At 32.6% G+C, this 72089-nt stretch overlaps 3 protein-coding genes and 1 long non-coding RNA gene across 6 annotated transcripts; 2 read left to right on the forward strand and 2 right to left on the reverse strand.

Annotated features, from left to right (window-relative positions):
- The first annotated feature begins 2715 nt into the window (after window positions 1–2715).
- Window positions 2716–3654, forward strand: LOC125862584 (uncharacterized). Its single transcript, XR_007446062.1, has 3 exons — window positions 2716–2872; window positions 2943–2994; window positions 3488–3654. It is a non-coding gene; the product is annotated as an uncharacterized LOC125862584 (long non-coding RNA).
- A 4298-nt stretch (window positions 3655–7952) lies between these two features.
- On the reverse strand, window positions 7953–12349 carry LOC125862583 (serine carboxypeptidase-like 11). The gene is made up of 14 exons (XM_049542696.1): window positions 12144–12349; window positions 10405–10550; window positions 10251–10327; window positions 10032–10154; window positions 9852–9954; window positions 9737–9774; window positions 9554–9652; window positions 9383–9469; window positions 9133–9285; window positions 8940–9011; window positions 8699–8829; window positions 8500–8613; window positions 8359–8404; window positions 7953–8241 (listed from the first exon to the last, which is right to left on the reverse strand). Exons 1-14 carry the CDS (start codon window positions 12263–12265, stop codon window positions 8158–8160), a joined length of 1395 nt encoding a protein of 464 aa, XP_049398653.1. The 5' UTR covers window positions 12266–12349; the 3' UTR covers window positions 7953–8157.
- A 28785-nt stretch (window positions 12350–41134) lies between these two features.
- Window positions 41135–43394, forward strand: LOC125862848 (uncharacterized). Its single transcript, XM_049542973.1, has 9 exons — window positions 41135–41228; window positions 41310–41555; window positions 41640–41768; window positions 41848–41973; window positions 42060–42307; window positions 42415–42624; window positions 42725–42817; window positions 42890–42988; window positions 43071–43394. Exons 1-9 carry the CDS (start codon window positions 41135–41137, stop codon window positions 43392–43394), a joined length of 1569 nt encoding a protein of 522 aa, XP_049398930.1.
- Window positions 43395–53014: 9620 nt separating this feature from the next.
- On the reverse strand, window positions 53015–60814 carry LOC125862578 (serine carboxypeptidase-like 11). Of its 3 annotated transcripts, XM_049542691.1 has the most exons (14): window positions 60693–60814; window positions 59682–59827; window positions 59511–59587; window positions 59290–59412; window positions 59088–59190; window positions 58968–59005; window positions 58794–58892; window positions 58614–58700; window positions 58367–58516; window positions 58087–58158; window positions 57851–57981; window positions 57653–57766; window positions 57512–57557; window positions 57234–57395 (listed from the first exon to the last, which is right to left on the reverse strand). In XM_049542691.1, the coding sequence occupies exons 1-14, from the start codon at window positions 60812–60814 to the stop codon at window positions 57312–57314; spliced, it is 1392 nt and encodes a 463-aa protein (XP_049398648.1). In that variant the 3' UTR covers window positions 57234–57311. The 3 variants fall into 3 exon arrangements, with proteins under 3 accessions (XP_049398647.1, XP_049398648.1, XP_049398646.1); XM_049542690.1 differs by lacking the exons at window positions 57234–57395; window positions 60693–60814 and adding an exon at window positions 53015–53216 and having other exon boundaries at window positions 59686–59828; XM_049542689.1 differs by lacking the exon at window positions 60693–60814 and having other exon boundaries at window positions 59686–59828.
- Window positions 60815–72089: the final 11275 nt, after the last annotated feature.

Raw genomic sequence — 72089 nt, forward strand, 5'->3', positions numbered from 1 at the left:
ATTTGGGATTTTGGTCATAGTTAAGGGATAGTTGAGCCTTATCCCTTATATATATATATATATATATATATTGTTATTTTATGTTTTTTTTATGCTGTCATGTAATCATATCATTGAAATAATATATTATTTATGGATAAAAAATTTTAAAACTATATATGGATTTATAATTTTATTTATAAATAGGAAAGAGTATTTTCTAGAATAAATAAATTAAAGGTGACATGATGGTATAAAATACATTACACGAATGGTAGAACCTATAATCTGTTTGATTAAGTTTACTGAAAGCTAAAATTGGTTATAAGAAAATACTTATTTTAAAAAGTTGATGTGTCTGATCAAACATTTTTAAAAACAAAAATTATTTGTGAATACGAGCAAAAGCTTAAAAAAAATAGCTTTTCTCCACAAGCACTTTTAAAAAAATTCGTCAAACACAAAATTATTGCTCTAATATCAATTTTTTTTTTAAAAAAAAATTGTTTGTCAATAGTAGCAAAATCTGAAAAAATATTTTTTCTCCATGAGTACTTTTTGAAAGTTTCGCCAAACATGAATTCAAGGTAGAGTTAAGAGTTAAGTCTTGAGAGTTATTCCGAGTCATTTTGAAAAATCTTTATTTCAATCTTTTTAAAACTTGTTTTAAGACTTGAGTACTTGAGTTGAAGGATGAGTAAAATTGAGTTCATTTTTCAAAATGAATATATGGGAACTAAGTATTCCCAAAGAGTAAATGTTTTTACATTTAAAATGAGAGGAAACATCGATTTCCCAAAGAGTTCATGAGTAGTTTTGAGTACTATCTCTTTTTAGAGATATCTTTTGAGTAATAATCTCAAAGTTGAGGATGAGGAATGTTTTCTTTAAAACATATGACCTAAGTTATATTTTGAGAGTAGTATTGAGCACCGATATGGGGGAGAGTTTAAACAACTCACAACCCCCATAAACCATATAGCCAACGTGGGTAGAAGGGTCATACTTTTTAGATGATTCCTTATTGCTTTTTAAGCATAACTTAGTGGATCCACTTAGTTGAGGAGTTCTATACCCCGGCAAGGTATATGACAGTCCTGGCAGCGTGGGCGAGACGGTGGATCATCACATAGCTCATAGTGATGGTTGTCGATTAGAGAATCTCCCAACCAGAGTTTATTTTGTATTTTTACATACAAACTGAGTTATTATTGTATTTTTCAATACATTGAGTTACTATCTACTATTTTTTTAAAGCTTTTCTTTATATTGCATCTTTATCACTGCTTTATATTGAAATGAGTTGAGACTGAGTTGAGGTTGAGTTGAGTTGAGATGAGGTAAGTTGTTTCTTCAGTTCCAGTTTAAGCTTATGCTATGCTTTAGCTTTCCACTTATATGCTCCTACATTCAATGTACAAATGTCAATTGGCCTGCATCGTTTCATGATGTAGATACAGGAGATCAAGGTTATCAACAGGCGATTCATTGATACCAATTGCAGTTTCAGAGTTGTTGGTAAGCCTCCTTGCTTTCGGAGGATCCCTTATTTATATTTGTCTATTTCAGTTTTGTTAGGATGATCGGGGGTCTTGTACCGACATCCCTCATAGTATTAGAGGCTTCATAGATAAATAGATAGTAGTAGTTCATGAGTCTTTTTTTATTTCCTTTGTTAACTGTTGAAACCTGAGTTGCCCTTGTTGCCAGTTTGAATATTTTTAAATATTCTAAGTTTAAGTAGTGAGACTTTTGAGTTAAAGCTTTCATTTAAGTTTATCTAATGTTGAGTAAGTCTTCCGCTGAGAGTTGAGCCAAGTTAATGGTTCGCCTGGGGCCAACAATCGTTCTCGAGTGTCGGTCACATCCAGGGTGTAGGCTCGAGGCGTGACATGCTTATAGAGGTATAGTTATATTTTCATGGTAATTCAAAGAAATAAATACGAAACTAATTAAAGATTACAAGGGTTTCTTCTTCTGATGAAATAATTAATATATTAATTCATTACGGACATGATATATCTAAAAAGATTACAAAGGTTGTTGGGCTATCCATCTTTTAAACATATGGAAGCTCTCTTTGTGTTTGTCCTCTGGAGCTGTGTGTCCTCCTCCCTAATTGAAAAAAAAAGACATTTGAGAAATATGAGAATATGAGCACTAGATGGTTTTACTATTGAGTTTGAGAGCCAAGATATATCATATATTATTATAAGTGGGAAGAGTTTAACCTCCAGAGTTGAATTACGAAAATACCCCTCTATTAAATTTAAAAAGTAATAAAAATTAATTAATTAAATAATAATCATATATCATATTATTATATTATTATACTAATGCTAATCATCATATACCTACTTGTTTGTTTTCTCCGTTTGTTGGCTTCTCATTTCCTTCCTAATCTTAATTATTCTCTCTCTACTTATAAATATTCACTTATTGTTATAATAATTATAACAAAGAAGGGGAATGAAGAGTTGCAAGGTAATTAATTATGAGAGAAATGTTCACTTTATTGCTATATAATTATGATAATAAAATATAAAGAGAATGAAGAGTTGCAAGAGTAATAGATTTTGAGAGCTATAATATAAAATAAAGAGAATGAAGAGTTGCGAGGATAATAAATTTGGAGAGCTATATATAATATTTGTGTAGCAAAGAGGTGGCAAGCCGATGGTCATTATTTTTGCAAAAATGCATGATTATTAAATAACATTTTCATTTTTCTCTAAATACATTAGTTGATTACTGATTACTTTCATTGTATTTTTTTGCTTTTTACAGAAGAAAAATGTGTATAAGTTCTAAAAGTTCATACGGAGCATGCAATGATGAAAATGGATATTGGAAATTTTCACGGATCGGAGGTTGAAATCCATCTATTCACAAAGTTAGTTTTTAACATTATCTAATATATTTTCATATTTTGAGAAAATTCCCTTTTAATATTTAGTTTTTAGGTAATTATCGGAGGAATTCAAATCGGTGCTTTCACTGATTTACATACTTTGGGTAAGTGAATTGAACTCTCTTCTTCCTTTCTTTGTCATTTCACATAATATATATATATATAGTCGTTGCTTTTCTTTCTTCCATTTAATTTTTCACCTTATTTTGTTAGAGCTTAATTTTTCATGTTTTAGATCTGACCTAGCTATCATCTTTGGAAGAAAATTATTCTAGATAATAATTATGACCATATCTAACTATTATGTTGTTTACCTCATTTTGCTCCAATATTACTTTTTTGGTTCCTTTACACTAGATCTTCTAGGTACAGAAGAAAAAGAATATCATTGTCTTTTTAGAACTGTTAGGGATAGTAGCATTAGTGTTGCATTTGGATCGAAGACGTCAACATATGTGATAATATTGATAGATAGAGAATGAATATTTGGAAGACAATAGATTTTATCACTATGTATGGATTAGAATGAAATAAAAATATATACTCTTTTATACACTAATAATTTTTATATTTTATTTTTTATTCTAATTGATGTAGATGAAGGATACATGTCTCTCGAAGGTGTTTGTAAATGTTCCAAAAATTTAAATTTTGGTTTTATTTCATGTAAATTGGTTCCTTTGTAAGTGATTTTTATATTTATTCTTAAAATTTTATTTTTATGTTTTCAAATTGGATATGGGATCTACGTGTGAAGTGCGTAATGAGAGATTATTGAGGATAAGTTATATTGACATATTCATACCATTACATGTTAGATTATCTTAATTAGCTTCACATTTCTTGCTTGATGGCAAATGCAACATTCCACTGTTATGATTAAAAAAAAAAAACATTCCACTATTATGAATTTTATTTAATGAATATGATGTAAATGATAAAGTTAATATTGTTAATTTCAATATTTTCTATATAATAATTCAATAATATGGGATAAAAATATGAGAATATGAGCACTAGACGGTTTTACTATTGAGTTTGAGAGCCAAGATATATAAATATATAAATGAGTGTACAAAATTCTTGCCTTTACTATCGCGTATGTCATATGATTTGAGAAAGACCTTGTGTAACTACAAATCAAAGATATATAAGAATTTCATGAAAATTGTATAGTCTTATCTAATTTAAATGAAAATCTAGGGAAGTAAAATTTTAATAGTCATACCCTGCAACTTGTCCATCAACCGTCCATGGACGCCAATCATCAGTAACTTATCCATGCTTGTGTCGATTGGAAAGGAACAAGCATGTCATGATCACTACTGTTCAATAAAAAATAAATTGTTATGTATATACTATATATAGTAACTTCAGCTAAATATATCATAGAGTGAAAGTATTACACCTATATATAAGTGATCGATAACCTTTTGAACTAAGGGTTACATGATACGGTATACTATTCATGAAACTAATTGTGTAACTTGTAGACAAAATACTATTCCTACATCTTAGCCATCGTCTTTTATAGTTCCCTAATCAAAGAACAACAAAAAAATCTTTTAATATCTCGAACCATATATATAGCTCTTAGCAACATTTACTATACATATACAAATAAAACGAATTGAAATACCTTTCTAACATGGAGAGCCTCTTGAACTCTCGGGTCATTTGCCCAATAAGTGGAAAGCTTGCGTGTGGCGACCTATAATCAGAAAGTATATACATATATATTTATAATTACCTTGTATTTATGTAACTCGTCAAGGAAAACAAGACGTATGCTTCTTTCATACAATGAGATTGATTATTGCATATATACTTGATCATTATGTGTACGAGTATTTAGAGGTGGCTCCAAAATTTGAAGTTATTGAATATTCATACTTTGAAGTAACATTTGAGAGACTTACACGACTTTCTCGATAAATGAAGTCATCGTATTTTTGAAAGATGAAATCCTCTTCAAGAGACTTTCTTTCGCTAGACAATTGGTGTGGTCGGTCAGAGTCTGTTCCACAGAAAGGCTCTAGTATTTGCTGATCATTTATACCACTCACAAGCTACAAAATTGCATTACAAGAATATATTGTATTACCTAAGTTTGTAAACCAATTCGAAAATGTTACAAATACAAAGAGGAATGTAAACTTACATTCTTGAACATTTTAAAGTTTTTAACACATAGTTTGTTGGTAGGATCTATGTTTTTTTTTTTTTGTTCTCTCAAGTAATCAAGACTTATCTCGATAGATTATTTCATTTCATATCATAAATGTTGCATAGACAATAATTATCCTTTTAATTTGTAATTATGGTTACTCTTTTTTTTTATACCACTAGACAGTGGTCTAGTGGCTTTTTATTAATAATAAACATAAAAAAGTCTCAATAGGATTAAGTACAAGCAAGGGAGGCTAGGCCTTCCTTACCAATCCTAATGAGATACCTATCCTCTACTAATTAACAATCATGAAGAAAATACGAGCTAGAGAGAACTAGATATTCTATGATCATCATAAAGTTTATAATACACTCTATGATGATATTACAAGTGAGGATTCTTAAGTAATAAAAAATCATAAAAGCCAAGGAGAAAGTTGAGTTATCAACCTCAAACTTTCTTTTACAAATGTATGAACCAAAAAGATAGATTGGCCTTCTAAAGGAACTTGAAGTATGTTTCTCTTGTCTTCTTCTTCAAATCTGTCCAATAACACTTGGTAGTTCATCATTTCCTGGCTTTATTGGATCTTGTTAAAGTTTTTGACACTATCATATGATTCTGTTTCGCCAGTCGCATCGGTAGGTGCCTTGGAACAAACTCCTCAGTCACTTAACCATCCCAACTATGCTTTCTTCCATACTTCGTTTTGTTGTTGCGTTGATGCCTAGGAGAAATATAAGCATTCCTAGCTGCAATTGCAAAACAATAATCCAACATTTCCTCTTCCTCACCTTCCTTATAGATGTCCTTATCATCTAGATTAGCAAATTTATTTGGGAACAAAGTTCTACTACAACCAAATTGTAGTTGTTTGTTAGTGTTAATAGGTGTAAGAGAAGTCAATTTTTTAATATTAGAACTCACCAAATGATCACTTAAGATTGCAACAACATTTGTTGATGATGACAAACCTTGTCGGGGAGTTACTAACTTGGCACCACTAGGCACAAAAGCAGGAGCTGTTGGGCTCAATTTCTTTTGCATAGGAGGGGAATTGACTTGTTCTTCCTCTTCATCTGTTATATCTCCTCACCTCAGAGTACTTGTCGCACCCTGTTGTTCCTTAGAAATAACTAATTCATTTGTAGAGTTAACTTGAGATGAATTGATCTCATGCACAATATTATTCGTAAGAGCATCAAAAGTGTTAAAACACGAGACCTCCTTTGGAGCAATTTCTTGAGCACCTGAATTCATAGTTTGACTATCTACAACCGGTTGCACTGTGTTACGAATAGGCGAACCAATTCCAATACTTGGAGATTTTTTCTTCGTCACCACAACCGAATTAGATTTATGTACTAGTTCCACTCCTTTACATGTACTCTTGGCATTCATCAAGGCGATTGAATTAGTTCCTTCATCACTTTCAAAAAATTTATTGGCATTGTTGACCTGCTGCGACATGTTGTCAACCAAGCATTCAACACTTTCAACACCCGGAGCATCATGTTTCACTCCATCTGCCACTACCTTCTCAATCATGGGATCTAATGCCAACTCAACGGTTGCGTTAATTACCAAAGGATGTCCTGATTTTCCAAAAAGCACTACGTCATATCTGGTTCCATTTAGTTGCTGTCCATCATCTATCGTCAACGCCACGATTTTAGCTGCATTATTTTGGCCCTCATCATTAATGTGAACTAGAGTGGGATTTGTAGTCAAAGAAAGTTGATTTTCATTCAAATTTTTCTCCATTGTTTTAGTAGCTCCAACTTTAATCCCTGATGAATGGACATCATGAACAATATTAGAATCAATCTGCAGAAAACCATTTTTTCCACTTTTGTTATTAATGCTTTTTTCTCGGGTATATATATACTGCCAAGTCTCGCTTCATCAACAACTTCGTACCTCTTGCATATTAATTGGATCATGTGAAAACTAGAGCTTGATGTAGACCTTCTTCCATAGTGTATTGATTTATCTCTTCCACTGTGAATATTGTAATTGTAGGTTAATTCTCCATGAACGATATCTATAGATTTCAGCTTTAGTTTTGTCCAGTTTGGATTGAATTTAACATAAGTTGCTTCTGGATTAGAACTAGTGTTTGGCACTCCCACAACCATAGGCTGGGGAGCGGATGCGGCTATCATGGATTTTCTTTAAGGCGACATTGTGGTTACTCATATGTCACGTACTTTCATGATTTTTCGTTTAAGATTAGGATCTATATATGTTGACGTATTACTTTATTACTCATATGTCAACTACCTGAGCTTTTGTTTTGTTGTTATTGTTAAAATGAAGAAAATACTCTTACAATTTTTATTATCTTTATAAAAAAAAGATGGAGTGTGAATAGGAGAAAGTTCGGAATTTTGTTTTGTAAAGCTTCAAAGAAGTTCTTTAAGGAATGAATTGATAAAACTATCAATTTCTTAATATGTGTATCATTTTTCACTGTTTCTATACTATACTATACTATTTGAGATACTTTATTCTACAGTAAATGAGAAGCTAAACAGTTGACTATGTGTGTAATTTAGACAATTCACAACTTTCAAAGGCCTATAGAGGTATAGTTATATTTTCATGGTAATTCAAAGAAATAAATATGAAATTAATTAAAGATTACTCCCTCCGTTTCAAATTAATTGAATTGTTGAGGTGTTTCACACCCTTTGAGAAAACAAAATTAAGACATAAATTAGGCATAACTTTTCATTTTTACCCTTATTAATTATTGTCAAATTTATGATTAAAATAACTAAACATTAATTAATAACTAATTCCAATGCTAACTAATGAAGGGTGGGTAAAATTGAAAGAACATTCTAAAAATAGTCTTGAAAATTGAACAATTAAGTTAATTTGAAAAATGAAAAATGAAAAATGTCTCAACAATTCAATTAATTTGAAATTGAGGGAGTAGAAGGGTTTCTTCTCCCTCTTCTTCTTATTCTTCCGAAATATTCATATATTAATTTGAAATGGAGGGAGTAGAAGGGTTTTTTCTCCCTCTTCTTCTTTTTCTTCCGAAATATTCATATATTAATTCATTACGGACATAATATATCTAAAAAGATTACAAAGGTTGTTGGGCTATCCATCTTTTAAACATATGGAAGCTCTCTTCGCGTTTGTACTCCGGAGCTGTGTGTCCTCCTCCCTAATTGAAAAAAAAAAGACATTTGAAAAATATGAGAATATGAGCACTAGACGATTTTACTATTGAGTTTGAGAATCAAGATATATAAATATATAAACGAGTGTACAAAATTCTTGCCTTTACTGTTGTGTATGTCATATGATTTGAGAAAGACCTTGTGTAACTACAAATCAAAGATATATAAGAATTTCATGACAATTGTATAGTCTTATCTAATTTGAATGAAAATCTAGGGAAGTACAATTTGAATAATCATACCCTGCAACTTGTCCATCAATCGTCCATGGACGCCAATCATCGATAATTGAATAATTTAGATACTTTATCCATGCTTGTGTCGATTGGAAAGGAACGACCATGTCATGATCACCACTGCTCAATCAAAAACAAATTGTTACGATGTATATACCATATAGTAACTTCAACTAAATATTACCATAGCGTGAAAGTATCAAACCTGTATATAAGTGATCGATAACCTTTTGAACTAATGTTTACATGATAAGGTATACTATTCATGAAAGTAATTGTGTAACTTGTAGACGCAATACTTTGCCTACATCTCGCCCATGGTCTTCTTATAGTTCCCTATCAAAGAAGAACGAAAAAATAATCTTTTAATATCTCGAACCGTGTATATTATAGCTCGATCTAAGCAACATTTACTATACATGTACAAATAAAACGAATTGAAATACCTTTCTAACGTGGAGAGCCTCTTGAACTCTTGGATCATTTGCCCAATATGTGGAAAGATTGCGTTTGGCGACCTACAATGAGATTAATTATTGCATTTACTTGATCATTATGTGTACGAGTATTTAGAGGTGGCTCTAAAATTTGAAGTAATTGAAAATATTCATACTTTGAAGTAACATTTGAGGGACTTACCCGACTTTCTCGACAGATAAAGTCATTGTATTTTTGAAAGATGAAATCCTCTTCAAGAGATCTTCTTTCACTAGACAATTGGGGTGGATGTTCTTCAGAGTCTGTTCCACAAAAAGGCTCTAGTATTTGCTGATCATTTATACTACTCACAAGCTACAAAATTGCATTACAAGAATATTATTGTATTACCTAAGTTTATAATTAAAACAAATTCGAAATGTTACAAAAACAAAAAGGAATGTAAACTTACATTCTTGAACATTTTAAAGTTTTCAACACATAGTTTGTTGGTAGGATCTATGTTCAGGTAATCGCCTTTGCAAATCTCGTTCAACGACTGATACAACAGGATCAAAATTATCATTGTGTTTGTATGATACAAAGTTAATGTACTACGAAATAAGGATCGGAATGAACGAACCTCATAAAGTTCGTTGGATATTAGCCCCATACCATGACAATAAGGAATTTGGTAATTGGTTTCTCCGGGAAATGTTTTTGGATTTCCAAGTGAATAGCCCTTAAAAGGATATTACCATCGAATTAAAACAATATTTTCTTCTGTTCATGATATATGTTTAAATTGAAGGAATATAAAATTAACCTTAAGGTTGATTAATGGCTCTTTTCCTGCTTCAATCCCTGCATTTTCAAACATAAAACATTGTACGTGGCTACACATTCATATTACGTACAAAATTAGTTACGTTGGTCCTTACCATCTGATATTAGTTGAACAATAATTGGAACTGTAATGCCTGAATATGAATCTCCAGAAACATAAAAAGGGTTCAAAATGAATTTTGGATGATTAATAAGCCACTGCATAATAAATCGCATGTTATATTTGATTGCTACTTATTAGATAGTTCATGAACTTGGTACAATTTATCAAATACCTTTCTTAAAAATTCATAGACCTGATCGCACGCTTGTAGATCAGTACACTTGCACGCCTCTGAAGTTGTTGCATACGAGAACCCAGTATTAACAGGCTGCTCCAAGAAAACTATGCTCGCGAACTACCAAATTTAAGGAAAACATTTATTATATATGCTCGCGAACTACCAAATATATGTATGTCGATGAAGAAAAAATAAAAATAAAAATTGTGTTACCTTGGTCCATGAATATGGACTTGAAACAAGAATTGGTAGGCTACCATTGTATGCCTTCTGAACAAAATCCAATGGACCTAAACAAAAAAATTATCATGAACCTGATATAACTAACATACTATCACACGTTAAATTTGATCTATTTAATATTTACCTACTTCGTACGCCAACCCTGTGAAGGAAGAGCAACCGGGCCCTCCAGTTAGCCATAGCAAGAGCGGATCTTTTCTCGGGTCGGATTCGGATTTAACAAAGTAATAGAATAGTTGTACTTCCTCAGATTTACCAATTCCAATATATCTGAGAATTTCAAAAATTCATCACTTCAACAATTTTTTGAGACTAGTATATAGGTATTATGTTATGAAAATACTATTACTACTACCTCATCAATTTCTTGCCCTTCAAAAGCTAAAAGAAATTTTCATGTTTTAATTTATATGAGGTAGTAATTTGATTGAACATAAAGTTTTATCAAGAAACTAAAGTAAGACATTTCAACCTTCTTGTATTAAATGTCATTATATTTTTGTGTAATTAGAAAAGGCTATTTGACTTAAAATCACTTATGGGCTTATTTACGCATTTGGTCACCAACCAAAATAGGGAAAATTGTATATAATAGCAAACTATTAATTCAAATTAAATGCTATAAATATAGATTGATTTAATTGTACCTCATAGCAAACTATTGTTATTTCACCTCTCTCCTGGTGAATCTCGCTCGCCACTCTCGTTCTCTCCCTCACCTCTCTCATTTTTTATACAAACGCAAGTGTAGAAAGTGCGTTTGTGTTTGTATAAAGCGCGAGAAAATTGTATATATACATATATTTTCGTTCCCCTCTCTCTCCTCTCCCAGATCTCGCGAGAAAATTGTATATATACATATATTTTCGTTCCCCTCTCTCTCCTCTCCCAGATCTCGCTCTCTCACTCGCCTCTCTCACTTTATACAAAAAACACAAATTGTATAAAATGCGTTTGTGTTTGTATAAAGCGAGAGAAAATTGTATATTTATATATTTTCGTTCCCCTCTCCCAGATCTCGCTCTCTCACTCACCTCTCTCACTTTATACAAAAACGTAAATGTATAAAATGCATGAAAATAGTAAATATACATATATTTTCGTTCCCCTCTCTCCCCTCTCCCAGATCTCGCTCACCACTCTCCCAGATCTCGCTCGCTCACTCGCCTCTCTCACTTTATACAATTGTTTTCTTTTGTATATGTATAGCGAAATATACATATTTATGTTTGCTATGGAGCGCAATTATGCAAACTTTGTTATAGCATACAAATATGAATTTTGTGTTTGCTATATGTGAAAGTTGCTCACCAAAATACTTATAAGTCAAAATCTAAACACTATTTGTTTGATCACATTTTAAAATTATTTTATCTGATATTTTTTCTAGTTCTCAAAATATTTTTTTTCAAAACAAAATTCCTAACTTTCTCCTATTCACGCTCCTTCTTTTCTTTATAAAGATAATAAAAATTGTAAGAGTATTTTCGTCATTTTAACAACAAAAGAAAAGCTCACCAACACCTACCAAACACATCAAATCAATTGTTTATTATAAGTTGTCACTTTTATTCAAATAAATAATAAATGTTTATTAATAAAATTAATATATTTTTCAATTCCTAAAATTTATTCATTATTTACAATCAGCTAACTCGAACAAGCTCTAAAGCTTTTAAAACCTTATGATCTCAGATATATCATAATATTTATGTAGTTATAAAACTGTTGAACATAACACATGAAAAAACATAGATTATATATACTAGTCAAGAAATTAAGAGGTAAAATTAAAGCTTCATATTGATGACACATAAAAGTATATATAGATAATTATAGAGACATTAAAGAGAAGAAAATTACCCAGTCTCAAGAAAAAAAGGAAGAGGTCCATCAAAACCAGGAAGATATTCAACAATTGAGCTATTCTGAGGAACACTTTGTACATGTACAAACAAAGTAACAAGAAAAAGAAGATGAAACATTGTTGATGAAATAATAATTGTTAAGTTCTGAGGATTTTAGGTGATTTTAATGAATTCACAACATATAATAAACTCCACGTCGCATGTTTGGATAAGATTTTCTATGGTACACAAGAAAGCTACGAAAGCACATGTTAATCCAACGGTGGATCCACGTGTTTATGAGGGGTTGCACGTGTATCCATTAACTTTGAAAAAAATCATGTATATATATATGTATATCGATCTTGAGAAACTGACAGAAACTAAATATAATAAATAGTGTCCCCATAGAAAACATGAAATGGAAGATCCGCCCAAAAGAGAGTATGTTTATATTGAAGGAAGATGTTCTTTTTTTGGTGAAGCTTTGTCGTACTCTTCAACTAATTCAGAGTTATTTGAGTCACACACATTGTTGAGTTATTATATCATGGGAAACAAGACAAGTCTAGGATTAATGTTGATCCGGTGAAAATTATACCGCAATGGTCAGCGGAATTTAGATCTCCTTAAAGAGAGCAATATATGTAGACCTTAACATGTATATTTATTTACTTATTTATTTTTGTTCATCTTATTTTCAAATATATTTATGATATATTCATTTTTTCTTTTGACTTTTAAGTAAGTAAGACCCTGTTCTCTTTTCTTCCGACATCAAGATAATTGACGAAGATGGTGCTTTGAACATTTTCGCTGAAGTCAAACAATAGACAACGAACATGGTATTCCATTTATGGAATTTGTTCTTACAATTTTAACTAAAAAAAATATTTTTCCTAGAAACAATAATATTTTTTCAAAATATTATGATTAATTAAAAAATATTTTCCTCAATACCAAACATACCCTTTTTGCTATTTAATTTTGACAGGCAAAAGTCACACATAACGTCAAAATAAGTATATAGGAAGTAGAAGTACCTCACCCCACACTTAAAAGTATGCATATATATATATGATTGATAAAATTTTAAACAAGGGTGAGAAAATACTCTATAAAAATTCTAGGAGCTAACTGGCAATATAATTTTCGATCGACATTTACTTTTATCTTAAATTTATGGATTGCACTCCTAATTTAGCATTATTTTTTATTATGTTTCAATAGTAAAGTGGTAAAAGTAACCAGTTTTGTATTATGTGATTTTTGAACTTATGAATTGCATTCCTGACGCTTGGTTGCCTTACTTGACTTAATTCAACCACTTTGGAAGATTCATTCTAAAAAAAATGCAACTTTTGCAATAATCTTATTCCATTTTGATCAGGGGCAGATCTATGAAGAGGTGTGGGGTGCCACGCCACCCCCGAACTTCGACGGAAACTCTATATATACATAAGTATATATATATAATATTTATAAAAATATAAAGCGTGCCACCCAGAGAACAAATTGGCTTGTGGTGCCACGGTAGTGGTGCCACGGTAGGAGGGCAACTTTAGAAGACTGATGTTGTGGGTTTGAATCCCATTTGTACCTATTTTTTTGAGAAATTTGCTACATATGTTTTTTAAGAAAAAAAAGGCTCCAAGCACGTTTTTTTAAGGAAAAACAACTGGCACAATTTTATTTATTTTTTTATAATTGTTATTGACTTAAATTAAATTAATTACATAATTACTCTTTTGACTTTTCTTTTATTTGATTAAATACTCAATGAAAGTGTGATATCTTATTATTTATATTTTATTGATTAATTTATGATATATATCGAAAAGACGAATAATTTAATCAAATATAAAATTAATTTAATCGATAAGTCTATTTGGCACCCACAAACTCTAAATCTTAGATCCGCCACTGATTTTGATTTCACCATTTTCTTGATAGAGCACAACAATCAAGACTCGAGTACGTAATTCAAAGTACATACATTATTACAAAATCGATAACTTATAATAAATGTTCTATCAAAAGCTGATTCGTCAATAAAAGATTTTTAATGGAATCATCAGAAAATGTTAGCATCGAGTCAAGTTCAATTGGAAAGTAGCAATTTTTTAGTAGTGATAGTAGATAATCTGACTCTAGTTTAGTATTTGACTTAATGTTGTAGAAGAGTTGCATAATGAAATTATATTTTATACTATAAAAATCACTCAACTTTAGTCAAGCACCACATAAAGACATTAAACTATTTTCTTTAAAAATATCATTTTACTTTACCTAAGAATTACACGACACTAGATGATATTTTTTGTAACAAAAAAAGTTATTTAATTTTAACTAAATATTAGATATAATAAATTCTTTTTATTTCCTCGTAATGAGTTTTTGTGATACTTAAGCAAAACCTTTTTTGGGGGTCGAAAAAAGATATATACTACTAACTTGTTAAATGCATACATGAAGTGGTTTAATATGCTCATTGTGCAGTGACGGTTGTAGCGTTAGATATGAATTCACGAAAATTCAATAATTTTTATTTATATTCAATATATCTTAAAATATTCATTAATATTTATAAAATATTCAATTATAAAACTCAATTATTATAATTTATATATTTACGTGAATTATTATAATTTATATATTTACGTGAAATTATTATAAAAAACATGATGTAAGCGAATAAATATATATTGTCTTCTAGTTTAGCTCCAAAAAGTGTGCTAGTCTCATTACTACTTTGTTTTCTTCCTTGTATGCGTGTGAGATGGTGACCTATAATTTAATTCAAATGAAAGTCGAATATCGAGTGACTTTTTAATTATAAAAAGTAATTAGTAATTCTTGTAATATTTAATTAAAATTAAGTACAATATTTTTAGTATAAAAAGTAATTTAGTGACTTTAGTCAAAATAAAGTAAACATTGAATAACTATCTATAAAATTAACCCCTCAAATTAAAATACCTAATTTTTCGAAAACATCACTTTTCCTCCAATACATCATATAGCAACTAAACCATGATCAGGTGATGTTTTTTTCAAAAAGTAAAAATAAATAAATAGTGAGCCCACCTTGATCTAGACAAACTAATTAATAAATAAGTTGTGGAAAAAGTTCTATGAAAACTACTAATAATTCAATCAATAAGTTTGGGAAATGATTAATCATCAATGATAATGGTTAAAAACAAAATTTAATAAATTCTCTCTTAATTTTCTAAAATTAACAACAACATGAAAAATCTATTTATTGCGTACGAATATGCAACTAGACTAAAAGGGTATTATTGACTTAGAAGAGTACTCTTTATATAATTTTCAAATATAAAAATTTCTTTAAAAAACTTGAAGAATTCATTTCCAAGTTTATAGCAAAAATTAAGTTGTTTGACTTTTGTATTCTGAATCCCATAAAAAAAAGGAAGGAGGGAGTACAATTTTAAGCATGGAAAGAAAGGCGAACCAACTTTAATAACAGACTAATTACTTGCAGATGCTATTATTTTTTGCGGGATCATTTGTCACCCCTCAATGTCCACAAATTTATACTAATGAAGCTTTGGAAATATTATCGTTAGACAAATATAAATATTGAATATTACCGACTTTATTATTCAAAATTACAATTATAAGTTCAGTACAAAAAAAACCTTAAAAGTTAAATTCATCACATTTAAATCTTGAATTCACCTCTAATACTCCCCGCACACACTTCAAATATTCACCATAACATCTTCTCCTAAAACACAATAAGGATTCTATTCATCAATTCTTGCCATTCCCACACTACAACTCCTTTTCATCACTAATTTCCTTGATGACATTTGTTGCCTTATTTGTTGTTGTTGCATCACAAAATTCAAGTCCAAATTAATATCCCTCATGCTTCTTCTACATGATGCTACTCTAACTAATTCTTTATAATCTTCACTCTCATAGTTGCTAACATGACTTGTACTATAACTCCTTGGCAATGTTTGAGGATTCACCACCGTGAAATTTATCATGTTGTTCACGTAACAATCTCTTGCTTTTGTTAAAACCTTCCATGGTAATGCAAGAATTCTAAGGAATTTGTTCATGTTACTCACTTTGCTCTTCATTTTTTACCTTTTGTATGTGTGTGTGGAAATTGGAATTCAATTTAGATATTATATATGTATGAAGAAGGAGAAATTTGTGGAAAATTCAATTATTTGGAATAATTGGAAGAGATGGTTATGAAGTGGAAACTTAGAAGGATGAATCGTGAGATTGTTTAAATTTGTTTGTTGTGATGTGAGGGGTTGTTTGAAGTGAGTTTAAGTAAGTTATATATAGAGATAAACGGCACAAGCAAGTATGACTTAGACTATGATCGAAATTTCAGAGACATATTTTAACTAAACTAAGGTCTATTACCTCCTGAACTCATTTTTTTTGTGTAATTTTATCAACCTTTTGGCTTACGTGGCACACTCTGTGACTCCACGTAGTTGAGGCACGTGAGAGATGTTTGGATGCTACATAAGCCAGTTTAGTTAAGGTGTGTCTTTGAGATTTCGGTCATAGTCTAGGGATAATTTAGCCTTATCCCTTATATATATATATATATATATTGTTATTTTAAGTTTTTTTTATACTATCATGTCATTGAAATAAATAATATACTATTTATGGATAAAAAAGAATTAAAAATATATAAATTTATAATTTTATTTATCAATAGGATAAATTATTTGCTAAGATAAATAAACTAAAGGTCACATACACGAATGGTAGAATATATATACAACCTATAATCTGTTTGATTACGGAAAGCTAAAATTGCTTATAAGAAAATACTTATTTTAGAGAGTTGATGTGTTTGATCAAATTTTTTTAAATACAAAAATCATTTGTATTAGCAAAAGCTATAAAAAAATAACTTTTCTCCGAAAGTACTTTTTAAAAGATTCTCCAAACACAAAATTATTGCTCTAATATCAAACTTTTTTTTAGGAAAAAGTGTTTGTCAATAGCAGCAAAATCTGAAAAAATATTTTTTCTCCATGAATACTTTATGAAAGTTTCGCCAAACATGAATAATTATTCTCTAATATCGACAAAAATATTATTTTTTAAAATTGATTACGTAAACATAAATTGTTATTTTTCAGAAATATTATTTTTCAAAAATAAATCGATTTAAAAAATCTGGCCCACACAATTTATTAGTATGGTTAGTGTAGTAGCTAAGTTAGAATACAAGGAGGGTGACGTTGGTGGACTTAATCCATGGACACTAAATAAGAAGGCAATTTTGATTTATTTGGCCTTTGAACAAGTAAATATATATGGATTGGGAGTACTCGATTGGGAGTACTCGAAGGGTAAAATAGGTATAAAATGAAGAATTTTCTCTATTTTTTTTTTTTTCAAATTGAACAATTAAATGTATATATTTATTTTTAATATAGTAAATAAATAAAAGTAACCGGGGGAATTCAAATTGGATAAATAGATGTGAATTATCTATTTTTAGTATATAGTGAATAAGTAAAAATAAATGTAAACAGTATCGAATCATTGCGAGTCCAATTAAGTCTTACGTTGTCAGTTCAGCCATCAATTTGAGAACTTAAATTGGTTCCAACTATCACCTGTTTTCTACTTCAAAATGTGGCCAATTAATGTACATCGTATTAGTAGTATGGAAAAATCGAATCGATCGATAAATTGAACTAAAAAAAAGGTGTTATTAATTTATTACTATTGGGTTATTAAGTTCATGATTTATAAAAAAAATGAGTTATTGATTCGGTATTGATTTTTAATATTGGGTTAGTGGTAAACCAATCGATAACCCATTAAGTGTACAGTAATTTACTATTTTTACCTGTACATATCTTTGTCATTTAGCCTTCAATTCACACTTCACAGTGACTTTGAGTTCACAACTTCACATTATACAAAACGCCAAAACCTAAAGTAAGAACTTTGTTGTGTCGTAATTTTTCCTATCTTTAGAAAAATCATTTGTTTGAAATGTTCTAAATATAAAACAATTTGAAAAAAAAAATACTTAAAAAAGAGTCGCCACTTAATTTTTTAAAGAAATTAAGAAAACTTATAATTTTCAAAGATTTAAACAGAAAAAATCATTTAAAAATATCAAAGAGGGTTCGGGGTTCAATTTACACTTCGAGAAGGGTTTAAGCATTCGAAGTGTCCGCTAACATGCGGTAGACCTGCGACTTGACTAAAATATATTTGACTATTTTTAAGAAAAGATAATGATTTAACATAAAAAAAAATAATAACTTATAATATATGATTAAGAAAATAATTAAATAAATGATGCATTTTATTTCATTTTATTTTTTAGAGGAAGGGATCCAAAATGATACATTTGACTCGAAATACAAGTGATTAGAATACTAATAAAACTAGATTAATTAGAATTTATTTAATTCATTTTAAAATAACTTAAACCAATTTTAATACATTAAAGCATGAAAATCATTTTAAATTAATTGAAGAATAAAAGTTTTGGCTAACCTTCTTGAAAAAATGACTAAGTAAGTATTTTATAATAATAATTAACATTATTAGATTAACTTTGAGAAAATGGTTAAACAAATAGTAATTTTTATTTTTTGGGAAAATGGGACCTTAATTGAAACACTTGGATTAGAGACAAGTAATTAGAATTTTAACGAAACTAAATTAATTGGTTTCTATTTGATTCATTTTTTTAGTTTATGAAAAAAAAACTATTTTAAACTAAATAAAAAAAAATTAATTAAAGATTATAAATGAAAATGCAAGAGTTGATAAAATGAGATTTGTTAGAAATAAAACAACACAGAGAAATAGTTTGTCTTTTGGGAAATTCAATTAAGTTAATTAAAGTTAGAGTTAAATAAGATTGGTCAACACATAATCAAACAATTAGAAAAGTAAACGAGATAATGAAATTGGGCCCCTTCTTGGGCCAATTTCGCTATATTTTTAAGCTTCAATCTCATTCCCGTTTTGCGTATACACTGGATGTATATCAGTGTATATGAGCGTATATATTAGCTCTTTTCATGTATCTCTTGCTTCCGAATACCTGTATTTCGCCTCCGACCTGTATTTTCACACTTTTCGACCTGTATATGAGTGTATACCGATGTATATCAATGTATACAGGCTGTATCTTAGCCTGTTTTCAGCTTTCTGAGACTTTTGTGCCTGCGTACTGTTTTGTGGAAGCTTCCGAAACTCGAACAAAGATAAAGGCCGACTCAATAATGGATCTTAACTCAAGAAAATGCGGGGATGGAGTCCCAAGTGGACTCGGATGAATTTACATACAAAAAAATAGAAGAGGAAAACAAATTAGTATCACTCCAATTAATCAACTACGCATGTTTGATAATTTGACTTCCCAAATCAGTAACAACACTTCCAGGTGAATTGAAAATCACTTTACAAGATTGACACTCAAGTGACTAAATACAACAAATTGCCTCCGTGATTTGGCATTAATATTTTAACAAGATTAAGAGAAGAACATGATTCAGTACACTCAAGTAACCGAAACGAAGTCGGACACTTTGAGTATGAACAAACCAGTAAATAAACTAGTGAAGTATGACAAGAATTTGCATAATTTGTTAATATGAAGGAATATGATTTTAACATTTTTTACAACTTTAGCGAAAGGAGTGGGAGAAGGGATAAACATGATTCATCAATTTCCAGGGCATCAATCCAACAACAATATAATAATACGACTAAAAAAAGAGATAGAGAAAGCTACTGATCTAAGCTAAATAGAAAGCTAAGGAGATGAACACTTTGGGAGGTCTGGCTTTTTCTTCTTTTTTTTTGAAATAGAGAAAACAACATTACAGTAGCTAAATAAAGGAAACCAGCGATGCTAAAAGACAGCGGAAACAAGAAGATACAGATTCAACGACATCAAAGCAAGCATACAAGAAGGAAAATAGCAAAGCGCTTTCAAACAGAGGAGTAGAAGAGCAATGATACTAAATACATAACACAAAATTAAATCAATATAAAGACTCAATCTTAGTAATCGACTAAGAATAATGCATCATATCAGCATATCACTAACTCAGCATATGACAACGGACCAGCCACAGAACAAACATTTTCCGACATCGGAAAATACCACATCAAAATAAATGAATAGACGAGAATACTATGAAGGAGGAAACATTAACTTTTTTCCGGGCAGCGACTGAGACAACGTGCAGGGGGCAACTTTCCACGACTCTTCTACCACACTAGTGCGGACTCGAGCAGCCAAGAGAAAATGAATAAAAACGAAACCGATCGACCGTTTGTATGCTATTTTCGTATGTGAAATTTTGCCCTCAAAATCCAATCTTTTTTTTTTCTATCGATTTCCACCACTTTTTTTTAGTGATTAACAAGGAACTATTTATAAAAGGGGAAATATGGTTCACGACTTTTGGGGGGAAAACGGGTGAAGAACGGATAGGAATAGGGGCCAATTCGAAATTCCCCACAAATTCCCAAATTCAAATTCTTTACCAGGACTAGAGAACAATTGGGTTTGGTACGAAATTTCTTTCAAAATCCCAGAAAATTCGGACGAGGCAGCAGCGTGGACTGTTTCGATCAAATCCACAGCCCTTGCGCTCGACGTGGCGCGATCTCGTAGCCACAAGGTCGATTGGACGCGGCTGGCAGGGCTGGAACGAGTTGGTGAGGGCAGAGGAGGGAGACGCGAAAAGCTGCTGGTTCCGTGAACTCCGCTGTGTGATTTGACTCCGTTTGGTGCCGTTGCTGCTACTGTTCGAGTTACCGTCTATTTTGATGCCATGTTCATGCCATTTGCTCATTGCTTTGATGTTGTTGCTGCTTTGTCGTTGAAATTGAAAGGGAAAAAGGGGATGGGGCTGGGTCAGAGGGAATTGGGTCGGTTTGGAATTGTTGTTTGGATATGTTGTATGTGTATTTTGAATTGGAATTGTGGGCTAGAATATGGTTGCTGCATCGTTGTTGGGCTGGAAATTATTTGTTGTACAGGAAATTGGAATTGGGCCTGTAGGAAGTGGCCCAGAATTATTCTTAAAAGATGGGATAAGCAATTGACTAAAAAAAAATTGTCATTAAATAATGGATTTCAATTATTGCCGAATAGAATTTAATTGGTGAATTCCGCTAAAATTTAAACAAGACGAGTTAATACAAATTAATTAATGAGTTTCTTAATCTTAACAAAATAAAAAAAATTTAACTTAATTATAAACTAATTAATTCAATCACGAAACTAATTAACTCAAAATTATAACTATAACTTAGAGTAAATTAATAAAATATTTAACTAAAATGTAAACTCTTTTGTGATGATTTTCAAATATTTATAAATTAACATGATTGCAAAATATACATATTTATTATTAAAAATGATAAAATTACTTTAAAATAATTTGAAGGTATTTTTGAATTTCATAAAACTCATTAATTCAAAAATTATAACCATCCCTAATATTTAAAATATAAAATATTTTTTGAGACGATTTTCGAATAATCATAAAATATACTAATTATATACATAATTATGTAAAACATATATATCATCTAAGATTTATGAAAAGTGACAAACTATTTAGAAATCTTGCAAACCATATTATTATTATTATTTATTTATTTTATTATTATTTTTTTAGAAATTTTATAAAACTAATAATTTTAAATCGTTTGAAATTGGAGAAGCTCGAAATGATTAATTTATATTGTGGAGGGTCAAAATTGGGTGTCAACAAACTTTATTCCTCTTAACTTCTATGTGTTACACTTGTGTCGTTCTTTACATGTTTGTTACTATTGTTTCTATTTTAGGAGCAGTCGAGTCAAATTTATTCGACAAGTTATATATTTGTTTTATAAACATTTTTTTATTGGTTAAACCGAAAACCAAATCGATAAAAAATATGCACATTTAAAGTAACAAGTCTTGAACATCTTATTGATTAACAAGTACATCAAAAGGGATATATACATTAATAGTGTCCTTACTGAAATACAAAGGAAATAAAACTGGTAATTTAATTTCTAGAAAGAAATTAAAATACATTATTGCATGATTGCAATTTTATTACAATACTAAATAGAAATTAAGTCATTTTCACTTGACTTTGTTTTATTTTTCAGCAATACAAATATGAAATCGTAGCTTATTATTATTATTCTTATTATAGCATTTGGACACTAATAACCAATTTCCCTTTATGATATATACCTTAATTATCCACATTTTGCACGGGAACGTCGTGTAGCATGTGTTAAACATGTTTTACAAAACCAACCATCACTGCAATCCGATTGTGAATCACAATACCTATTACAAGTAACCCAATTATTAATTTGCAGTTGTGGAAGCAGTCTCCTCTCGAGTCCTGATAAATCATTATTAACCTCTCGCACCGCTACCACTTGTCTCGATGACCAACATATAGTTACTGAAAATTTTCACAATAATAACATATTCAAAATAATATCGTCATATATATCATGAAAATGAATAAAGAGAAATGAATACTTACGAATGGTTGCTACGAAAAGAATAGTGAAAATGGAACCATGTTTAAGCAACGCCATGTATGTTATAAGGAAAAATAAATAAAACTTCACACTTTAGGAATTTTTCTTGTAGGTATATCTCATTATTTATCGAAGGCTTTAATTTATAGACCCTAGTAAGAACAAGTTGATCCCTAGCATGGGAATATAATAATGTATATATATTTTTTATTATTATTATTTATTTCTTCAAACGTGTTTTTCTTTCTGGCATTCCATTTTTAAAATAATATACTTTCGAAAAAGAAGTGCATTTAAATAAAGGGAAAAGACTCAAATATGTCATCGAACTTTGAGAAAAGGCTCATTTATATCATCCGTTAAAAGTTTGGTCCATCTATGTCATTTCGTTTGAGATAAGGCCCATCCATGCCATTATTTGTTAACAAAAAATAGTTCTGATTTTGCAAAACCATTTTTTATACTTGGTCAATTATGATTCAGCCACGTCATTAATTACATTTTTTTTAAAAGAAAAAAGGCTCAAATATGTCATTGAACTTTGAGAAAAGGTTCATCTATGCCATCCATTAAAGTTTGGCTCATTTATGACATTTCAGTTAACAAATAGTGGCATTAGTGAGTCTTTTCTCAATTAGAAATGACATAGATAAGCTAAACTTTTAACGGATAATACGAATTAAATGGGCCTTTTTTCAAAGTTCGATGGCATATTTAGCCCTTTTCCCTTAAACAAATTAGGATGATAGATGTTTGATTAAGAAGGGTTAATGAGGAGTAAATTGTGCTTTCTGGTTAGTACCTAAATAAAAATATAAAGTTGACCTGATTACTGATCCATTATGTTAGGAACTTGCATGTGAGAATTCTTGAGATGAATGTAATAAAGATCATTTTGCAATAATTTAAACAATTGATAATTGTGATTAAATCTTTCATGAATCTTTCTTATATATACTAATACTAGTTTAATTACATGAGCAAGTGACATGTATTGGTGCATGCTAATCTTATTAATGTATTAATTTTTCCCAGATACTTCTTTTCCACACTTCCTGGAAAAGAAGTTCATTTAAATAAATTATGATTTTTGTCTAATTAAAAATACAAAGTTGACCTTATTATATGATCCATTATGTTTGGGAATTGCATGTTAGAATTATTTAGATGGATCTAATAAGTTTTCCCTCTATTCCTATTAGGATATGATTTTAGACAATTCTTAAGAAAAATTAATTAGAAGTATAATTTGACTAATATATTTCAAAGAACTTTAGTAATTCAATTTGTTGGCTATCTGAACTCTCATCTAGTTGGTTAGGATTAATCAATTCCTCATATTGTAATTCCCTCCTATATTTCCTTTACCCGCAATTTTTTTTTCTTATTATTATTTTTTTAATTTTTTATGTTCCTCTTAATTTAAGTCTAAAATAATTAATGTTTAGGACAACATTGAATAAAAAAATTATTTTCTTGTTGATCTCTTAAATTGACAAACATTTGGAAAACTACTAATTTTAGTATACAAAGACAATAAATGGGAAATGGAGGGAACATCATTTTACAATAATTTACACAACTAATAATTGGATTGAACTATGGATAAATTTTATTGCTAAATATTTTTTTGAAAAATTATCCTTCCGAATAACGTTAGACTCATATGTTTGATATTTGTGTCATCCGTTAAAAGTTTGGCCCATCTATGTAATTTCGTTTGAGATAAGGCTCATCCATGCCATTATTTGTTAACAAAAAATAGTTCTGATTTTGCAAAACCATTTTTTATACTTGGTCAATTATGATTCAGCCACGTCATTAATTACATTTTTTTTAAAAGAAAAAAGGCTCAAATATGTCATTGAACTTTGACAAAAGGTTCATCTTTGACATCCATTAAAGTTTGGCTCATTTATGACATTTCAGTTAACAAATAATGGCATTAGTGAGTCTTTTCTCAAAATCAGAAATGACATAGATAAGCTAAACTTTTAACGGATAACACAAATTAAATGAGCCTTTTTTCAAAGTTCGATGGCATATTTAGCCCTTTTCCCTTTAAACAAATTAGGATGATAGATGTTTGATTAAGAAGGGTTAATGAGGAGTAAATTGTGCTTTCTGGTTAGTACCTAAATAAAAATATAAAGTTGACCTGATTACTGATCCATTATGTTAGGAACTTGCATGTGAGAATTCTTGAGATGAATGTAATAAAGATCATTTTGCAATAATTTAAACAATTGATAAATGTGATTAAATCTTTCATAAATCTTTCTTATATATACTAATACTAGTTTATTACATGAGCAAGTGACATGTATTGGTGCGTGCTAATCTTATAAATTTATTAATTTTTCCCATATACTTTTTTTCCACACCTCCTGGAAAAGAAGTTCATTTAAATAAATTATGCTTTTTGTCTAATTAAAAATACAAAGTTGACCTTATTATATGATCCATTATGTTTGGGAATTGCATGTTAGAATTATTTGAGATGGATCTAATACGTTTTCCCTCCGTTCCTATTTAGTTATTGTTTTATTTAAAGAAGATATATACAAGGAAAAATGACTGAGTTTTCGAAAAACCGAATAAACTTATGGTTTAAGAGAAATCGGATTTCCAAAAGGACAGAGTCGCCACTTAATTTTTAGTAAAAAATCAAGAAAAAATTAAAGGTTTTCAAAAGATTTAAACAGATAAAATCAATTGAAAATAAAAGGGTTCGAAGTTCAATGTACATTCCGAGAAGGTGTTAGGCCCTCGGAATGCCCGCTAACTCGTGGTTGACCGGCGATTTGACCAAAATGCTTTTTGACTAATTTTGAGAAAAGAAAAAAAAATGTTTTAACATAAGAATGATGATTTACGATGTTTGTTTAATTTGAGAAAAATAGTTAAATAAATGACACGTTTTATTTTTTATAGAAGAGTATCCAAAGTGAAACAATTGAATTATGATGCAAGTGAATAGAATAAAAAGACTAGATTAATTAGAATTTATCTTTTTTAAATCATTTTAAAAAATAACTTGAACCGATCGGATTAATTAAAGCATGAAACTATTTTGAATGAATTGAAAACAAAATATAAAGTTTTGACTAAATATCAATAAAAGCATGAGAGTTGATAAAAAATGAATGGTATTAAAATAAACTAACATAAAGAATGTTCATCTTTTGGGGAATTAATTAAATTAAAACCAAATCACATAAAAAGGGTTAGAGAGTTTATACGAACAAATAAATAATGGCAATAATAAGAGGATGCCTGAATTTGGGCCAAATCTGTTGGACTTTAGGTCCATTTTCGCACCAAGGACCTGTATATACAAAAAATGTATATCGATGTATATAGGCCGCATTTCGATCTATTTTTGTGTATATTGGACCGAATACCGAATGTATACGGTCCATTTTGACCCCTGCAACCTGCCTTTTATTTTTTGAACCTGCAAATCGGTGTTTTTTCCATGTATATCAACGTATACAATGGTGTATCGCAGTGTATATTGGCTTGTACACCATTCCGTTTTTGACTTCCTAGCCCTGTAACTTTGATTTTTCAGCCTTGTATATTGCTTTCCATTCGAAATTCGAATATTTGTTTTCTGATTCTGAACTCGATAAGGAAAAGAGTGATGCGGGAATGGCTTCGGGCCTAAATGGCCCAATTAATGATGCAAGAAGATGATCTGGCCCCAAATGGAATCCTCCATAGTTGCTCACAATAAACAAAACAAAGTAATACTAGTCAACGAAGAGTTAATAAATCTTAGATGATTAAGAAACAACTAGTTCTCACGTGATTTTGCATAGGAAACAACTATGAGAACATAACCAACTTTGCATATATTTTTGAAACAAGAGAAAAGTGTGCCAGTAGGGAACAATCCAACAAATACATGCATGTTAAGAGAAAACTAATTAACTATATACAATGAATCAAAATAATTAACAGATTGGACTAAGATTAATGCAAAATTATACCGAGATGAACATGAATGACCAAACTCATAGGGATTGGAAGTAATCTCGGCAGATACATAAAAAATATAAATTACAAAGGATCACATCTTGCACAGAACGGAATTACTACATGAAAATTCATGCCAAACCTAACCTATACATCAAAGGTGTACTCAAACAAAGGCAATAATCCAACACACGTATATGAGAATATTTTGAACACGTGGAAATGACTTAGGAAACAACCAAAGCATGCTGGAAACATACAACTTACAGCTCCATATTAGATGACTCCCGAGATTCTGCTTTGTCTTATTTTATTCCATTTTTTTTTTAAAAAAAACAAAGAATAAAAAGAAAACCAACATCACAGTAGCAAAAACAAAGAAACTCTAGATGTCAAGAGACCACGAGAAACACAACATGTGTATTCAACGATATTTTAGCAAGTAAACTCAAGATAAGGGGGAGAAAAAATAACCTCAAGATAAACACGAAGGAGCAGCGAAGTTAAGCATGAGAAAGTAAGAATCGAAAACATACTACTATTAGACAGGGAAATCGCTAAAGGGTCACATACACAAGAAATCAGGATATCAAGAATTCAATGACCAACATGAACAACACAAACCTCCGAGACATTGGAAACACCACTTCGGAACATAAACGATAAGAACATACTATAAAGGAGGAAGTGTTACCTTTGCCGGAGCAGCGTTCCGGGACAACGATCTATAAGACGCTTCAACACCACGAATGGGAACTTCGAGAAACCCGGATAATACCCTCGCAACCCACAAAGAACGAGAAGAGGAAATATGTATCTAAAGTATATATTATTATTATTATTTTTTTGGATGATTCTTACAGCTTTGGAAGAGTTCTTTATACTATTTCTTGTCAATTTTCTCCCCCAAATTTTCTTCCTAACTTTTCCCAAAAAATCCCCTGCACAATGAAGCTGAAAAAGGATTTATATAGAGGGAGACATGGACTGAAATAAGGGGGAATCGGGAGGGAATTTCAGATGGATTTCCCATTCAAAATTCAAAATTCCTAAGAGATAAAGGTTGCTGACTCGATTTCGTCCCTATTCTCAACGGAAAAACGATCTTAGACGCTCGATTTGAAGAGCAAGGACGAAAGAGATAGGAGATTTCGACACCTGGAAGATTCTTCGTACGGAGAGGATAATGGAGAGAGGAGAGAGCGACGCGCTGGAGTTGCCGGACTCGGGTCGCGATTGCTAGACTGGTTCTGCTCGCTTTGTCTCTGGAATTTTTGGGTTTTCTGGAAGAAGAACGTACAGGGGCTGTCTGGTGTATTGCTGGAAATAAAATAAAATGGGTTGGGTATTTGTTGAATTGGAAATTGAGAAGATGGGCTGCTGAAAAGGAATAAGGCCCAAAATTTAGATGGGTTAAGGATAAAATTTAGTTGATTAGAGTTTGAATTTAAGTTTTAACCACATGAATTTAAATTATAGCCAATTAGAGATTTAAAAGATAGTCGAACTTAGTTAATTAGGATAAGTTCGACTAATAATTAAATAAGATGAATTAATATAATTAATTTACAAGCTTCTTGATCTTTAACGAAATAAAATAATTAACTTACTTATGAAATAATTAATTCGAATATATAAACTAATATCAAATGAGCTAATTAACAAAGCACTTAAAAGGTAAACTCTTTTTTTAAACGATTTTCTTTTTAATGTTCGTAAAATGTAATAATCATATACAAAACTATATAAATATATATATATATATATATATATATATATATATATATATATATTGTTTTAAAATTATAAAAATGACTAAGATTGCTTCAAAACTAAAAAGAAATATTTTTATTTTTATTTTTGAATTTTTGTAAAACTAATTATTCCAAATCATTGAAAATTAAGAAGTTTGAAAGTTAATTCTTATCGGGGAGGGTCAAAATTGGGTGTCAACAGTTATCAGGATATGATTTTACACGATTCTTAAGAAAATTTAATTAGAAGTATAATTTGACTAATATATTCCAAAGAACTTTAGTAATCCAATTTGTTGGCTATCTGAACTCTCATCTAGTTGGTTAGGATTAATTAATTCCTCATATTGTAATTCCCTGGACGTGGCCGGCACTCGAAGACCATTGTTGGCCCCAAGCGAACCCTTGGTCTGGCTTTCTTAACTCAGCGGAAACCTAACTCAACAGAATAACTCCATGCAATGCAAGGACATAAAACAACTTAACTGATAAAATCTGGCCAAAAAGGCAACTCGAGTCTTAAAATAGAACATTTACTTATATACATAGATGAGAGACTCAAAACTAACTGACTGACTGTCTATGAAGCCTTTATAGTACTGAGACGGATGTTGGGACAGACCCCTCAACATCCTAATAAAACAAAACTAAGAGAACAAAATAACAGAGTCCTCCGGAAAACAATGAAGCTCACCACTGACTCGGGAGTGCTCAGCTGGATCAACGTCGTGCTGGATGCTGATCCTAGGAACCTGCGTCTGCATCATAATAAGATGCAGGCCAACTGGCATTAGTACATGGAATGTACGAGTATGCGAGCTGGAAAGCTAAACCACACTCAATCTTGAAAGGAGTACAGGAGAACACTTACCTTGGCTTTGTTCGACTCATGAATAACTGAACTCAATGTATAAAGCAATAAGACACATGCAATATATATATATATATATATATATATATATAGCTTGCAAACAATGTAAACAACTTAGCTCGTTAATGATAAAACAATAACAAACTCAACTTTACTTATATAAAAGTAATATAAATTTAGTGGGAGATTCTTTAACCGACAACCACCACTATGAGCCCTAGTGATGATACAACGTTTTACCTCACGTTGCCAAAGGACCATCCTGTACCTTGCTGTGATATAGGACCTGACTTTAACTTAGTGGATCCACTAGCTTAATCTTACGTGGTCATCTAAAAAGAATGACCCGTCAAATCCCATGTTGGCGCATGGTTCTTATGGAGAGTTGAGTTAATATGAACTCGTGTCCCCAATTCGGTGCTCAATACTACTCCCAAAAATACTTTGGCTCATAAGTGTCTTTAAACACATCTTGCTTTAGTTGAGGTAATTACTCAAAACTTAGCCCAAAGGCTCTTTTGGCAAACATGGTTCCCCTCTTACTCAAATGTAAAAACATTTATAAACTTCTTTGGGAATACTTAGTTCCCTAATAGCTTTTGAGAAATGAACTCAACTTTAAACTCTTGACTTAACTTGAAACTCGCTCTTTACTTGACTTGAAATTCGAACCTTAAAACGAAGTTAAAACGTTTAATGGAGACTCTTGAACAACTTTGAAAACTTGCTTTGACTTACTTTTAAGTTCTAGACTTGACCCTTAACTTCACTTTGACTTGATCCTAACTTGCCTTGAATTGGATTGCGGATTCAAGGTATATGATCACACGTTTATGGATGACTCCTTGACGTTTAGAAGTACTTTGGAATGTTGGAAACAACTAGGAAACATAGGTACAATATCAAGGAACATGCATGAGAAAGGGTGAAATGAATGTGGAAACTTGGCGTTCTTGGCGCTCTGCAAGGCGCGGAGCGCCAGCCCTCGAAGCTTAGAAGGGGCCTGCTGGCGCTCTGCTAGGCGCGCCGCCCTAATGGCTGGACTTCAGAGTCCCTTTTGGGGGGCGCTGGCAGGCGCGACGCGCTGGCAGGCGCGACGCGCTGGCAGGCGCGACGCGCCAGCCCCTTCCCCAGAAAATCTGACTTTTCTCCCTCTTTTTCCCAACTCTAAACCACCCTAACTTCAAAAGGTTTCAACCCCAAACACTAAGGATCATAAAATCCCTCAACATACAAGAGATTCAACTAAAAAACACAGACAAATCATGTCCCAAATCAATAAGAACTTCAACAACATCAACAACAACACAACCAATCTTTTCTTGAAAATAAAACGAGTTTGGCATGTGGGGAAACAAACCAAACCAACACTATGAACTCACATACCTAGTAGGGATCACCCCCGACGATATCCATGACGATCTTTGACGAAATCTTGCTTGATCTTCTCTTTCTCCTCTTCTTCTCCTCTTCACTCACAAACCCTCACTCACTCTTTAAAATGGGACAAAACTGATCTAAAAATCAGTCTAACACAACAATATAACAAAAAGAATTGGTTAGGGAAAAGACCAAAATACCCTTAAAATATTTCGGACGGACTTCCCTGCCAACTGCCCAACTTCCAAAGGGAATAACTCACTCATACAAACTCGGAATCGAGTAAACTCGGTGGCGTTGGAAAGATCATTCCACGAGCTTCGCAACCATAACTAGAACTACACCTAAATCATCCTGAGCTAGAAGTTATGACTGCTCAAAGTTGTCCAAAAACTCACTTTTTCCCATACTTAACCAAATTTTCCAGATTTTTGAATTCCTTTCGAAATTGACTATTTCCAATTCTAAGCCTCTTCATAGTTATTTCAAATTGTCGGATGTTACATCACCAATTGAGTAGCATATCTAGACAAAGCATGGAACTTGGCCTCATAAGCAGCCACAAACATACCACCTTGCTCCAAAGCCATAAATTTATCCTTCTTACGATCTTTCAAAGTCCTAGGCACATACTTTTCTAGAAACAGAGCATGAAATTGGGTCCAAGTAAGTAGAGGTAAAGTTGAAGATCTATTCCATACAATCTCTCCACCACTGCTTAGGCTCACCTTGAAGTTGAAAAGATACAAACTCAACCCATGCTGATAAACAATTCCCAACTTATGAAGCATCTCATAGCAATCTAAGATAAAATCATAAGCATCTTCATTCTCAGAACCAAGAAACACATGAGGCTTAAGCTTCAAAAACTTAGTCAACATGTCATGCTGATTACCAGTCATAAATGAACCCAACAAAAGACGGAAGAAAGCATGAGTACCTACGTTTCCACCCATATGGGAGTAGTGATAGCAATAGAGGGATTAGCGGGAGCTTGAGTTGCTTGCACAGATGAAGCATTCCAGGACCAGCTAATCCCTTAAAAAATGACATGATCTGTTGAGCTAACATTGGGTCGATGGGAAGAATACATATAGCCTCAGCCTGTACCTCTTCCTCTTGTGCAACCTCTTCAACATTCTTAACATCAACATTCTCATCTACCTCTTCATGATGTACTGGAGGGGACTCATTTTGGGAACATTTTGGTACCTCATTCCTAGCAGGCGCTACCCTTCCACGGCCTCTACCCCTAGCTCTTCCTTTACCCCTGCCTCGATCGCGACCTTTCGCTGCAGATTCTTTAGTTGGAGCATTAACGGGAGCTACGGGCCTGACGCCGTTGTATCTAGTGTTAACCATATGCGGACAGAAGAATGAAGGATGTTAGATACCAATTTGAATTGACAGATATCAATTGGAATCAAGTTATAGCACGAAAGAAGACAATAGAAAATAGAGAGATTTTTTAAAGTTCTATAGCCTCTCGAGGAAAAGTAAAGGCGTCCGCGTACCGTTCTGCGAGACTCTACTATACTCATTTTGGTACATCGAGATTAACAAGCCTAGGCTCTGATACCAATTTTATCACGACCCCGACCGTCATGATTGATACCCACACTAACTCTCCAGTGAGAGAACCTCTACTACAACCCAAACCAAGCAACTAATCTAAAATTAAGGCATTTAAGTACGGGAGAAAGTTAAATACAAAGGAAATAAATAGGGAGTCCCCATAAACTCCAACAAAAGTCTAACAAGAACTAAACAATGCGGAAGAAATAACCTAGAACCTGAAAGTCAATGTACCAAAACATCTAAAATTCAACAAGTCTAAACGAGAAGGGTTGCAACTCCAATCTAATGAACTAATCAACTAACTAGAACATAATCTAAGTCCGAAAATGGTGGGCATAGACGAAAGGAGAACTCATGGAAGCCCGTAAGAATTGGCTCACCCTTGAATTCGAATGATAATTGATCTCCTAAGCGAGGTTTGTCAGTAGCCGCTTGAAGATGCCATATACTCAACAAAAATAAGAGCAAGTGCAATATCAGTACACAACCAAAGTGTATTGGTTGAATCACACGTTTATCCCACTAAATACAACATACATAAGTCAATACAACATTATAAACATGCAAAATATCGAACATATACAATATCGATTATCATATGCTCAACAATATACACAATTATGACAAGTCATTGGTCATCTCATGAAACCCAAACCCAAACAGTTAGTATATCGGAACGTGGTACTCGATCCAATGTTTATCCCGAAACATGGCAACCGATCCTATAATTATGCCAGACCGTGGCAATCGATCCAATAATTATTTCGTAACGTGGCAACTGATCAAAGTTAGTTATGTCGAAACGTGGCAACTGATCCATTCAACACACCACAATCACTATCACAAGTACATCCTCAAGATCATACATTTAAGTAATGATTTCATGGCAATCATCATTCGTCTATTTCATTTACAACAAGTGTGATCAATAATGCAACATTCATATACATACATGTATCATAATGAAGCAAGAACAAACATACATCACACAATCATAGAATCACAACCATCACCTACTTCGAAACAAGCTCGTAACCCTAAGAAACTTGATCTTTCCCTTTTTGGATTCGTTCCGCTTGTTCTTGGTCAACAAACAATCAATATAATATGGAAATCAATAAACAATCAATAATTACCCGAATTACTAACAATTATATAAACCCTAGATCAAACCCATGATCCCAATTATCCAAATTAGATTTATTTCCACCATAGAATTTATAACAAAACCCTCCCCCATCAATATCCACCCATTCTATTACGTTCTATGGATCAAAAAATGGATTTGGGGAGTGAAAACTTACCTTTAGCCTCAAGAATAGTGAAAAAATGAGTAGGAGTCGCCTGGGGTTCATTCCTTAGCTCTAAAAATTAAAAAAAATGCTAAATAAGGTTGTTTAGGGGTTTATTTACAACTTTAAATCACGTCTAGCCTGCCACAGTGGCCACCACCCCGCTACAGCGATCCCGCCAGAGTGGTAAAACCCAGTGCCAAAGCGGCTTGCACAAACCAGTGAGCTATTTAAAGAATTCCAAGACCCCCATTTTACAACACACCTCTAATCAACAACGATCAGAAAATACCCTTTATGCTTGGATCAATTTCGGGAGTTCTACTCGCCCGAATTCAATTTTGTAAAGTCGTACGAGTTCTTTAACGAGTTATCTAACTATTTATGTGATCAAAATCAAAATCAACTCACCCGATTGTTACCAGATTTCCTTACACCTCAAAGACTCTGATTTCGTCCAAATCTGGACGAGGTTGGGAAAATACAAATACTACGAAAAAGTTTTCCGTCCCCAAATTTTCCCTCGTTGAATTTTCTATAACGATTGGAACAGGTCGTTACATTATATAATTTTCAAATATAAGAATTTCTTTAAAAACTTGAAGAACTTATTTTCGAGTTCATAACAAAAATTAAGTTGTTTAACTTTTGTACTTTGAATCCCATAAAAATGGGAGGAGGGAGTAAAAATATTACAAAGGTTGTTGGGCTATCCATCTTTTAAACATATGAAAGCTCTCTTTGTGTTTGTCTTGTGGAGTTGTGTGTCCTCTTTCCTAATTGAAATTTTTTTTTGAGAAATATGAGAATATGAGCACTAGACGATTTTACTATTGAGTTTGAGAATCAAAATATATAAATATATAAACGAGTGTACAAAATTCTTGCCTTTACTGTTGCGTATGTCATATGATTTGAGAAAGACTTTGTGTAACTATAAATCAAATATACATAAGAATTTCATGGCAATTGTATAGTCTTATCCAATTTGATTGAAAATCTAGAGAATTAAAATTTGAATAATCATACCCTGCAACTTGTCCATCAATCGTTCATGGATGCCAATCATAAATAACTGAATAATTTAGATACTTTATCCATGCTTGTGTCGATTGGAAAGGAACAAGCATGTCATGATCGCCACTGTTCACTAAAAAATAAATTGTTGTGTATATACTATATATAGTAACTTTAGCTAAATACTATCATAGAGTGAAAGTATTAGACCTGTATATAAGTGATCGATAACCTTTTGAACTAAGGGTTACATGATACGGTATACTATTCATGAAACTAATTGTGTAACTTGTAGACAAAATACTATTCCTACATCTCGCACATGGTCTTTTTATAGTTCCTTAATCAAAGAAGAACGAAAAAAAATCTTTTAATAACTCGAACCATATCTATAGCTCTTAGCAACATTTACTATACATATACAAATAAAACGAATTGAAATACCTTTCTAACATGGAGAGCCTCTTGAACTCTCGGGTCATATGCCCAATAAGTGGAAAGCTTGCGTGTGGCAACCTATAATCAGAAAGTATATACATATATATTTATAATTACCTTGTATTCATGTAACTCGTCAAGGAAATTATATTTACACTTCTACCTGAAAAGTACATATGATTCTTGTCCATTCTTGAAGGCGTTGTGAACAACATTACATACACTGGTGTTGTTAGCACATACTGGACTATTGATTTCCTTATGATATCCAAATGTACCTGCCAACCAGTGGCCTTTGCACCAGTGGAAATTTTCATAGCTAAATCTAGTTTATCACTTTCCTTTGTTATGGGATTTCCTTACTCGAACCATGAGGACAAGGTTCTTATTGTGGACGAGAGTATTGTTTTGAACATAGTCCAGCCCAATGTGGATATCAGGGTCACAAAAGTAGTTATTGGGCTGACAAGAGCTATTGGGCCGAGAACAAGCAATAGGGTCAGGTTAATTTGGGATCCGGGTTGAGAAGTGGGTATGGGACGATTCCATCAAAAAGGGTAGTGGTATGTGATTTACACTACAACAAAAAGGCTTATTAAAGACCAAAATATAGCGACAAGTTATAAATATGGTCCCTAAAATATACTTATAAGGATGATATTATTTACTAGTCTCTATTTGACTATATTATTTTCTAATAACAAATAAACTTGTCCCTAAATGAAATTTTCAGCGGGAACTAAAAGGCTCTAAAAAAATTTCTCTCTCTATAGTTATAACCTAAAACCCCCAAATCCATTGATAAAGCTATTAGATTTTTCTCTCTCTCTAGCAATATGCCAAAATCGATGTGCATAGCTCTGAAGTCTCCTTACTCTTGAATATTGAAGGCATTATTGGCAGAAAAATCTCCTAAATCTTGAAGCTTGAAGGCATTATTGGAAGAAAAACGTTTCACCTACAACTTGTATCTACATCTAAAGTAAGTTTATTCCTCCTGATTCATCTCCCCCTTCTTCTTTTTCTGTAAATCTGCCATTTTTCTTTCTGCTGGTCGAATTTTATGTGATTGGGCTCTTATAGATACTCATTGTTATTGTGTAAGGACTGAAAATGATAGTTTTATAGGTAAGGCCTGGGGTTGAGGTTCAAAGAGGAGATATTTGAGAGTTTATTTAAGATTTTCTCTGTTAGGGTTGTATAATTGCTAGGGCTGCCAAGAAATTTTGGTAAGGCTGCCATTGCAAAAAAAATTTCCATCAGGTGATGAATATGTAGAATATTTTTACCATTAGTGTCTTTAATTCAGTTCCCAGTTTATGTGCTTTGAATTTGAATGGGTTTTTTTATTGTATAACTATTGTATTCAATTTTTAAGTATAATGTGACACTAAAAAGATTAGACGAGAAAGAAACGAAATTGTGAATGAGCATTGATAAAGCATTTGATTGTAGTTTCCTTTTTGTGGTGTTTCAAATGTTGTTTTAATTGTTATTTTCTACTATAACTAGTGCTGCATATTGGTTTCTAAAGTTACTACTTGTCGTGCATTTTTGAAATCTTATGCTACATAGAAATTTGTGGTTGTTTGTCATTGTTGTTTTGGTGGTTGTTGTTTTCAATTAGATGCTATATGTTTTATTGAAATTGTTTGGATCCTCATGTAGTTTGATAAAAAAAATTGTTGGAGAAGTTGTTGATAAGTTTAGCTTTGTGAAACATGAAAAAGGTCATTAGTTCACGTGGATGTCTCATAATATAGTTTAACTCACAGTGTGTAGTGTTCTGTACTATATTATGCGACATCCACGTGGATGTCTGCGAGTTAAACTTGTCGTCTTTATTTGAAGTTCAGTAGTAGGTTTAGGATGTCGCATCTGTTAAGACCTTTTAGTTTTATTATATATAGCAGCACATATTCAATTAAAAGAAAAGATGTTATTAGTCCATTTTAGATATTTATTTTTTAATTATTAGGATGATTGACTAGTTTAATAGAAAGTAATGTTCATCTTAGTAAATTTGTTATCCTAAAGTATGATTGATCTAACTCTTATATATAATCCAAGGTTATGACACCAAGTAAGCAATGGATGCAACTTGTTGATGATCGACTTAATGAGGCCTACTTTATCGGGGTGGAAAATTTTTTGAATTATGCTTTTCAAAGGACAGGAGAAATGTATGAAATACGATGTCCGTGTGTTAAATGTTGTAATACCACATTAGGAACACGTGAGACAGTTAGAACACATTTGAAAGTATATGGAATAATTAAAAATTATACCTTTTGGTATCATCATAGGGAAGTCTTAGGTGAGCCAGAATCACAATGTGAAGATAGAGATGATAATGAAGTAGAAAATTGTGAGAATGAGGATGTAATACGAGAAATTTTAAGAGATTTCTGTCCTAATCATTATGGAAACGCTTTAGATGTTGATTGTGTTGATTCACTTGAAGAGGAACCAAATGTTGAAGCCAAAAAGTTTTATAGCCTATTGGGAGACTTTGAGAAGCCACTGTATCAAGGTTCAAAAATTTCAAAACTTTCAACTTTGATTAAGTTGCTTCACATAAAAAGTATGAGTCGTTGGAGTAATGAGTCATTTACAATGTTGTTAAAAATGTTAAAAGAGGAGTTGTTGCCAGATGAAGCCGATTTGCCAAATACATATTATGGGGCAAAGAAGGTAATTCGAAATCTTGGGCTTTCCTACGAAAGAATTGATGCTTGTAGAAATGATTGCATGTTATATTAGAAGGAAGAAAACTTACTTGATTCTTGTAAAGTTTGTGGTGAATCTAGATGGAAAGTTGATAAACGTAACGGGGAAGCAAAGAACAAAAAGGGTAAAAAGGTTGCATCAAAGATTTTACGCTATTTTCCATTAAAACCTAGGCTTCAAAGGTCATTTATGTCTTCAAAGACATCTTCTCTAACGACATGGCATCATGGCGAAAGAGTTGATGATGGAATAATGAGGCACCCAGCTGATTCAATGGCATGGAAATCATTTGATGAACTTCATCCTTCATTTGCAGCCGAGCCTCGTAATGTTCGACTTGGACTTGCGAGTGATGGTTTTCAACCATTTCGGAATGCAAAAACCTCATATAGCATTTGGCCGGTGGTACTTATTCCTTATAACTTACCACCTTGGTTGTGTATGAAACAAGAAAACTTTATCATGTCCATGCTTATTCCTGGTCCAGATAGTCCAGGTGATGCAATTGACATATATCTTCAACCTTTAATAGAAGAATTGAAGGAGCTATGGAATATTGGTATTGAGACCTTTGATGCATCAACCAAACAGAATTTTAAGCTGCATGCTTCTTTGTTATGGACCATCAATGACTTTCCAGCATATGAAAATTTATCTGGATGGAGTACCAAAGGAAAATTGGCATGCCCATGTTGCAACAAAGATACTTCCTCAATCAGATTGACCAATTGTAAGAAAGAAAGTTTTATGGGTCATCGTCGTTATCTTCCTCGTAATCACAAATGGAGGAATGATAAGAAGTCCTTTGATGGTACAGAAGAGAAGAGGCTCCCATCAAAAAAACGTTCTGGTATTGAGATTCTTCATCAAGTTCAAGATCTTGAAGGGTTACAGTTAACAAAGGAACCAAAGAAAAGAATCAAAATATCACATGATAGTCGAAAAGATAATTGGAACAAGAAGAGTATCTTTTTTGAACTTCCATATTGGGAGTCTTTTTTGTTGCAACATAATTTGGATGTTATGCATATTGAGAAAAATATATGTGATAATATTTTGGGGACAATTATGAATGCCAAAGGAAAGACCAAGGACACTATTAATACTCGGCTAGATTTGAAAGAAATGAATATAAGGCCGGAGTTACACCCTATCCAGAAAGGTGAAAAATATGAAGTTCCAACTGCATGTTACACCTTATCTCCACAAGAAAAGCACAATTTCTGCCTGTTTTTGAAGAATTTAAAGGTTCCGGATGGATTTTCATCCAATATTTCTCAGTGTGTTAACTTGAAAGATCACAAAATTTCTGGTTTAAAGAGTCATGATTGCCATGTTATTGTCCAACATTTACTCCCTCTTGCACTACGTGGTATGTTGTCCAAAGAAGTGTGTGAGCCACTAATTGAATTGTCTTTATTTTTTAATATGATTGGAGCTAAGTTATTAAGGATTGATGACTTCGAGCAAGTTGAGGCTCAAATTCCTATAACTCTTTGCAAGTTAGAAAAGGTATTTCCGCCTTCATTTTTTGATGTCATGGTGCACTTGCCTATTCACTTAGCTAATGAAGCTATGCTTGGTGGACCTGTCCAGTATCGATGGATGTATCCCATAGAACGATGGTTATATTTTTTGAAATCTCTCATTGGTAATAGGGCTTGGCCAGAAGGTAGTATTGCAAAGGGTTACATTGCAAAGGAATGTATGAATTTATGTTCAAGATATCTGCATACAATTGACACAAAATTTAATAGGCCAGAACGAAACTATGATGGTGGTTTGAAAAAATCTGATGGAGGATTATCTCTATTTTGTCAATCTGGAAAAACATTGGGGGCTCCAAAACAGCGTGATCTTGAAGCAAATGAAGTAGAGCAAGCACATATCTACATACTGAAGAATTGCGATGAAGTTCTACCATTTCTAGAGTATGATTTTTTTCTACATATCATACTTCATTGCCTTGTTTCTTTAGGATTATTTTTTTGTTTGACATTTGTGGTTCAATTTAAATTTGTAGAGAGTTTGCACAAATTCATGTAGATTCTACTCAACACTTGTCTGATGATGAATGGAACAGACAATTTATTGAATGGTTTCAAGATAAGGTGAGTAATATATACACATCAACAACAACAACAACAACAACCCAGTTAAATCCCACTAGGTGGGGTCTGGGGAGGGTAAATAGTACGCAGACCTTGCCACTACCTCGTGGAGGTAGAGAGGCTGTTTCCAAGAGGAGTAATATATACACATCAAATTTGGAAATCTAATATTGAGTTACTCATTTAGAAGCGATCAATTTTATCTTGTTGATAGGTTGCACAATTGCATAAAGAAGATGATAGTCGGATCATGGACGATCTCCTTGCACTTTCACGTGGTCCTACTAAATATGTATTACATTATAATGGTTACATTGTCAATGGATATAGATTCCATGCAGAAGCTTATGATAAAAATTTAAGGACTCAAAATTGTGGTGTGGTTGTCGTTGGTGAAACTGATAAACATAGTGACAACATTGACTACTGTGGAGTTTTAACCGATGTTCTTGAATTGCAATTCACGGATAGAAGAGTTGTTTTGTTTGAATGCAAATGGTTTGATGCATATGATAAGACAAAAGGAGTGAAAATAGATGAGTATGGCATTGTAAGTGTAAATTGGGGGCGATTTTTGAAAATAAATGGGCCTTTTGTATTAGCTGATCAAGCCTCTCAAGTATTTTATGCTAATGATAATTCCAATAGAGGTTGGTGTGTAGCAAGAAAGGTACAACCTCGTGATTCCTATGAAATTGTGCAACAAAAGGACAATGAATTTGAAAATTTAGAAAATTCTTCACAAAATAAACGAAAAAGAATGATTGAGGTGAAGTATCTCCTTAAGCTTTAGCATATTCATTATTGTACATTTTGATACATGATTTTTGTTAGTACATTATTTTTATAGTGTCTTAATTTTTTTTGCCAAGTATATGATTTTTAGAATGTTTTTTCATTTTTTTTGTTAACACATTGTCTTTGTTTTTTTGTTAGGTTTGATATGAAACCATCCAAGGATGAAAATCAGGTGGCATCTAGGGTGAAAGCTACTACTAAATATGCATGTGTGCCACCAGATGCTATAGGAAAGGGACGAGGAAGAGGGCTTAAATCTATGTTGTCTTTAGGGGTGTCAAGAACTGATATTCCATTTTCGCCATCTACTGATCAAGTTATGCAGTACAATCAATTTACTGAAACAAGTATGGGTTTTTATTTTTATTTGTGTTATTAATTTGTACGAGGAATTTTAATACTAATTTTTTATTGTCGATTTTCTTATACTAGGTGTGGTTGTAAAGGGACGAGGAAAAGGTCTTAGATCTATGTCTAATGCTCAAGGAGTGTGAACAATGAACAAAACCTACTTGAGTGTTGAGAAAGGACATATTCCATCTTTTTCATCTACTGATGAACTTATGCAATACATCAAAACAAATTCATCAAGTATGACTCTACAATTTATTGTGTTTTAGAATTGCATTTAATTTATTGTTAATGTTTATCTGATATGATTTCTTGCACTAGGTGCTCAAGGGAAGTATCAAGGGCTTAAATCTATGTGCTCAATTGAAGATTCTGAAAATGAGGGGAGATCTTTCAATCAAAATGATCGTTATGTTAGTCAAAATACGTCAAGACCTTCTGCTGATCAAGGATGGCGAACAATGAATAAAAAGTTTTTGGCTTTTGAGAAAGAGCATATGCAAGTTGATGTTCCAATTTCTCTTTCTACTGATGATGTTATGGAGTCCCCCCCAACATTTGAAACAAGTATGATTTCTTAAATTTTTTTCTTTTTCAGAATTGAATTTAATTTGATTCAAGTACTTTTACTGATACAATTTCTTGCATTAGGTTTCTCTCAAGGATTGCGAACAATGAATAAAAAGTTTTTGGCTTTTGAGAAAGAGCATATGCAAACTGATGTTGCATTTTCTCTTTCTACTGATGATGCTATGGAGTCTACCCCAACATTTGAAACAAGTATGATTTCTTAATTTTTTTTCTTTTTAAGAATTTAATTTAATTCAAGTATTTTTACTGATATAATTTCTTGCATTAGGTTTATCTCAAGGATTGAGAACAACAAATAAAGCTTCCTTGGCTCATGAGAAAGAGAGTTTGCATTCTGATATTCCAATTTCTCCTATTGATCAAGTTAAACAGTCTGCCCAAACAGCTGAAAGAAGTATGCTTTCATTTCTGAAATCTATTTGATCACAAGTTTATCATATGTACAATATTTTCTACCATTTATAAATTATGTAAATGTAGGTTCATGTGCTACTGGAATGGATAAAAAGGTTCGAGGAAGTAACAAGTGCAAAGAAGTTGCATTGCTTGATATTGGACAAAAGCTAAAAGTGACATTTTACAATAATCGAACAGTTGGGAAGAATAGTAATCTATTTTCGAGGCACTTGGGAAAAATAGTTCGTGATCGTAATATATGTCCATTGGGAGTATCATCATGGAAACACATTAAGGAGGAAAAGCTAAATCACATGTGGGCTGTTGTTAAGGTAATTGGATTAAGTATTTCAATTTCTTCTTGGGCTACTCTCTTCTTAATACAATTCTTGTTGCTTAATTAGTGTGCTCCTTCATGTTTCAATTTGATACATTATAGGATAAATTTGATAGTGATGACATGAATAGTCATAGAGATCATGTTTTGGGATGGATGAAAGAGTTATGGAATAAATGGAGAGGTCAATTGCATGAAAAGTATGTGAAGGGTAAGCCTATCCAAGAGGCTCTTAAGAATATGCCTAAGGGGGTAGAAAAGAAGCAATGGGAATGGTTGGTAAAAGAACATTTTACTTCAAAAGATTTTCAGGTTTGACATATTACCTAATTATGTAATTTGTTTCATACTATGATTTCATTTTGATAATTTATTTATAACATTTGAATTTAATGTTGTTACTCAAATATAGGCGAGAAGCAATAGAAACGCAATAAATAGAGCTAAGCTGAAAATGCTTCATCATATTGGTAGCAAGCCAATTAGAGAGATTATTTATCAAAAGGTGTTACCATCAAATCTTTTTCTGTCTTAATATTGATGAACCGTTCTTTGACATGTTTACTTTTATGTAAAGGGCGGAAAAGATGGCAATCCACCAGATTTGGCAACTATCTTTTACGAGACTCGCAAGAAGAATAACACACTAGTTGATTCTGAAACAATCGAGAAGCATGTGCGTTTGGTTAATTGAACATGTTCTTAACATTTAGTTATTATAGGATCTGGAAAAAAAAATTCCTCTATACACTCTGTAGGCTCAAATTCAAGAATTGGTGGAGTCTGAACCATCACTTTCTAGCATAGAAATTGTTGAGAAATGCTTTGGACCTCAAAGTCGTAGTCATGTATTTGGCTTTGGAGGTGGAGTAAAAGCAACAGATTTGAAAGGTGGGACTTCCTCAAAAGTTGAATTGTTGGCTGAGCTACGTTCAACTCAAAAGGAAAACCAGTCTTTGAAGGATTGCATGTCTAACTTTCAAAATGAGATGAAAGAACTGAAGCAATTGAAAGAATTTTTTTTAGCGCAACACCGTAATTATCAGCCTCCAATTCAAGAGAATGACTATTCGAATCCTTGATTATACCATGTGAGTAAAAACTTACCTGAAACATCAATTTATTGTTCTGGTTCAGCGTAGCAAAGCTATTAATTCCTGGTTGTTTTATCTTAAAATATATTTGCACGTTTGATAAATTTTAGAATGATAAATAGTCTATAAATTTGGATCACTATTGAATAGTACTAACCTCATTCTAATGGAGAAAATATTGCGAAGAGCTCTGTCAATATCAGATTCTTCTAATATTTGCTTCTTCAAAGCTAACTCGTGATAAATTTTTACAGAGAAAATTGACTTTTGGCTATTTAAGGATTTTCAAGTGATGATAACAAACTCATTTAGAACATGTAAGCTCTTCTTCCTCTCTTAACTTTAACTTTTTGACTAAGTTTTGTTCCTTATAAATTTTCGTTTGCGATTACAGTTTACTCATCACAATATAAGTAATTCTTGATGTTTTACTATACAATCGTCATAGCAACATTAAGCTGACTGGAAACTCAGACCATTTTATGACAATATGTTTCTAACTTGTGTAGTCATCGAGTACCTCATATGAGGATATTAGTTTTTTGGTAAGTAAAATTTATTACCAAAGTGAACAATCCAAAACAAAATCCTCCAGGAGACTTGGACAACCAGCCCCAAGCTCTACCAAACATCACATTCTAGTAACTATCCATTCCACTTTCCCCATATCTCTTCTCATCTTCTTATAAACATTTCTAATAGAGTATTGATCCATAAGCAGCAAAGTATGATCATTTGAAACCTCAACATTCCCTGTCCACAGAAACCTTCTACAAATACCTTCTACATCTTGTCTATAAGAGGCTTGCATTGGGATATAGATATTCTTTTAGTACTCAAGGGTACCCCCAAGTATCTAAAAGGCAATTCTCCTTTGATGAACTGAAGCTATTGTAGTATTTGGTCTTGAACAGCCTGTTTGATTCCTCCAAAATACACACTGCTTTTATCTACATTTGCCACCAGTCCTGAAGCCTCTGAAAATTGCATAAAACATTTATGTAGATAGCTCACAGATTTTATATCTCCCCTGCAGAACATCAACAAGTCATCAACAAAGCTAAGTTGGATGATTTTTTGTCTCTTACACCTAGGATGGTAATGGAACTCATGGTTAGTATGAAGGCTTTTTAAGACCCTTGTGAGATAATCCATGGCTAATACAAAGAGAAAAGGCGACATGAGATCCCCTTGTCTAACTCCTCTTCTAGCTTAGAATGGCTTTGTAGCTTTTCCATTGACCTAAAATGAGTAGGATACAGTAGTAACACACTGCATAATCCATTTGATCATCACTACCGGGAACTTCATCTTATATAAAATTTGCTCCAAGAAGCTCCATTCAAGAGAGTCATAAGGTGTAATGACCCTCCTGGTCATTTCTGTGTCTTGCCTTCTCTGTGTCGTTTAGAGCATTCCTGTAGCGACCCCAAGTCATTTATGACTTGCTGGGACTGACAGTTCAGTCACCTGGTCGTTCATTTGGTCTTGGTGCGAGTTTTTGTGTTTTGAAGCTAATGAACCTTGAACGATCATTTTCGATCAAAAGTTCAAGAAGATGACATCGGAATCCAATTCTGACGATTCAATCAGCTCTGGAAGGGTCATTTTAGGCTAGTAGCGTGGTCGACATGACTCTCAAGATTTTCAGTGTGAGTCGGTGCGATTAGGCGTTTTAACTTTAAGTTTAAGCCTAAGTTTGACTTTGGTCAACATTTTGAGTAAACGCGCTCAGATGAGAATTCGATCAGTGCGGTTAGCTCCGGAATGTTGAGTTTGGTCTAGATTGACCCTTCTTTTGTGTCCCGAGGTTTTCGTTATCTTTCCGAGCCCTTTTGTGGGTTTTGACTTAAAATGACCTTTGGAAGTGGGACCCACTTTTTATCGAGATAACCTTTGATAGAAATTTTGACTGCGCCGTTGAGTCCAGAATATCGAATTTGGTATGGTTGCATATCTCGTTTGCGTGCACAGGGTTCCGAACGAGATCGGAGTACCCCTAATCGCACCGACTCACACTGAAAATCTCGGGAGTCATGTCGACCATGCTACTAGCCTAAAATGACCCTTCCGGAGCTGATGGAATTGTCAGAATTGGATTCCGATGTCATCCTCTTGAACTTTTGATCGAAAATGATCGTTCAAGGTTCATAAGCTCCAAAACACAAAAACTCTCACCAAGACCAAATGAACGACCAGGTGACTGAACTGTCAGTCCCAGCAAGTCATAAATGACTTAGGGTCGCTACAGGAACACTCTAAACGACACACAGAAGGCAAGACACAGAAATTACCTGGAGGGTCATTACATAAGCTTTCTTCATATCCACATTCACCATACACCTTTTAGAAATACCTTTCCTAGCATATCCTTTCACTAGTTCATGGCTTAGAATGATATTGTCATGGATTGCTCTCCATGGTACAAATGTTGACTAGTTAGGATCAACTATGGAGCTCATCACCTTCTGTAACCTTGCTGTGATCACTTTAGAAATGATCTTATGCAGTACTGTGCAACATGAAATAGACTTATATTCCCCAATTCTTGTAGGACTGGCGACTTTTGGAATTAGAGTCACTGATGTACAATTAATAGGTGGGTACATGGTTCCTGTTTCAAAAAACAATAATACTGCAGTTATAATATCCTCTCCCACTACTGGCCAAGCCCTCTTAAAAAAATGAGCATTGAATCCATCATATCCAGGAGCCTTCATATAATTTATGCCTTGCAATGCTATTATCACTTCCTCCCTTGTCACTTTGGTTGCTAATAGTATTTGTTGCTCCCTATTTAATGTATTTCCATTCTTCATGATAGTTGTACTCACACTAGGTATATTCTGAGCTGCCTTGCCCAACAGATCCTTATAAAATGTATTCACTTCCAATTCAAGAGCTTCTTGCGTCTGAGCTTTAATGCCTTCTGAGGTCATGAGACATGTAATTGTATTTTGAGCCACCCTGTTCTTCATGTTAGCAAAGAAGTATGTAATATTTGCATCACCTAATTTTAGCCATTATACTCTCGACTTCTGTTGCATAACACTTTCTTCAATCTTACTCCATTTCTCCAATTGTATCTGCAGCTCTTTTTCATGCTGTCTGTTGAAGGCTACTGCTCTAGGATCCCTCATACTCTCTTGTAGACTATGCAGTTGACCTCTGATATCTTTGACCCTGTTACTCACTTATTTAAACTTCATGATGTTGAGCTGTTTAAGGTTTGTTTTCACCCTTTTTAGCATTTGCCATATGTCGTTCATATCCTTCTTATGTCCTCTCACCCATGCTTCTTTCACTCGTTGTAAAAATTCTGGATGCTCAACAACACAATTGAAAAACTTAAATGCCTTGTGACTGCATCTACTTTGTCTGTCTAACTCCAAACTCAAAGGGGAATGATCAGAAGTACATGGATTCATTACAGTGACCTCCATTAGAATCATATTCAGCATTCATTCGCCATTCACTATTGCTCTTATCTATTTTGCTACAAGTATGCCCATTAGACCATGTATAAGTTCTGCCAATTGATTTCAGTTCTGACATACCAGTATCAAGCATAAACTCATTAAAGTCCCTTATTTCTCCCTTTTGAAATGGATTGCCTAGTTGTCTATCTTCACTTGAGAGAATAACATTGAAGTCTCCGATGCATATCATAGGTTCTTGTGTCCTTGTGGAAATCCCTCTCAGATCTTCCCACAGTTTAAGACTAGTATGAATAGTATGCAAGCCATAAACCACCACCAATTGGAACTTCATGTTGTNTAAGCTAATAAGCTAAATAACATAAAATTATAAATACACTTTAAACCCAATTACTTCAATTGAATATTTAACAAAAATCTTTTTGAGACGATTTTGGAATATTCTTGAAATATACTAATTATATGCCTAATTATAGGAAATATAAGTATTGTCTAAAAATTATAATAAGTGACAAAACTATTTAGAATAACTTGAAAAAATATTTTGAATTTTATAAAGTCACTTATTTCAAATAGTTTGGAATTTCAAGAAGCTCAAAATTAATTCCTATCGTGGATGGTCAAAATTGGGTGTCTACACTGCCAATTGATTTCAGTTCTGACATACCAGTATCAAACATAAACTCATTAAAGTCCCTTATTGAAGTCTCCGATGCATATCATAGGTTCTTGTGTCCTTGTGGAAATCCCTCTCAGATCTTCCCATAGTTTAAGTCTAGTATGAATAGTATGCAAGCCATAAACCACCACCAATTGGAACTTCCTGTTGTTCCTCTTCACAACTACTCTGCCGTGTATATATTGCTCAGCCTTGTTCAAAGTTATGCACTCAATTAGTTGAGGATCCCAAATCAACCAGATTATACCCTGATCACTGTGTTCATAATTTGCTTCCCATTTCCATCCTTGTGCACCTTTCTCCTTGAGCTTATTTTCTATAATCTTTGGTCACGACAATATTGTGTTCAACACTTCCTAAAAGAAAATAGCCTACAAAGTTCCAACTCTTGCAGCAATTAGTGTTGCAACTGCTACCACTATATTGTGTACAACAATTTCCCACAAAAAATGGCAACCAAAATCTCAACTGTTGCAGCAATTAGTGTTACAACTGCAATTTTTATTTGATTTAATCACATCTTTCTGTTTATCTTTATAGATAGGTCTTCTAAATGAAAGTTTTATTTCTTTTACAGATTTTGGATGTTGAAATTTGCAAAAAGCCAATGTTAAACAACATGTAGATTGACCATTTTTTGCTGGGAAGGTGAAGGCAACTTTGGATTATAGTTTAAGGCTAGTATATGATTTTTTTGCTAAGCATTCATGATCACAATATTGTTACTAGCTTACCTCATTGTTGTATATAGTCAGATGCCTTATACTCACCTTATTTTGTAATTACATTATATATTATATATGAAAGCAACAAGTTTATATTAATTATCGTATTTTCTAGGTGCAAATGCAATGTGATTTAAGAACTAGATTGTAAATCCTTAAAATCCTTTTGAGTAGGAAATCTGTAATGGTTGCGAAATGATTTATGGATCACCTTCAAAATGGTCCCGAAATGATTTAGGGACCAGCTTAAAAGTTTTCATAAATTGATTTATAGACGAGCTAAAAACTAGTCGCAAACTAATTTATAGACCAGCTTCCAAACTGGTCGCAAAATGATTATGGACCAGCATAGAAGCCATCCCAAAATGATATATGGACCAGCTAGAATCTAGTCGCAAAATGATTTAACGACCATAATTTCGATTTCAATATGTGCGAATAGGTACCAGATATATGGTCCCTAAATGTATTTTAGGGACAAGTATTATACTAGTCCCGAAAAAGAATCAGCGACCAACCCGATAATCTCGTCCCTAAAGGTCCTTAGCGACTAAGGCTATAAGGACAAGTGCAGCTGGTCGCTATTGTCCTATTTGGGACCAGATTCTTACTTATAGCGACCAGTTTTCCCTTCGCTATTGGGCAGTTTTCTTGTAGTGTTAGGGATTATGCAAATTGTTAAGAAAAGAGTATGTTTCCTCTCATCTCCCTTATTAGTCTAAGTTTCCCATCTACTTCTATCTAGCTCTATATTTTCTGATCTTCTTTCCCTCCTGTTAAATTTTCTCAATTTCATTGTAAAGACGTTAGTCATTTCCATTTCTCAATTGTATTTTGTGTTATTCAGCAATTATAATATATATCCTCGTTGTGTGGTAAATTGAGTTGTTACAAATTACCAAAGCAAAGTTCTCCACATTTGAAATTTCTAGCGGAAACATTATGTTTTCAGCCATGAGAACATTAAACATTGTTTGGCCTGATTTTTTATCTTTAATAACGCATGCTCCATCATCAAACAGAAGTGAATATTCATTAGCCATGAGTTGCCCAACACTCAGTAAATTATGGGCCAAACTAGGAACAAATTGAACATCATGAAAAAGCTTTACTTTACCATGGATGTTTATTATTGCTACTGTTCCTTTTCCTTTAGCTTGAAGACAGTTGTTATCACCAAGCCTGACAGTCGATTTTAGTGTCTCATCATCAAGTTCTTTGAAGATTTACTTCATACCTGAAATATGGTTGGAGCAGTCGCTATCTACAAGCCACATATCACCTGCAACTTCATTAGTATCACGATAAGCCATGAACAACTTACTTTCTTCATTAGTTGTCTCTGCATAATTCGCTTGTTTCTCCTTGTAACAGAAATCTGCTTGCACATGCCTGAACTTCTTGTAGTGGTGACATTGTTTGTTGCTTTTATTTCATCTTTTCTCATTGAAGTATCTTTGTTCAAAGCATTTGCCTCGGCCTCGACCTTGACTATTTCCATGAAATGCACCTGCCCCGTCCTCTTCTTGTCGGTGCCTTTTCATGATCTCTTGAATTTGGTGCCTCCACCTTAGATTGAAATGATTTTTCTTCCTGCATTTTTGTTGACCTGTTTATCCTTGCCTCATGGGCTTGTAAAGAACCCATTAATTCATCGAATGAAAATTTTGACAAATCTTTGGACTCCTCAATTGTATCCGCAACATGATCAAACTTAGGAGTTAAACTCCTTCAAAATATTTCAACAATAGTTTGATCAGTTATTTGGTCTTCGTATGACCTCATTTGACTAATAATAGCCATTGCTCTAGACAAAATTTTGCACAGGTTCATTTCCTTTCATCATTAAAGATTCAAACACATGTCGAAGAGTTTGAAGTTTTACAACTATTACCTTTGATAAGCCTTGAAATTCTGTTTGCAAAATTCTCCATGCTTGCCTGGAAGTGGTGGCTGCTGCAATTCGGGAAAACACTGTCTCATGGACTGCTTGTTGAATGAAGAACAATGTCTTTGCGTCCTTCTTTCGGTTTTCCTTCAGTCTCTACGCTTTATCCGGATCTGCATACCTAGTCTCTATCAAGTCCCAAAGATCTTGAGACTTAAATAAAGTCTTCATCTTGATGCTCCAGAACTGATAGCTTTGTCCCGTAAAAATGGGTATGGCTGACTGAGATATGTTTAGAGAACTTCCATTGGAAGCCATGGTGTTTTTTCTGTTAATAGGTCGCCTGAATCTAAGTGTGATCTGATACTATAAATTTTGGATAACACAGATCTCAAGCTCATTTAAGAACCAAAATATTGGAAAGGAAAAAAAAATAATCAGCAGGCAAAAAGTGTTGTTGAACTGTAAGCTTCTGTTTCTTGCTATCTTCATCACTGGCAGAGATATGTTCAGAGAACTTCCATTGGAAGCCATGGTGTTTTTCTGTTAATAGGTCGCCTGAATCTAAGTGTGCTCTGATACCACAAATATTGGAGAACACAGATCTCAAGCTCACTTAAGAACCAAAATATTGGAAAGGAAAAAAAAACTAGCAAGCAGAAAGTGTTCTTGAACTGTAAGGTTCTGTTTCTTGTTATCTTCACCATCAATGATGCCATTTTAATAGGCTTACAACCCAATTAAAATGCAGAATTAAAAGAGTACTAGCTCAGTAGTGCTTTCAACAAAAAAGAGAAACTTAAGGACCAACTTACAACTTTCCTAGACTAAGTCAATGTCCAATAAAATACTAAAAGAAAGTTGCAATAACTTTTCTCTTCTTTTGTTTGAATCATTTATTCAACAGGGGGGATGGTAAGTAATAGGACCTTAGTTTAGTTAAGATATGTCTTTGGGATTTTGGTCATAGTTTAGGGATAGCTGGGCCTTATCCCTTATATGTATATATATATATATATATATACATATATATATATATATATATATATATATTGTTATTTTATGTTTTTTTATACTATCATGTAATCATATCATTGTAATAATATATTATTTATGGATAAAAAAATTTAAAACTATATAGGGATTTATAATTTTTTTTATAAATAGGAAAGAGTATTTTCTAGAATAAATAAATTAAAGGTGACATGATGGTATAAAATACATTACACGAATGGTAGAATATATACAACCTATAATCTGTTTGATTAAGTTCACTGAAAGCTAAAATTAGTTATAAGAAAATACTTGTTTTAAAAAGTTGATGTGTTTGATCAAACATTTTTAAAAACAAAAATTATTTGTGAATACTAGCAAAAGCTTTAAAAAAATAGCTTTTCTCCAGAAGCACTTTTTAAAAAATTCGTCAAACACAAAATTATTGCTCTAATATCAATTTTTAAAAAAAAAAAATTGTTTGTCAATAGTAGCAAAATCTGAAAAAATATGTTTTACTCCATGAGTACTTTTTGAAAGTTTCGCCAAACATGAATTTCAAGGTAGAGTTAAGAGTTAAGTCTTGAGAGTTATTCCGAGTCATTTTGAAAATTCTTTTTTTTCAATCTTTTTAAAACTTGTTTTAAGACTTAAGTACTTGAGTTGAAGGATGAGTAAAGTTGAGTTCATTTTTCGAAATGAATATATGGGAACTAAGTATTCCCAAAGAGTAAATGTTTTTACATTTAAGATGAGAGGATACACCGATTTCCCAAAAAGTTCATGAGCAGTTTTGATTAATTTCTCTTTTTAGAGAAATCTTTTGAGTAATAATCTCAAAGTTGAGGATGAGGAATGTTTTCTTTAAAACATAAGACCTAAGTTATATTTTGAGAGTAGTATTGAGCACCGATATGGGGGAGAGTTCAAACAACTCACAGCCCCCATAAACCATGTAGCCAACGTGGGTAAGAAGGGTCATACTTTTTAGATGATTCCTTATTGATTTTTAAGCATAGCTTAGTGGATCTACTTAGTTGAGGAGTTCAATACCCCGGCAAGGTATATGACAGTTCTGGCAGCGTGGACGAGACGTTGGATCATCACATAGCTCATAGTGATGGTTGTCGATTAGAGAATCTCCCAAACATAGTTTATTTTGTACTTTTACATAAAAACTGAGTTATTATTGTATTTTTCAATACATTGAGTTACTATCTACTATTTTTTAAAATCTTTTCTTTATATTGCATCTTTATCACTGCTTTATATTGAAATGAGTTGAGGTTGAGTTGAGTTGAGACGAGGTAAGTTGTTTCTTCAGTTCTACTTCAAGTTTATGTCTTGCTTTAGCTTTCCACTTACATGCTCGTACATTCAATGTACTGATGCCAATTGTCCTGCATCGTTTCATGATATAGATACATGAGATCAGGATTATCAACAGGTGATTCATTGATACCAATTGCAGTTTTAGAGCTATTGATAAGCCTCCTTGCTTTCGGAGGATCTCTTATTTATTTTTGTCTATTTCAGTTTTGTTAGGATAATCGGGGGTCTTGTCCTGACATCCCTCATAGTATTAGAGGCTTCATAGATAAATATATAGTGGTAGTTCATGAGTCTTTTATCATTTCCTTTGTTAAATGTTGAGACCTGAGTTGCCCTTGTTACCAGTTTGAATATTTTTAAATATTCTGAGTTTAAGTAGTGAGACTTTTGAGTTAAAGTTTTCATTTGAGTTTATCTGATGTTGAGTAAGTCTTCCGCTGAGAGTTGAGCCAGGCTAAGGGTTCGCCTGGGGCCAACAATGGTTCTCGAGCGTCGGCCACATCCAGGGTGTAGGCTCGAGGCGTGACATGCCTATAGAGGTATAGTTATATTTTCATGGTAATTCAAAGAAATAAATACGAAACTAATTAAATATTACAAGGGTTTCTTCGTATTCTTCTTCTGAAATAATTAATTTATTAATTCATTACGGACATGATATATCTAAAAAGATTACAAAGGTTGTTGGGCTATCCATTTTTTAAACATATAGAAGCTCTCTTTGTATTTGTCCTCTGGAGCTGTGTGTCCTCCTCCCTAATTGAAAATAAAAGACATTTGAGAAATATGAGAATATGAGCACTAGATGATTTTACTATTGAGTTTGAGAACCAAGATATATAAATATATAAACGAGTGTACAAAATTCTTGCCTTTACTGTTGTGCATGTCATATGATTTGAGAAAGACCTTGTGTAACTACAAATCAAAGATATATAAGAATTTCATGAAAATTGTATAGTCTTATCTAATTTGAATGAAAATCTAGGGAAGTAAAATTTGAATAGTCATACCCTGCAACTTGTCCATCAACCGTCCATGGACGCCAATCATCAATAGCTTATCCATACTTGTGTCGATTGGAAAGGAACAACCATGTCATGATCACCACTGTTCAATAAAAAATAAATTGTTATGTATATACTATTTATAGTAACTTCAGCTAAATATTATCATAGAGTGAACGTATTAGACCTGTATATAAGTGATCGATAACCTTTTGAACCAAGGGTTACTTGATACGATATACTATTCATGAAACTTGTAGCCAAAATACTATTCCTACATCTCGCCCATGGTCTTTTTATAGTTCCCTAATCAAAGAAGAACGAAAAAAAATCTTTTAATATCTCGAACCATATATATAGCTCTTAGGAACATTTACTATACATATACAAATAAAATGAATTGAAATACCTTACTAACATGGAGAGCCTCTTGAACTCTCGGGTCATTTGCCCAATAAGTGGAAAGCTTGCGTGTGGCGACCTATAATCAGAAAGTATATACATATATATTTATAATTACCTTGTATTTATGTAACTCGTCAAGGAAAACAGGACGTATGCGTCTTTCATACAATGAGATTGATTATTGCATATATACATGATCACTATGTGTACGAGTATGTAGAGGACTAGAGGTGGCTCCAAAATTTGAAGTTATTGAATATTCATACTTTGAAGTAACATTTGAGAGACTTACACGACTTTCTCGACAGATGAAGTCATCGTATTTTTGAAAGATGAAATCCTCTTCAAGAGACCTTCTTTCACTAGACAATTGGTGTGGTCGGTCAGAGTCTGTTCCATAGAAAGGCTCTAGTATTTGTTGGTCATTTATACCACTCACAAGCTACAAAATTGCATTACAAGAATATATTGCATTACCTAAGTTTGTAAACCAATTCGAAAATGTTACAAATACAAAGAGGAATGTAAACTTACATTCTTGAACATTTTAAAGTTTTCAACACATAGTTTGTTGGTAGGATCTATGTTTTTTTTTTTTTTGTTCTTTCAAGTAATCAAGACTTATCTCGATAGATTATTTCATTTCATATCATAAATGTTGCATAGACAATAATTATTCTTTTAATTTGTAATTGTGGTTACTCTTTTTTTTATATACCACTAGACAGTGGTCTAGTGGCTTTTTATTAATAATAAACATTAAAAAGTCTCAATAGGATTAAGTACAAGCAAGGGAGGCTAGGCCTTCCTTACCAATCCTAATGAGATACCTATCCTCTACTAATTAACAATCATGAAGAAAATACAAGCTAGAGAGAACTAAATATTCTACGATCATCATAAAGTTTATAATACACTCTATGATGATATTACAAGTGAGGATTCTTAAGTAATAAACAATCATAAAAGCCAAGGAGAAAGTTGAGTTATCAACCTCAAACTTTCTTTTACAAATGTATGAACCAAAAAGATAGATTGGCCTTCTAAAGGAACTTGAAGTATGTTTCTCTTGTCTTCTTCTTCAAATCTGTCCAATAACACTTGGTAGTTCATCATTTCTTGGCTTTATTGGATCTTGTTAAAGTTTTTGACACTATCATATGATTCTGTTTTGCCAGTCGCATCGGTAGGTGCCTTGGAACAAACTCCTCAGTCACTTTACCATCCCAACTATGCTTTCTTCCATGCTTCGTTTTGTTGTTGCGTTGATGCCTAGGAGAAATATCAGCATTCCTAGCTGCAATTGCAAAACAATAATCCAACATTTCCTCCTCCTCACCTTCCTCATAGATGTCCTCATCATCTAGATTAGCAAATTTATTTGGCGACAAAGTACTACTACAACCAAATTGTAGTTGTCTGTTAGTGTTAAGAGGTGTAAGAGAAGTCAATTTTTTAATATTAGAAATCACCAAATGATCACTTAAGATTGCAACAACATTTGTTAATGATGACAAACCTTGTCGGGGAGTTACTAACTTGGCACCGCTAGGCACAAAAGCAGGAGCTGTTGGGCTCAATTTCTTTTGCATAGGAGGGGAATTGACTTGTTCTTCCTCTTCATCGGTTATATCTCCCCACCTCGGAGTACTTGTCGCACCCTGTTGTTCCTTAGAAATAACTAATTCATTTGTAGAGTTAACTTGAGATGAATTGATCTCATGCACAATATTATTCGTAAGAGCATCAAAAGTGTTAAAACACGAGATCTCCTTTGGAGCAATTTCTCGAGCACCTGAATTCATAGTTTGACTATCTACAACCGGTTGCACTGTGTTACGAATAGGCGAACCAATTCCAATACTTGGAGATTTTTTCTTCTTCACCACAGCCCAATTAGATTTATGTACCAGTTCCACTCCTTTACCTGTACTCTTGGCATTCATCAAGGCGATTGAATTAGTTCAGTTATCACGTTCAAAAAATTTATTGGCATTGTTGACCTGCTGTGACATGTTGTCAACCAAGCATTCAACACTTGCAACACCCGGAGCATCATGTTTCACTCCATCTGCCACTACCTTCGCACTCATGGGATCTAATGCCAACTCAACGGTTGCGTTAATTACCAAAGGATGTCCTGATTTTCCAAAAAGCACTACGTCATATCTGGTTCCATTTAGTTGATGTCCATCATCTATCGTCAATGCCGCGATTGTAGCTGCATTATTTTGGCCCTCATCATTAATGTGAACTAGAGTGGAATTTGTAGTCAAAGAAAGTTGATTTTCATTCAAATTTTTCTCCATTGTTTCAGTAGCTCCAACTTTAATCCCTGATGAATGGACATCATGAACAATATTAGAATCAATCTGCAGAAACCCATTTTTTCCACTTTTGCATATTAATTGGATCATGTGAAAACTAGAGCTTGATGTAGACCTTCTTCCATAGTGTATTGATTTATCTCTTCCAGTGTGAATATTGTAATTGTAGGTTAATTCTCCATGAACGATATCTATAGATTTCAGCTTTAGTTTTGTCCAGTTTGGATTGAATTTAACATAAGTTGCTTCTGGATTAGAACTAATGTTTGGCACTCCCACAACCATAGGCTGGGGAGAGGATGCGGCTATCATGAGCTTTTCTTTTGTTGTTATTGTTAAAATGAAGAAAATACTCTTACAATTTTTATTATCTTTATAAAGAAAAGAAGGAGTGTGAATAGGAGAAAGTTAGGAATTTTGTTTTGTAAAGCTTCAAAGAAGTTCTTTAAGGAATGAATTGATAAAACTATCGATTTCTTAATATGTGTATCATTTTTCACTGTTTCTATACTATACTATTTGAGATACTTTATTCTACAGTAAATGAGAAGCTAAACAATTGACTATGTGTGTGATTTAGACAATTCACAACTTTCAAAGGCCTATAGAGGTATAGTTATATTTTCATGGTAATTCAAAGAAATAAATATGAAATTAATTAAAGATTACTCCCTCCATTTCAAATTAATTGAATTGTTGAGGTGTTTCACACTCTTTGGGAAAAGAAAATTAAGACATAAATTAGGCATAACTTTTCATTTTTACCCTTATTAATTATTGTCAAATTTATGATTAAAATAACTAAACATTAATTAATAACTAATTCCAATGCTAACTAATGAAGGGTGGGTAAAATTGAAAGAACATTCTAAAAATAGTCTTGAAAATTGAACAATTAAGTTAATTTGAAAAATGTAAAATGTCTCAACAATTCAATTAATTTGAAATTGAGGGAGTAGAAGGGTTTCTTCTCCTTCTTCTTCTTATTCTTCCGAAATATTCATATATTAATTTGAAATGGAGGGAGTAGAAAGGTTTTTTCACCCTCTTCTTCTTTTTCTTCCGAAATATTCATATATTAATTCATTACGGACATGATATATCTAAAAAGATTACAAAGGTTGTTGAGCTATCCATCTTTTAAACATATGGAAGCTCTCTTTGTGTTTGTCCTCTGGAGCTGTGTGTCCTCCTCCCTAATTGAAAAAAAAAGACATTTGAAAAATATGAGAATATGAGCACTAGACGATTTTACTATTGAGTTTGAGAACCAAGATATATAAATATATAAACGAGTGTACAAAATTCTTGCCTTTACTGTTGCGTATGTCATATGATTTGAGAAAGACCTTGTGTAACTACAAATCAAAGATATATAAGAATTTCATGAAAATTGTATAGTCTTATCTAATTTGAATGAAAATCTAGGGAAGTAAAATTTGAATAATCATACCCTGCAACTTGTCCATCAACCGTCCATGGACGCCAATCATCAATAACTGAATAACTTAGATACTTTATCCATGCTTGTGTCGATTGGAAAGGAACAACCATGTCATGATCACCACTGTTCAATAAAAAATAAATTGTTATGTATATACTATATATAGTAACTTCAGCTAAATATTATCATAGAGTGAAAGTATTAGACCTATATATAAGTGATCGATAACCTTTTGAACTAAGGTTTACATGATACGGTATACTATTCATGAAAGTAATTGTGTAACTTGTAGACACAATACTATTCCTACATCTCAGCCATGGTCTTTTTATAGTTCCCTAATCAAAGAAGAACGAAAAAAAAAATCATTTAATATCTCGAACCATATATACAGCTCTTAGGAACATTTACTATACATATACAAATAAAACGAATTGAAATACCTTTCTAACATGGAGAGCCTCTTGAACTCTCGGGTCATTTGCCCAATAAGTGGAAAGCTTGCGTGTGGCGACCTATAATCAAAAAGTATATACATATATATTTATAATTACCTTGTATTTATGTAACTCGTCAAGGAAAACAGGACGTATGTTTCTTTCATACAATGAGATTGATTATTGCATATATACTTTGATCATTATGTGTACGAGTTTTTGAGGTGGCTCCAAAATTTGAAGTTATTGAATATTCATACTTTGAAGTAACATTTGAGGGACTTACACGACTTTCTCGACAGATGTGGTCATCGTATTTTTGAAAGATGAAATCCTCTTCAAGAGACCTTCTTTCACTAGACAGTTGGTGTGGTCGGTCAGAGTCTGTTCCACAGAAAGGCTCTAGTATTTGCTGGTCATTTATACCACTCACAAGCTACAAAATTGCATTACAAGAATATTATTGTATTACCTAAGTTTAAAATTAAAACAAATTCGAAATGTAACAAAAACAAAAAGGAATGTAACCTTACATTCTTGAACATTTTAAAGTTTTCAACACATTGTTTGTTGGTAGGATCTATGTTTAGATAATCGCCTTTGCAAAACTCGTTCAACGACTGATACAACAAGATCCAAATTATCATCATTTTTGTGTCATTGTGTTTGTATGATACAAAGTTAATGTATTATGAAATAAGGAATGGACCAACCTCATAAAGTTCGTCAGATATTAGCCCCATACCATGACAAAAAGGAATTCGGTAATTGTCTTCCTCAGGAAATGTTACTGGATTTCCAAGTGAATGGCCCTTAAAAGGATATTACCATCGAATTAAAACAGTATTTTCTTCCTTAAACGAAAAAGAAAGAAATATAAAATTAACCTTAAGGTTGATTAATGGCTCTTTTCCTGGTTCAATTCCTGCATTTTCAAACAGAAAATATTGTGGTTAGTGATGCTACACATTCATATTACGTACAAAATTAGTTACGTTGGTCCTTACCATCTGATATTAGTTGAACAATAACTGGAACTGTAATGCCTGAATATGAATCCCCAGAAACATAGAAAGGGTTCAAAATGAATTTTGGATGATTAATAAGCCACTGCATAATATATTTGATTGCTACTTATTAGTGTCTTCATTTCCTTATGATGGCTCATCTTCAGCCTGATGACAGATAGTTCATGAATTTATCAAATACCTTTCTTAAAAATTCGTAGACCTGATCGCACGCTTGTAGATCAGTACACTTGCACGCCTCTGAAGTTGTTGCATACGAGAACCCAGTATTAACAGGCTGCTCCAAGAAAACTATGCTCGCGAACTACCAAATTTAAGGAAAACATTTATTATATATGCTCGCGAACTACCAAATATATGTATGTCGATGAAGAAAAAATTTAAAAAAATAAATTGTGTTACCTTGGTCCATGAATATGGACTTGAAACAAGAATTGGTAGGCTACCATTGTATGCCTTTTGACCAAAATCCAATGGACCTAAACAAAAAATGTATCATGAACATATTACAATTGGTAACCTGATTTAACTAACATGCTATCATACGTTAAATTTGATCTATTTAATATTTACCTACTTCGTACACCAACCCTGTGAAGGAAGAGCAACCGGGCCCTCCGCTTAGCCATAGCAAGAGCGGATCTTTTCTCGGATCGGATTCGGATTTAATTAAGTAATAGAATAGTTGTACTTCCTCAGATTTACCAATTCCAATATATATGAGAATTTCAAAAATTCATCACTTCAACATTTTTTTGAGACTAGTATATAGGTATTATGTTATGAAAATACTATTACTACTACCTCATCAATTTCTTGCCCTTCAAAAGCTAAAAGAAATTTTCATGTTTTAATTTATATGACGTAGTAATTTGATTGAACATAAAGTTTTATCAAGAAACTAAAGTAAGACATTTCAACCTTCTTGTATTAAATGTCATTATATTTTTGTGTAATTAGAAAAGACTATTTGACTTAAAATCACTTATGGACTTATTTACGCATTTGGTCACCAACCAAAATACTTACAAGTCAAAATCGATTGAAAGGCTTATAAACACTATTTGTTTGATCACATTTTTAAATTATTTTATCTGATATTTTTTCTAGTTCTCAAAATATTTTTTTCAAAACAAAATTCCTAACTTTCTCCTAGTCACGCTCCTTCTTTTCTTTATAAAGATAATAAAAATTGTAAGAGTATTTTCGTCATTTTAACAACAAAAGAAAAGCTCACCAACACCTTCTACCAAACACATCAAATCAATTGTTTCTTATAAGTTGTCACTTTTATTCAAATAAATAATAAATATTTGTTAATAAAATTAATATATTTTTCAATTCCTAAAAGTTATTCATTATTTACAATCAACTAACTCGAACAAGCTCTAAAGCTTTTAAAACCTTATGATCTCAGATATATCATAATATATATTTGTATAGTTATAAGACGGTTGAACATGACACATGAAAAAACATAGATTATATATACTAGTCAAGAAATTAAGAGGTAAAATTAAAGCTTCATATTGATGACACATAAAATATATATAATTATAGAGACATTAAAGAGAAGAAAATTACTCAGTCTCAAGATAAAAAGGAAGAGGTCCATCAAAACCAGGAAGATATTCAACAATTGAGTTATTCTGAGGAACACTTTGTACATGTACAAACAAAGTAACACGAAAAAGAAGATGAAACATCATATAATATACTCCACGTGGCATGTTTGGATAATTTTCTATGGTACAAGAAAGCTAAGAAAGCACATGTTTATCCAACGGTGGATCCACATGCTTACGACGGGTTGCACGTGTATCCATTAACTTTGAAAAAAATCATGTATTTATATGTATATCGATTTTGAGAAACTGATAGAAACTAAATATAATAAATAGTGTTCTCATAGAAAACATGAAATGGAAGATCCGCCCAAAAGTGAGTATGTTTATATTGAAGGAAGATGTTTTTTTTTGTGAAGCTTTGTCGTACTCTTCAACTAATTCAGAGTTATTTGAGTCACCCCAGTGGCGGAGCCACGTACACTTAAGGCTCAAATATTCATCCCTTTTACAACTGGCACCACAAAGTACATCCTATAGCAACTTGTAAAGTGGATGGCACTTTATCAGGTGATGTTTTGGTACAAAACGTCACTTTTCCTCCAATACATCATATAGCAACTAAACCATGATCAGGTGATGTTTTGTTCAAAAAGTAAAAAAAGTCTCTCTTAATATTCTAATATTAACAATAACATGAAAAATCTATTTATTGTGTACGAATAAGACAAAACTAGACTAAAAAGGTACTATGACTTAGAAGCATATATACTCTTTATATACTTTTCAAATGTAAAAATTTCTTTAAAAACTTGAAGAATTCATTTCCAAATTCATAGTATCCTCAAGATCATACATTTAAGTCATGATTTCATGGTAACCACCATTCATCTATCTCATTTACAACACGTGTGATCAATAATGCAACATTCGCATACATGTAAGTATCATAATGTAGCAAGAACAAACATACATTACACAATCATAGAATCACAATTACCACCTACCTCGAAACAAGCTTGAAACCCTAAGAAACTTGATCCTTCCCTTTCCGGATTCGTTCCGCTTGTTCTTGGTCTACAAACAATCATAATGACACGGGAATCAATAAACCATCACTAATTACCCGAATTGCTAACAATTCTATGAACCCTAGATCAAACTCATGATCCCAAGTATCCAAAAATATGGTTGTTTCCACCATAAAATCTAGATCAAAACCCTCCCCCATTGATAATTACCAATTCTATTACATTCTACAAATCGAAAAATGGATTCGGGGAGTGGAAAACTTACCTTTAGCCTCAAGAATGGTGGAAAACCATTAGGAGTCACCTGGGGTTCGTTCCTTAGCTCTAAAAATTGATAAGTGCAGAATTGGGTCGTTTAGGGATTTATTTACGACCTTAAGTCACGTCGAACCCGCCACAGCGACCCTCATCCCGCTTCAGCGTCCCCGCCAGAGTGGCCAAAACCCCCGCCAAGGCGGCTTGCACGAACCAGTGAGCTATAAAGAATTTCAAAATCCTCATTTCACAACACACCTCCAACCCACGCCGCTCAAAAAATACCCTTCACGCTAAGATCGATTTCGGGAGTTCTACTCGCCTGAATTCGATTCCGTAAAGTCGTACGGATTCCTTAACGAGTTATCTAACCACTGTCGCGCCCCATTTTTCTCAAAACGGGTTTTGGTGCACGACCTAACAACTCTTTTGGGCTTTGGGTGATTGAAAAGTCGTCACCTAACGAATTAAGGTGCGTTAGGGCACCTATCTAACATAACTAAGTCTAGCTAAGGTCAACGAACCAGAGATCGGGTAAGGGTTCAAATTACATCGAGGGGAAGGTGTTAGGCATCCCTCGAGGTCCACAAATGTGGGTCCCGACCGTATCTCATGCAATATGTGGGGATTACAAGTAGCAATTATGGTCACTTCAATTATTGGTTTATTTAATTAGCATGATACTAAGTGATAAATAATATTAAACAATTAAAGCCATTTTAATTATTTATTTATTTAATTAAGCATGCGAAAACTTGGTGATAACAACATTAAGCAATTAAGGGCGCTTTAATTATTTTAGTTAAATATATAGGCATGCGAGACTAAGTGATAATAAACAAGAAATAAATATTTAAACAATTAATAAAGAGAGGAGCGAGGAGACAGAAATTGCACAAATAATTAAGTAAACCATTTTTATTTTATTTAAGTTACCCCAAATAAATATAATAATAAACCAATAAAGGGACAAAGGAAAGGGAGACTCTAAAGGACTTTAGGATTAGCACTCGACTTTCTTATTTCGATCGATTTCTCGTAGGGACAGACAAAACAAAGTTTGTCATATAGACCGAGTCGATGTCATCATCTCCGTAGGGCCTAAACTACCCCTACCCCACCACCACATGCTTTTCGTCTCTAAAAGGTGTCTAGCGTCCCCACTTAAGATCCAAGAGGCATTGGACTGCTATTAGGGTGGATTTGGACAAAGATAAACTCCTAATAGGCCCACCTAGACACCAAGTCAAACAAATAGGACAACACTTAGCACGTAAATCTCATATTGGCCTCTAAATTTTATTAGACATGCTAGCAAACACAGATAGAGTGAAAGGGTCACATGTAAAGTGTGTGCATAAACAAGCAAACATTCAATATAACATTTAATTAATTTTAAAAGGCAGAAAAATATTACAAGTAATGAGGAGCTTATTAGACCAACTCAGTAAATAATTAACTTAAAAATGGGGCACTTTACAATAATGCAAATGGGTAAAATATTTAGAAACAGTAACAGATTATTAATGCTTAAATTTATTTTATTTACAACAGCTTAGTAGTTGCAGATTATAATCAATAGCCGATTTTAATTGGGAAGACAAGTAACAAATGCAGAAGATATGTATTTTATTTTATTTTTATTTTTAATAGTAATACATGGTATTATTAGTGCAAAAGAGACTAATTTAAGTGGCAGAAAACAGATAATTGTAGAAAAATCTTTGAGCAGACGATTAACTATTGATTTTAAAACAGTGTTTTACTATGCAGATTTTTTAAGAGGTGGGGAGATATTTAAGTGTTTTAAAAGGCAAAAATACTCATGCATGCAACATATTATATTCAAAAATATGCACATAAATAATATTTAATATGACAAATTGATTAAATCCAATAGGCAGGATTTCTAGTTAATTAGCACATTGGAGATTATTTAATTATTTAACAAGTTGAAAATATTTATTGATTAGTCAATATTATTTTATTTATTAAATCCTAATGGGCATGATTTTTAAGATATTAAAAAAAAGATTATTAACATGCAGAATTATTAAAAGACTGTTTAGCTAAACTATTTAATTAACATGCTGAAATTTTATCAAACCTATAGCATGATATCTATTTTATTTAAACAGATTATTAAACCCCTTAAATAGAGTACGGAAAGACTAATAGAATCCTACAAGCATGGATCCAAGTTGTTTCCAAGGCGAGACAAATTATTAAGCAAATCAGTTATCTATTTTTATCATTTTTATACATTTTATACAAGAGAGTTGTGATTCACTAAACACGGCAACATCTATCAACATGTAAATGTCACACTTTAATTATTATTGTTAAATGCTAAGAGGCATATTACATAAGTTTATTAATATATTTTAGTATATAATTAATTAACATTAAATATAAATGGCCAACATAGGACAAGTTAACAATTTAAACAACATTTAAAAGTAATAAAACATCGGCAAAATCAATTTTATTTTATTTTATTAGATTTAGAGTGAGGAACGAAATCAAGTCACATTCTCATAGGCGTGCTTTCTAATAATAAGTAGGTTGTGATAATATAACAAGTAGCATGTAAGTCCCCTCCCCCCTTAGATGATTTCCCCAAGTTATATTTTATATATATATAGTTAGAGTTATACAAATATTACCAATCGAAACAAAAGAACAAATGACTTGAAATATGCGACATTAAAATAAACTTAAATATAATGGCTTCATCCGAAAATCTTCTAGAAGACTCTTCAACATCTTGAACTCTAAGTTCAAAACCTGCTAGAAGGAATAATGGAACACACAGATATAACAGCAAAATACTAGCAACATCAAATATTCATAGCAACAAATTTACTTTCATAACTATAACCAAGACACATAAGAAATCCAATAAAGAGCGACTATAGACATATCGTCACACATTGAGAGAGGGAGGAACGAAAACTAAATTGGATGCTCCCTTGTATTCAACTAAACACATAACGATGCAAACAATGCTAAAAATTAAACTAGTAAAAGGATACTAACCAATTATGCAAAATTAAATATCAGCAATGAAGTTATTTGAATGGAAATGTTAGATCCAAAACAGCAACACAACAATAAGAGACAAAGAGAGATCCAAAGCTTTACTAGAGTTCTTTATTTTTTTATTTTTTTTTATGAGTAGCTATATATTTTATTCTTAAAGCAAGTAAGTATGTGCCAAGTCCCTAGATATGAGTGTGTAAATAATGAACTAAGAGGTCTCTTTATATAGTGAAAGGGAGGGCACATAATAAAGGAAAAGAAATATTTCGGGGTCAATTGACTATCATTGTTTTCTAAAATAAGGAAATACAAAATCAGCCATATAATTCATTAAACAGTAAGGATTTTACCAAAAATAAGCAAGTAAGAGACAGTTAGATCCTAATTATACCAAGAAAATCAATTAAGGAAGTTACTATGTTAATAATATACATAAGTTAGCGGAAAGAAACAATTAGCTAAGGAAGGAAAAATTTTAATTATATATGCACTGTCAACCTTTAAAGAATGAAACTAGGATTCTTACCAAAATAATGAAGCTTAAAATGGGTGACATCAACAATCAAGAATCATATATGGCAAGAAGGATCAATTAAATATTTTCCTTAGATAAAAATATTACCAATCAATGAAATATTGTACCATAATCAGCCACAATTTTATCAAAAATAAGGCAAGTAAGAATCTGTTTTAATTTATTTAAAGCAAGTAAATTAATGCGTTATAAAAGCAGGTAAGGAAAGAATTATTTACACAGGTTAAGAATCAAATTACATACCTTCATATATCTATTTCTGGCACCTCTACCTTTACCTTATCAAGACAAAAGATTTAATAGATTCCAATGGCGAAGCAAACAAATAACATCTATCCAATCAGCTTAAGGAATCAAAAAGTGTCGTGATTATAGTAAACAAAAGCATGAATTTAGCATAATAAGACTAAATTGATTTATCTAATGAGGGAAGGTGATTCAAAATCATCATAGGGAACAGTCAGCATATTTTAGCAAATCAACCCAATCGCACCCTAAACTTGCTAAATCAATTCAATAAGCTGTAAATGAGATATTAAGATATATTAACAAGTCATAATTGGACATATAGAGAAACTATTAAGCTTCAAAAGCAAACTAAAATCAGATCAGAATACAATGACACATACTTTCGGAGCTCAGAAAATCAGCAAGATGTAGTTTACGAGATCAGAAAATAGCAAGTAATTCATTATCAAAATAAAATCCACCTAAAATAAGCATGTATAAGAATCATGGCTTCTCCATATATACGAATTGAGCATATATAATGGGAAATTTTAAAAGAAGAGCTAACCCGGACGGATCCGTTGAGATCCATTTTAAACCAACCAAAATATCGTGGTCTGAACAAACTCCATTATCATTATCTTACGCTGCTCATCTGCTGGAGTTGTTGGCCGAAAATAGGAGAAAATAAAGGAGCAGGGCTCGCCGGAGCTGCTGCCTGGTTGCTGCTCTCGCCAGCTGGAGCTGCTGTCTCGCAGGATGCAGTCCAGCTCTAGCTGGCTGCTGGCGGTTGCTGCATGCTGGTCGGAGCACTGGTTCTCACCGAAATTGCTGCTGGTCGCAGCTATTGCTCTCGCTGGCGTTGCTGGTCGCGGCTGCTGTTTCCGGTTGCTGCTGCCCGGAGAAAAAGAGACGGAGCGAGGGAGAAGAGGAGAGAGGAAGAGAGGCGGAGAGGATAGGAGGAGAGGGCGGAGAGGAGAGGAGATCGACCTCCCTCTCCTCTGGTTCTCGTCAGAAACTTGCCATCGCCGGAGGAGTTGAGAGGAGAGGCGGCTGATCTGTGTTGGAGAGGAATAAGAGAGTGAAAAAAAATTGTTTTAGGGTTGGGGTCTTTAGATTAAAATAGGAATGGAGGGCTTAATAAATCTGGGCCATTGGATCAATTTAGATGAGCGGATAGGATTTAATTTAAAAGATGGACGGTTAGGATTAAATGGAATTAAAATTCTGAAAATTAGATTGAGAATTGGAATGGCTAAATTTGTAATAACATTAGCTAGAATTGAAATGAAATGATGGCTATAATTGAAATAAAATTTAAATCGAATAGGCTAGAATTGAAAGGAATTAAAATAAAATAGGCTACAAGTTAAATGATTTTGAGGAAATTTTTAAATACTACACATATCATAATATTTTTTTATATAATTAAAATCACTTAAATTTTAAAACATTTAAATAAAATAAAAACTTTTAGCTTTACTAATAATTAAAAATATTTTAACAATATTTACGATAATTTTATAAAGCACGCGTACTAAAATGTACCATTTTTTAGACAAAATCAACTAAAATTTTAGAACTTAAAAATATATTTTAAAATGCGTATTTAATCGGATAGCATTCCCAAAAAGGGTTAAAGGTCGGTCAAAATTGGGTGTCAACAACCACTCATGTAACCAGAATTATAAATAAATCACCCGATTGTTACTAGATTTCCCTACACCTTAAAGACTCTGATTTTGTTCAAATCTGGACTAGGTTGGAAAAATCTAAATACTACGAAAAAGTTTTTTGGCCTCAAATTTTCCCCCGTTGGCTTATCTATAACGGCGAAACTCGGTCGTTACAATAGATACCAATTTACCCATGACTCGTCCCCAAGTGACAAACCTAGGAAAAAGAGGCTAGGAAAATAATGAAGTAGTACCTGAATCGACGAACAATTAGGGATACTTGTCTCGCATGTCCCTCTTGGATGGATCGGTTGCCACGTTCCAGCATAACTAACTTGGATTGGTTGCCACATTCCTGCATAATTATGGGATCGGTTGCCACGTTCCGGCATAATCATTGGATCGGGCACCACGTTCCGGTATGCTAACTGTTTGGGTTTGGGTTCCATGAGAGGACCAATGACTTGTCATAATTGTGTATTTAAGACATGTGAAGTTGTTCGTTGTTCGTAAATGTTGATGATATTGTATATGTTCGATATATGCATGTGATTGTATTATCGTTTGACTTATGTATGTTGCACTTTGTGGGATATGATATACTTGACAGAACCAACATGGCAGATGCAAAACCAGTGAGGACACCTATCGCTTGTGGTTCATGTCCAGGTTCTAAAGATGGTTCTCCTCTTGAAGATCCAACGCAGTACCGGAATGTAGTTGGAAGCTTGCAGTATTTGATGTTTACTCATCTAGATGTTGCTTTTATAGTAAACAAGTTGTCTCAGTTTACAAGTTGTTCCACGACAACCCATTCGACCATGGCAAAAATGTGTCTTGTGCTAACTAGCTGGGACATTAGACCGTGGTCTATTTCTTCGGAAAGAATCTCCTCTTTTACTTCATGCCTACTCTGACTCTGATTGGGCTGGTGATCGCGATGATCAGTCGTCTACTACAACATATGTTGTGTTTCTTGACAGTCATCCAGTCTCATGGAGTTCTAAGAAACAATGAGTTGTGGCTCGTTTTTTGATGGAGGCAGAATACAGGGCCATCGCCTCTACCACTGCTAAACTTTGTTTGGTGCGTCATCTTCTCAAGGAGTTGTCTATTATTCCCGCTAAGACACCGGTCATCTACTGCGATAATCTTGGTGCTACATACGTTTGTGCTAACCCTGTGTTTCACTCTCGCATGAAGCACATTGAACTTGATTATCATTTTGTCCGTAAATCAGTCCAGCAAGGTATTCTTCGGGTTTCTCGTGTTTCCTCAAAGTACCAAGCGGATCTTTTGAGCTGTTATGTTCCAAGATTGGCATCTCTGATCGACCTACCATCTTGCAGGGGTATATTAGAGATATATCTTAGAGTGATTGTATATTATTTATATTCCTTATTTACAGATTTAGTTTCAATAGTTTTAGTTTATTCATAACAGTAAAGATCCTCACTTATATCTTAGATTGATTGTATTGATTTCCTTCCTGATCCTTATGGATCCACCCTCTTGTATAAATACCCTATTCATTATTAATAAATTAACTTTTACCTCTTCAGTAAACTACTTTAGGAATGACAAATTTTGAAGGATTCTAGTTCATTGATCAAAGAGCGGGCAACTGTCAGGTCCAATGATCTACTGCTTATGTGATTGGGTCAAATAGAGACAAAAGTTAACAAATCAAACTTACCCAAAAAAAACAGACTAATGACTTCCGGATGCAATTATATTTTGCGGGATCATTTGTCACCCGTCTATGTCCACAAATTTATACTAATGAAGCTTTGGAAATATTATCGTTAGACAAATATAAATATTGAATATTACCGACTTTAATTTATTATTTAAAACTACAATTATAAGTTCAGTACAAAAACAACCTTAAAAGTTAAATCCATCATGTTTAAATCTTGAATTCACCTCTACTCCCCGCACACACTTCAAATTCACCATAACATCTTCTCCTAAAACACAATTAGGATTCTATTCATCAATTCTTGCCATTCCCACACTACAACTCCTTTTCATCACTAATTTCCTTGATGACATTTGTTGCCTTATTTGTTGTTGTTGCATCACAAAATTCAAGTCCAAATTAATATCCCTCATGCTTCTTCTACATGATGCTACTCTAACTAACTCTTTATAATCTTCACTCTCATAGTTGCTAACATGACTTGTACTATAAATCCTTGGCAATGTTTGAGGATTCACCACCGCGAAATTTATCATGTTGTTCACGTAACAATCTCTTGCTTTTGTTAAAACCTTCCATGGTAATGCAAGAATTCTAAGGAATTTGTTCATGTTACTCACTTTGCTCTTCATTTTTTACCTTTTGTATGTGTGTGTGGAAATTGGAATTCAATTTAGATATTATATATGTATGAAGAAGGAGAAATTTGTGGAAAATTCAATTATTTGGAATAATTGGAAGAGATGGTTATGAAGAGGAAACTTAGAAGGATGAATCATGAGATTGTTTAAATTTGTTTGTTGTGATGTGAGGGGTTGTTTGAAGTGAGTTTAAGTAAGTTATATATAGAGATAAAAGGCACAAGTATGCCTTAAACTATGATCGAAATTTCAGAGACACATTTTAACTAAACTAAGGTCTATTACCTCCTGAACTTATTTTTTTGTGTAATTTTATCAACCTTTTGGCTTACGTGGCATACTCTGTGACTCCACGTTGAGGCACGTGAGAGATGTTGGATGGTACATAAGTCAGTTTAGTTAAGGTGTGTTTTTTAGATTTCGGTCATAGTCTTGGAATAATTTAGCCTTATCCCTTATATAAATATTGTTATTTTAAGTTTTTTTTATACTATCATGTAATCATGTCATTGAAATAAATAATATACTATTTATGGATTAAAAAAATTAAAAAATATATAAATTTATAATTTTATTTATCAATAGGATAAATTATTTGCTAGAATAAATAAACTAAAGGTCACATGCATGATGGTATAAAATTCATTACACGAATGGTAGAATATATATACAACCTATAATCTGTTTGATTACGGAAAGCTAAAATTGCTTATAAGAAAATACTTATTTTAGAGAGTTGATATGTTTGATCAAATATTTTTAAGAACAAAAATTATTTGTGAATACTAGCAAAAGCTAAAAAAAAAATAACTTTTCTCCGGAAGCACTTTTTAAAAGATTCGCCAAACACAAAATTATTGCTCTAATATCAAACTTTTTTTTAGGAAAAAGTGTTTGTCAATAGCAGCAAAATCTGAAAAAATATATTTTCTCCATGAATACTTTATGAAAGTTTCGCCAAACATGAATAATTCTTCTCTAATATCGACAAAAATATTATTTTTTAAAATTGATTACGTAAACATAAATTGTTATTTTTCAAAAATAAATCGATTTAAAAAATCTGGCCCACACAATTTATTAATATGGTTAGTGTAGTAGCTAAGTTAGAATACAAGGACGGTGACGTTGGTGGACTTAATCCATGGACACTAAATAAGAAGGCAATTTTGATTTATTTGGCTTTGAACAAGTAAATATAGATGGATTGGGAGTACTCGAAGGGTAAAATAGGTATAAAATGAAGAATTTTCTCTAATTTTTTTCAAATTGAACCGCTAAATATGTACATTTATTTTTAATATAGTGAACAAATAAAAGTAACAGGAGGAACTCAAATTGGATAAATAAATGTGAATTATCTATTTTTAGTATATAGTCAACAAGCAAAAGTAAACGTAAATAGTATCGAATCGTTGTGAGTCCAATGAAGTCTTACATAGTCAGTTGAGCCATCAATTTGAGAACTTAAATTGGTTCCAACTATCAGTCTATCACCTGTCTTCTACTTCAAAATATGGCCAATTAATGTACATTGGATTACGAGTATGGAAAAATCGAATCAATCGATAAATTGAACTGAAAAAATGTGTTATTAATTTATTGTTATTGGGTTATTGAGTTCATGGTTTTATAAAAAAATTGAGTTATTGATTCGGTATTGATTTTTAATATTGGGTTATTAGTAAACAGATAACCCATTAAGACTACAGTAATTTACTACTTTTACCTATACATAAATATTGTCTTTGTCATTTATCCTTCAATTCATATTTCACAGTGACTTTGAGTTCACAACTTCACATTATACAAAATGCCAAAACCTAAAGAACTTTATTCCTCTTAATTCTCTGTGTTACACTTGTGTCGTTCTTTTCATGTTTGTTACTATTGTTTCTATTTTATGAGCATTTGTAAATTTACAGTCGAGTCAAATTTAATAGTTCTGATTTTGCAAAACCATTTTTTATACTTGGTCAATTATGATTCAGCCACGTCATTAATTACATTTTTTTTTAAAAGAAAAAAGGCTCAAATATGTCATTGAACTTTGACAAAAGGTTCATCTATGCCATCCATTAAAGTTTGGCTCATTTATGACATTTCAGTTAACAAATAATGGCATTAGTGAGTCTTTTCTCAATCAAAAATGACATAGATAAGCTAAACTTTTAACGGATAACACAAATTAAATGAGCCTTTATTGTGCTTTCTGGTTAGTACCTAAATAAAAATATAAAGTTGACCTGATTACTGACTGATCCATTATGTTAGGAACTTACATGTGAGAATTCTTGAGATGAATG

The sequence above is a fragment of the Solanum stenotomum genome, chromosome 4 (assembly GCF_019186545.1).
Source record: "Solanum stenotomum isolate F172 chromosome 4, ASM1918654v1, whole genome shotgun sequence".
Taxonomy (NCBI): Eukaryota; Viridiplantae; Streptophyta; class Magnoliopsida; order Solanales; family Solanaceae; genus Solanum; species Solanum stenotomum.

What these genes read in the sequence shown, in the direction of transcription:
- LOC125862583 (XM_049542696.1), bottom strand. Translation starts at nt 12,265, where the DNA reads ATGTTTCATCTTCTTTTTCTTGTTACTTTGTTTGTACATGTACAAAGT. An exon ending in AGCCATTAATCAACCTTAAG is followed by an intron (nt 9,653 to 9,736) that starts GTTAATTTTATA and finishes TATCCTTTTAAG; the next exon opens with GGCTATTCACTTGGAAATCC. An exon ending in AGGCTCTCCACGTTAGAAAG is followed by an intron (nt 8,830 to 8,939) that starts GTATTTCAATTC and finishes CTTCTTTGATAG; the next exon opens with GGAACTATAAGAAGACCATG.
- LOC125862848 (XM_049542973.1), top strand. Translation starts at nt 41,135, where the DNA reads ATGAACAAAACCTACTTGAGTGTTGAGAAAGGACATATTCCATCTTTT. An exon ending in ACATGTGGGCTGTTGTTAAG is followed by an intron (nt 42,308 to 42,414) that starts GTAATTGGATTA and finishes GATACATTATAG; the next exon opens with GATAAATTTGATAGTGATGA. An exon ending in GAGAGATTATTTATCAAAAG is followed by an intron (nt 42,818 to 42,889) that starts GTGTTACCATCA and finishes TTTTATGTAAAG; the next exon opens with GGCGGAAAAGATGGCAATCC.
- LOC125862578 (XM_049542691.1), bottom strand. Translation starts at nt 60,814, where the DNA reads ATGTTTCATCTTCTTTTTCGTGTTACTTTGTTTGTACATGTACAAAGT. An exon ending in ACATCTGTCGAGAAAGTCGT is followed by an intron (nt 58,159 to 58,366) that starts GTAAGTCCCTCA and finishes TTTTGATTATAG; the next exon opens with GTCGCCACACGCAAGCTTTC. An exon ending in TGACATACGCAACAGTAAAG is followed by an intron (nt 57,396 to 57,511) that starts GCAAGAATTTTG and finishes TTTTTCAATTAG; the next exon opens with GGAGGAGGACACACAGCTCC.